General features: G+C 48.1%; 1 protein-coding gene across 1 annotated transcript; it reads right to left on the minus strand.

Annotated features, from left to right (window-relative positions):
* Positions 1-4,587: 4,587 nt before the first annotated feature.
* LOC141047137 (uncharacterized) lies at positions 4,588-20,562 on the minus strand. The gene is made up of 2 exons (XM_073542098.1): positions 20,412-20,562; positions 4,588-7,090 (listed from the first exon to the last, which is right to left on the minus strand). The coding sequence occupies exons 1-2, from the start codon at positions 20,560-20,562 to the stop codon at positions 5,880-5,882; spliced, it is 1,362 nt and encodes a 453-aa protein (XP_073398199.1). The 3' UTR covers positions 4,588-5,879.
* Positions 20,563-72,089: the final 51,527 nt, after the last annotated feature.

Here is a 72,089-nt window from a genome sequence, read left to right on the forward strand (position 1 = left end):
GGGACATGGCCTGTCTGAGGGTCATAGATGGGTTATCCATTGCCCGAAGAGCCTGCTCCTGTATCTTTTGTAATTTATCTAGTGGTAGCAGGCACCGCTGAGTGTCTGAATTTAGTATCAATCCTAAAAATTTCTGTATTTTTAAGGGCTGGAGTCGGGATTTCTCGTAGTTTAAAATCCATCCTAGGTTTTCTAACCTGGATCTAGCCTTTTCTATCTGGGATTTACAATGACCCATCGATTTTCCTACAATCAAGAAATCGTCTAAATATGGAATGATTAAGACGTCAACCTCTCGTAAGTGAGCCATAACTTCGGCCACTAATTTTGTAAAAACCCTGGGTGCTGCTGAGAGACCAAAGGGAAGGGCTCTATACTGAAAATGACGTACTGTGCCCTCTACTGAAACTGCCACCCTCAGGAACTGCTGGAAGTCTGTATGGATAGGTACGTGATAGTACGCGTCTTTCAAATCTATGACTGCCATAAAACAACCTTTAAACAATATTTTTATTGTTGTATTAATGGACTCCATTTTGAATTTATGATTAATCAAAAATTCGTTAAGGGAACGAAGGTTTATAATCGTTCTGAATGTGTTATCAGGTTTCTGGATTAGAAACAGGGGAGAGTAAAACCCTCTTCCTCTTTCAGCCTCTGGGACCTCTACCAGAACATTTTTCTGACATAGGCTCAAGACTTCCGCTTCTAAAGCCGCTTGTTCAAGATGAGAAGATCTTAAGGGGGTCAGTTTAAAGGTGTCCCGCGGGATCTGGGTAAATTCCAACCTAAGCCCGGTGGATATTACCTTGCGCGCCCAGTCACTATTCGTAATCTGCGACCATGCCGGGAAGAAGGATGACAGTCTACCCCCTACGGGAACCGCTAGTCATTGATTTGATTTCTTTTGATCTCTTGACGAGCGTGTAAACATATAGCCCGTACCTCGTCTCCTTCTGTCTTCCCATCTGGGTCGATCTCTAACAGGTGAAGAGTTGCGCCTTCTCCCCTGGCCAAATCTCCTTCTACCAAATGGGCGACGGTAGGACGCTGATGAAAGGTTTGGGAACTTTTTCTTGTCGTCCCCCGCCTTTTCAAGCAGCTCGTCTAGGACAGTTCCAAATAAGTATTCGCCCTCACATGGAATCGCACAGAGCTTTGCTCTGGACTGGATGTCTCCCTGCCAGCACTTTAGCCACAGGGCTCTGCGAGCTGCGTTAGAGAGACCTGCTGCTCTGGCGGCCATTCTCATTGCATCCGCTGAGGCATCTGCTAGGAAAGCTGCTCCCTCTTGGATGGTCGGTAGGGCCCCAAGAATTGTTTGTCTTGATGTACCCTGCTTTAGTTGTGACTCCAACTGGTCCAACCAGACCATCATGGACCTGGCCGTGCACGTTGAAGCCACTGCTGGTCTTAAGGACCCGGCCGCCATCTCCCAGGTGTTTTTCAGGAAGGTATCAGCTTTCCTGTCTAAGGGATCTTTAAGGGATCCCATGTCCTCAAAGGGGAGCGAGGATTTTTTTGATGCCTTCGCAATGGCAGCGTCTAATTTGGGGGCTCTGTCCCAAGAACTTACTGCCGGATCGTCGAAGGGGTATCTCCTTTTGAGGGCTGGTGGTAGCGACCCTCTTTTGTCCGGTCTTTTCCACTCTCTGTGGATCAGATCCTGTATCTTTTGGTTTAACGGAAAGACTCTCCGCTTCCTCTGTTCCAGCCCACCGAACATGACATCCTGCATGGATAAATGGGGCTTAGGCTCCTCTACCTCCATTGTCCCTCTGACTGCTTTGACCAGCTTGTCTACCCGGTCAAGAGGCAGACAAAATCGCCCCGAGTCCTCTTCTCCTGAAGAGGACGAGGGAGATGAAGCCTGGGAGTCTCTGCTTTTTCTCCACTCTGCTGAGGAATCAGACTCCGCCGGGACCTCGCCCCTTAGACTTTGCGGCTGAGACAAGGACTTTAGGGTTTCCCTCATTTCTACCCTGACACTGTCTCTCAAACTCGCCGCTACTGCAGGCGACTCTTCTGCCACCGTCTGCTGAATACAGGGGGGCACAATCTTTTGAGGCACGCGTCTGGTAATGGGCATGCACAGAGTGCGCATTCCCTATGTTTATTTTTATTTGTAGCTTTTTTTCCCTAGAAAAAGAAAAACACAGAAGGGGGGTCCCGTCACTGAGTGAACTTTCACGAAGATCACTTACCAGTGCCACAATCAAGTACCGGAGAACGAGGGGGATTTCTTTCAGCCGATGCTCCTGTCTGCCTGGAGGAGCTTTTACGAGTGGACTGGTCACTTCGTCCCGCATTACTGTCACGGGACCCTTTCTTTTTCTGTTTGACCTGCCGAAGGTCATCCAGGGGCGGCAGTGATGTCTGCCGCTGCTGCCCTTGCTTCTGTCGCTGCTGCTCTCGATCGCTTTCCATCACAACTGCTGCTGCTGCTGCACACTGCTGCATGTAGTAATGTGGCCAAGGCAAGGTACCCTGCCCGGGTCCCGCCTAAATACCCCTCCTCCGGTCAGCAGTTTCCATGCCGCGCCCCTCCCCCCCTTAATGGATCTCCCTACCCCAGCTGGCGCCCCACCGCGCGCCACCGGTGTTTCCGATGGGCGCCGCCATCTTGGGATCGCCGCGCATGCGCAGTAGCGCGCTGACCCGGAAGCGCCTCCTCCGCCCGCCCCCTGACGTCACCGCTACCCCGGAAACGCCGGAAGCTCCGCGGGACGCCCGGGAGCTCCGGAGCAGCGCCCGGTCGCAGCCCTCTGCACAGCTCTGGCAACCTATCTGCGCCGCCGGAGCCGGGAATCCCGGGGGGGAAAATACTTACCGGCGGCGGCTTAATTCCGGAGACGGCCATCCTCCGGACGCCGCTCCCTGCTGTCCACGCCACCGCCGTGATACCCATCCTGGGGCACCGTGGCGTCTTCCAGAAAATCCGAACCAAGCCGAGGTAGGAGACCCCCTCGCTACCGGTGTCGGCTGGCCGGCCTGGGATCCCATTCTTCTGTAGGATCCCGTCCCCTCAGGAACAGGAAACCAACTGATGCGTGGGAGAGGTACTGCCCTTTTGTATCTGTAGGTTTCCTGTTCCTATGGGGCGGATCCCCTCTCTCGTGGTGCTGTCATGGGAGTCCGAATAAATTGCGAAATTTTCAAAATTTTCGCCAAATTTCCGTTTTTCTCACAAATAAACGCAAGTTATTTGAATGAAATTTTACCACTAACATGAAGTACAATATGTCATGAGAAAACAATGTCAGAATCACCGGGATCCATGGAAGCGTTCCAGAGTTATGACCTCATAAAGGTACAGTGGTCAGAATTGTAAAAATTGGCCCGGTCATGAACGTGCAAACCACCCTTGGGGGTGAAGGGGTTAATGCCATAGGAGGCGCGTATGGTAGTAGGATTGAGCGGGATCCTGTGGTGTGTATACTGGGATATGTGGAGGAGGTCCAGGTACATAATAAATATAAGGTGGCTATAGCTAGATTATTATATATTGCGCAAAAACTGATCGCCAGACACTGGATAAATGAAGATCCGCCGACACTGAGGGAATTTTTCAGACAGTCTGACTATATTGTGAATATGGAAAAAAACATTTACATTAAGAGAAAAGGCAAAAGAACATCTGAGACACTGTGGACACCTTGGGTGGAGAGAAGATGACCCTGAACTTAGGTTACACCATGCATTATCTGCTGCTCTTGTATGTAATGGGGGGAGGGGAAAGGAATTTCTGAAACTAATGACCATTGTTAATGCTGTTCTCATTGCGATTTTTGTTCTTTTGTACCTTGAATTTGGTTAAATAAAAATTTATCTTTTTTAAAAAAAACTATATGGGCCCACTCACCCTGATAGTGCATTTGTTTGGAGGTCTGGGCAGGTCAGCATCTCTGCTTTTTGCTGTGGTTTTGAACATTTGACATTTGCCTGAATTTTTATATCTACACATGATTTACACAAATTATATTTTCTTGTCTTAACTCTATACTATTTACCATTAGAAGCTGTGTATTTTTGTAATTATTTGTATGTATACATGATTGATTACCACTTCTGTCTGTAAAAACAATCCCCTTTAACCCCTTTCTGACATCGGGTGTAAATGTACACTGATGTCGGACTCCCTCCTTTTGATGTGGGCCCAGGCGCTGAGTCCACATCTTTTCTCGCACATGATGGGCCAGAAATCCCGCACATTGGTGACCCTGTCACGTGATCACGGGTCACCAATGAGTTGGCATGACAACCAGAGGTCTCCAGCAGACTTCTATGGTTGTCACTGCCAGATCCTATGAGCTCTGCCCAGTGGTTGGCGCTCATAGCAAGTGAGCAACTCTGCTACATACAGGTGATCTGATCACTGCCTGTATGTAGCAGAACCGATCGGGTTATAGCAGCTTCTAGCCTCCCATTGAGACTATTGAAGCATGCCTGTGGAGACATGGGGTGGTCAGCGGGTGCCGCGGTCCGCTGGCTGAAACCACATGAATCAGGAATCGTTCCACCGAACGCCGGCTCTCCCTTTAACATGGGCATAACGCTACTCAGACAACACGCAGTGAGGGTAAAACAGTGTGGGCAATGCTTTATTGTACCACAAAACAGGCAGATAACACATAGAACAGTCCCAGCAAAATACCCAACAGAGTGCACATTACAGAGTCTCACCCTTCCGCTGATTCACTCCCAGGGTCGCTACCCCACCTGTGGCACGCACAGAGAGGAGGTAATGACAAGCGTAGGAAGATGACAATCCATACAAGGTAAAAGGCCAGTTGATCCGAGTATCACAACCTGGCTTCTCCAAACGTATCCATGGTTCAGCAATGGTCAATGGAGCAGATCTGTATTCTTCAAACCGAGGTTGAAACCCCTAGGTTATTTCGTGTAGAATGATAGATCCGTGTCCCTCGTGATGTAAAAACTATATGAAGTATATAGTTTGAAGTCTTGGATCTGCCTATATGTGGCTAGTTTTCTGTTTCGGATAACAGGATACATGATTTTAATTTTTTTTTGTCCAGTCTCGCTTGAATAATATAGGTCAATATTAAATAGTCACCTGATGAGTCGCCTTTGGTGAGGACGATGAAACCCTTAGAAATGAGAGGCTTGGAGAGTGAGTGTGTATACGTCACCTCACCCTATTTACTGAAATATGGGGTATATGTGTTTTTCTATTAGTCACCTACTGACTAACCTTCAGGGGGTTAATTATGGGTATAGTTTTACATTTGGAATTAATAAAGTTTAGTTTTATCCTTTTGTCAGCAAACATGAGGAATGACAAGAGACAACCCATTTAAGAAAATTCAAGTTTGGTTAAAACTATTCCAACATTATGAACATAAAAAAGGCTTCTCCCCTATGTGACATCTCTGATGTCTAACAAGAACCACTTTCCGGTTAAAATATTTCCGAGATTCTGAACAGGAAAAAGGCTTCTCCCCTGTGTAAGTTCTCTGGTGAGGTGGCTCAGTAGTTATCTCTGCAGCCTTGTAGTGCTGTAGTCCTGGGTTCAACTCCTACCAAGGACAACATCTGCAAGGAGTTTGCATGTTCTTCTCGTGTTTGCGTGGGTTTCATCCTGCATTTCAAAGACATACTGATAGGGATTTTACATTGTTATCCCCATTGAGGACAGTGATGATAATGAGTGCAAACTGTAAAGGGCTGCGGAATATGTTAGCGCTATATAAAAAGAAAGATTATTATTAGTAAGATTCCATTTCTGGTTAAAACATTTCCACATTATGAACAGGAAAAATGGCTTCTCTGATGTGATCAAGATTTATTTTCCATTTAACAAGAAAGAAGTTTCTCCCCTGTGTGTTATTTGGTGTGGAACAAGACTCGCTTTCTGGTTAAAAATTGTTCCACATTCTGAACATGAAAAAGATTTCTCCCCTTGGGTGAGTTCTCTGGTGCCTAACACAATCTGATTTAGTGCAAAAACATTTCCCACATTCTGAACATGAAAAAGGCTTCTCCCCTGTGTGAATTTTCTGGTGTCTAACAAAATGTGATTTATGTGCAAAACATTTCCCACATTCTGAACAGCAAAAAGGCTTCTCCCCTGTGTGAGTTTTATGGTGATTAACCAAATCTGATTTCTGGTTAAAACATTTCCCACATTCTGAACAGGAAAAAGGCTTCTCCCCTGTGTGAGTTCTATGGTGATAAACCAATTGTGATTTGCGGTTAAAACATTTCCCACATTCTGAACAGGAAAAAGGCTTCTCCCCTGTGTGAGTTCTATGGTGATTAACCAAATCTGGTTTCTGGTTAAAACATTTCCCACATTCTGAACAGGAAAAACGCTTCTCCCCTGTGTGAGTTCTATGGTGATTAACCAAATCTGATTTCTGGTTAAAACATTTCCCACATTCTGAACAGGGAAAAGGCTTCTCTCCTGTGTGAGTTCTCTGGTGAGTAACAAAATGTGATTTCTGTATAAAACATTTCCCACATTCTGAACAGGAAAAACGCTTCTCCCCTGTGTGAGTCATATGGTGAGTAACCAAATGTGATTTCTGGTTAAAACATTTCCCACATTCTGAACAGGAAAAACGCTTCTCCCCTGTGTGAGTTCTATGGTGATTAACCAAATCTGATTTCTGGTTAAAACATTTCCCACATTCTGAACAGGAAAAAGGCTTCTCCCCTGTGTGAGTTCTATGGTGATTAAGCAAATTTGATTTCCGGTTAAAACATTTCCCACATTCTGAACAGGAAAAAGGCTTCTCCCCTGCGTGAGTTCTTTGGTGTCTAACAAATTGTGATTTCCATGTAAAACATTTCCCACATTCTGAACATGAGAATGACTTCTTTGCTTTAGGAGCAGGTTGTTTTTTATTGCCTCTTTTGTGACATTGATTTCCCTTATTAGTCAGTAATGAATCAGAAGATGGGACCTGTTTCATAGGATCAGATGACAGATCTTTGCTGTGAATGGATGATGGTATATCTGGAGTAACAGCAATCACTTCAGTTGGATCTTGTAGGATCTCAAGATCATCAGATTTAAAAACTGAAGATGTCAGCTGTCCCTCTGATCTCCTGGTACAGTCATCTGCTAAGATAAAAAACAATTACGGTATTATTTATTAATAAAATATCCTTAAGTTTTATATTTTTGAACATTTCTACTTAAACTGTCCATAAAAATGGCAAGCTATGTATAAAACTTTAATTATTTACCAAGACAATGACAGTTCACAGTCTAATAGAAAACCTTGTTGGATGAACCAGTAGTGTGCGGTGTTCAACTGCTTGTTCATTCTGCCTCCCAAATAACAAATATAAAGAAACCAATCAATGTTATGTAGGCAAAATAATACCAATTCTCATCTCACAAAAACAAGTCCCCACTCAGGTCCATCATCTGTCAATGGAGAAACAGAGGTTCCCACACTATTAGTGGCTCAAAGGCTGTTGAAAAGCAACAAGGTTTCTATAAACCAATCCAGCAAAATCCGCTCTCACTTCGGAGTCTTGCAGTGTGCGCAAACAACATTTAGGATCCCTGTATTTAGCAATATTATAGTGAGAAGAATCCACTTAATTTGTGGTGTCTCCTGGAGCACAATCTGGGCACTATGTGCTGGGTAATATAATGACAAATGTGTAACTTTCACTCTCCAACATCCACTGCGTGTTAATTTCCGGAAAGTGGCTGTGGAGTCAAAATATTCACTCCTCCTACACACGTGGTCTAGATTGTTGGTACCCCTCGTTTAATGACAGGATAACCCACAATGGTCACAGAAATAACTTGAATCTGACAAAAGTAATAATAAATAAAAAATTTATGAAAATGAACAAATGAAAGTCAGACATTGCTTTTCGGCCATGCTTCCACAGAACTTAAAAAAGTAAAACTCATGAAATAGGCCTGGACAGAAATGATGGTTCCCTTAACTAAAATATTTTGTTGCACAACCTTTTGAGGCAATCACTGCAATCAAACGATTACTGTAACTGTCAATGAGACTTCTGCACCTCTCGACAGGTATTTTGGCCCACTCTTCAAGAGCAAGTGCTCCAGTTCTCTCGTGTTTGAAGGTTGCCTTTTCCAGACGGCATGTTTCAGCTCTTTTCAAAGATGCTCATTAGGATTTAGGTCAGTGCTCATAGAAGGCCACTTCAAAATAGTCCAATGTTTCCTCTTAGCCATTCTTGCGTGTTTTTAGCTGTGTATTTGGGTCATTATCCTGCTGCAAGATCCATGACCTGCGACTGAGATCAAGATTTCTGACATTGGGCAGCACATTTCTCTCTAGAATCCCTTGATAGTCTTGAGATTTCATTGTACCCTGCAGATTCTAGACACCCTGTGCCAGATGCAGCAAAGCAGCCCCAGAACGTAACAGAGTCTCCTCCATGTTTCACAGTAGGAACAGTGTTATTTCTGTGATATGTTTCATTTTTCCATCTGAGAACATAGAGCTGATGTACCTTGCCAGAAAGTTCCATTTTTATCTCATCTGTCCATAGGAAATTCTCCCAGAAGATTTGTAGCTTGTCAACATGAAGTTTGGCAAATTCCAGTCTGTTTTTTTATGATTTTTTTTCAACAATGGTGTCCTCCTTGGTCGTCTCCCATCAAGTCCACTTTGGCTCATACAACAGATGGTGGGATCGGACACTGATGCTCCTTGAGCTTGAAGTTCACCTTTAATCTGTTTAGAAGTTTTTCTGGGCTCTGTTACCATTCATATTATCTGACTCTTTGGTTTGTCATCAATTTTCCTCATATGGTCATGTCCATGGAGGGTGGCTACAGTCCCATGGATATTAAATTTCTGAATAATATGTGCAACTTTAGTCACAGGAACATGAAGCTGCTTGGAGATGGTCTTATAACTTTTACCTGTGACATGTTTGTCTATAATTTTCTTTCCAATCTCCTGAGACAACTCTTTCCTTCGCTTCCTCTGGTCCATGTTGAGTGTGATTCACACCATGTCACCACACAGCACAGTGAGTATCTGTAGCCTCTATACAGGCCACTCACTGATTGCAGTATTGTAGACACCTGTGATGCTAATTAGTGGACACACCGCGATTTACACATTCTGTGGAAACCTGGTTGAAAAGCAATGTCTGACTTTCATTTGTTCATTTTCATAGATTTTTTATTTATCATTACTTTTGTCAGATTCAAGTTATTTCTGTGACCATTGTGGGTTTTTCTGTCATTAAAAGAGGGATACCAACAATTTTGACCCCGTGTGTATAGATTATAACCCTCAGTGAATTAATTTATAAAATGGAATCACTTTATGGGGATTTCGACTATTCTGGTTTTCTGTCATTTAGTTATATTAGGGCTTCTGCATATGATGTGTCCAATCTCATCTGGGATCTGTTCCTGCTGTCCAGCTGGAGTAATCTGCTCCCTACTTCAGCCAATTGGAAAGTACCACACCCTACTAAAGCTCAAAGCACATGGCCGGAATCTGCCAGATACAGCGCTGTTCTCCTCTGGTTCAGTCCTCTGTGCTCAGCTTGCGGCTTGTGTATTTGTTTCCTGCTCTGACCGTGGCCCGTTTACTGACTACTCTTGTGTCTTCTGATTCTGTCCTTCTGGTTCTGACCCAGCTGATTATTCTTTTTGCCATCTAACACCACAGAATAGCAGACCATGGTCCAAGCGTAGGGGTCCCTGTGTGATTCATATAACAGCGTTAAAGGGCGATGAGCAAGGCAATCCTTGGGATATGGAAAGCTGAGAAGATAGAGCCAAGCATGTTCATGGTGGACATCTTTTGATCTGCCAGGTGACCATGAACAGTGCTCCCAATACATTGTGTCTGCAAACTATTCCAGCAAGATCTGTATTCACATAGCTAAATGGCGCTCCTTCCCTTCTGAACACTGCCATGTGCCCAGACAGTAGTGTACAACCGTATGTAGGGTATAGTGCGAAGCCGGAAAATAATTTGTAAGATCCATTTGTTTCCTATTATCTTTTGTGAATAATTTATCACCACATAAAGTGACACACGTCAGATATTAATAATGGGGCCTGATTAAGAACACCAAACTGGCTGCAGGAAGAGGTTAAATCAGAGGATTTTGGACACTACTGTAATCAAACACTGTGACTATAGACAATAACATCTACTGAGATGATCAAACTCCACAGTCTCCATCAGTAATAAATGAGCAGCTAGTGGTGAATCCTCGCTGGGGTAATTAGAGTATGGGGCTCGGTGACGTCACAATCTAAACTATCGTAAGATCCAATATTTTCTGTCAAATGAGATTCATGAAGAAATAATATATATTTATAGAGAACTGTGTATAATAGTGCAGAGCTGAGATGTCTTAAAGGGAACCTGTCAGCAGGATTGTGCTCAGTAACCTACAGACACTGTCAGGTCATCGCCGTTATACTGATTACAATGATACCTGGTGATGAAATCCGTCTTGTGGTTGTTGTGTAATCTGTATTTGTAGTTTTCAGTTAATGAGATTCTCGTGCTCTGGGGCGGGGCTGTGGGCGGGGCTGTGGGTGGGGCTTTATGTGGTGCTCTGATTCCATATTCATCTGTATTGGCTTATGACAGGTCGCTGACCCCTCACTGACCTGCCCCCCATTATAACATAATGCATATAATAGCATTGATATTACTGTTGATAATGCCTATAATATTGTGGCTATTGTGAGGCTTAGAAAAAAAATTACATCCAGCAAAATGTCACCGGTGATGGCGGCGCCTGTCCAGTAACCTCTATAAGTAAGAGATAGAGGCTACTGGGCAGGGGCCGCCGGTGACATTTTGCTGGATGTAATTTTCTTTCTAAGCCTCACAATAGCCACAATATTATAGGCATTATCTATATTATATATATATATTTACCTTAAATTGTCTGTCATCCGCTTCCGTCTGGATGTTCTCGAATCCCACAATCCACTGCGCCGCAACGGAAGTACGCCAACCGCCATATTGGAATACCAAAGTGATGGGTATTCCAATATGGCACCCGCTGGTGATACCAGGCCCTTCCACAGTACCATCAGTGGGATATCGCCGGGACCCTCCCGCCACCACCGGACCCGCCGCTGCCTGCACACCCACCTCTGTCACAGCCGGCAGGAAAGACCGCAGCTTGCGGCCTATGCTGGAGATGGGGTGCGAGCGCCCTCTGGTGACGCCGCACCCCATCTCCAGCACAGGCCGCAAGCCGCGGAATTTCCTGCCAGCTGGCCTCTACTAGAACCCCCCCGCCGTTGCCTGCCCACCATGTACATACACACACACGTACTCACATACACACATGTACTCATATACGTACTCACATACGTACTCACATACACACACACATCTACAGCACAGGCCGCAAACCACCCTCTTTCCTGCCGGCTGTGACTGCACGGAGGTGGGTGCGCAGGCAGCTGCGGGACACACACACACATGTACACACACATACACTTCCCTCTCGATGCGATAACATCGGGCACACCTCTAGTCAACAATAATATCAATGCCATTATATGCATTATGTAATAATGGGGGCAGGTCAGTGAGGGATCAGCGACCTGTCATAAGCCAATACAGATGAATATGTAATCAGAGCACCACATAAAGCCCCGTCCACAGCCCCGCCCACAGCCCCGCCCCAGAGCACGAGAATCTCATTAACTGAAAACTACAAATACAGATTACACAACAGTAAACCAGAGTTGCCCTCATTTATGGTGGACCATTGGAGCTACTATGGATCCTGAGCAGAAGATTAGAGAAAATAATATTGCTCCCCATTTCAGGAGAGATTGTGCAGTAATCTGAATTCCTTAGGATCAGAAACAATGTAATTTATGACGTGGAGTGAATCCATGACACCAGGGCTGGAGCCAACACATCTCCTGCAGGCGGGAATAAATGTATATTACAGCCCTCAGCCACGCACAGCTTAGAGATCTATCATGGCACAGGTGGAATGTTTGTCCTGGAGATTATCACAATCCTCCTTGAAGTTAGTTGGCTTTAAAACAAATTGAAAAGTCAGGATAAAGGGAAACTCTGCTGTTATTGGACAGAAATTCACACTTAGCCTAAATGTGCAGTGAGGTTATGTGCACACGTTGCGGAACTCCAGCGGAAGTTACCGCGAGAATTCCGGAATTCCATTCCGTATGAAAATCGCATTTTTAATTCCCGCGATTTTCCCACGGAAAAACTAGCGTTTTGCAAGTGTAATTAGCTTGCAGAATGCTAGCGTTTTCCAAGCGATCTGTAGCATCGCTTGGAAAACTGATTGACAGGTTGGTCACATTCGTCAAACATAGTGTTTGACAAGTGTGACCAACGTTTTACTATTGAGGCTGCCTATACGGCATCAATAGTAAAAGATCTGATGTTAAAAATAGTAAAAGAAATAAATAAAAAAATCGGGCCATATTCACCTTCCGGCGTCCCGCGCAGCGTCCCCAGGCCTCCGCGATCCTCCGGCAGGTCCCGTTCCCAGTGATGCTTTGCGGCAATGACCTTTGACGTCGCGGTCTCGCGAGATCGCTACATATTCGCCACACGCGACATCAGCAAAGGCATCGCAATGCATTACTGGGAACGGGAGCTGCCGCGTGTATTGCTGAGGCCTGGGGACGCTGCGCGGGACGCCGGAAGGCGAATATAACCCGATTTTTTCATTTTAATTCTATTTTTTACAGGGATATGGTACCCAGAGCCTGGAGGGCAGTCTCCTCTCCTCCGGACCGTGGGTACCATCCGCAAATGTTCTGCTTACTTTTCGCATGGTGGGCACAGCCACATGCTGAAAGTAAGCAGAACAATGCATTCCTATGTGGGCGGAATCGCCGCGATTCCGCAAATTAATGAGCATGCTGCGGATTTTACCGCGAAGCGATTCCGCCGCGGGAAAACCCGCAGCATTAGCACAGCATTGCAGAATCCCATAGGATTGCATGGGTTGCTGTTTTTTCGCGTTTTCGTGGCAAAATCGCACGGTAAAAACCACCGCAAAAAAAAATGCGATGTGTGAACGCAGCCTTACTGTTGTTGATCATAAAAGGGAAGTTTGGCCAGAAAGACTGGACCTGGTCTTGTAGGGACCATGAGACATTCAGCAGCACAGAAGGGAGAGAAGATTCATCCGATAAGATCTCAGGGATCTAGGAATCCAACAGCATCATTACCCTCCGCTTTCTCTTACAGGCCCAGCATAAGATTTTTCTTCAAGTGATTTTCTATCTTGTCAGCACATTCTACGTACGCTGTCATTTGGCTTTATAGTTACAGATCTGGGCAGGTAACGGTCAGCGTCTCCTAATGTGAAGGAGAGAATGGCCAATTCCTGTCTCTTTGTCTTGAGAATAAACTTCAGTTGTGTGCAAGCCTTTACTGAGAAAAGAGTAGACATGTAAGGCCGGGATCACACTACTGTGTGTGATGTGAGAAACTCGCACGAGTCTCTCGCATCAACAGCCATGTGTTTCTATGCAGCCGCAGCTCCGGTCCTGAGTACAGGCAGCAGTGCCGGATGTTGATGCGAGAGACTCATGCGTTTCTTGCCTAACTCTGTGTTCGGTGTGACTCTAAGCGCGCACTCGGCCTATATTGGGTCAGGTACAAGCAATCATATAGATATCGCTTTAAGGGATCACCCTCACACTAATCCCAGGGGGTAGGTGGATCCTCCAGGTTGTACGTTCTATAGAAAAGGGCTTTCAATGCCCAAAGTCATTTGAACAGTTTTGGGTGGAGGAGAATGTTGTGGTCTAGAGGCAAAATGGTGATCATGGTAATACGGCCGGACTACACCACCGATAAAGCAGCCACAGCCGGTGACTGAGAGGAATCTGTGACTTCTCTGCATTCAGTGGTTACTACTCACCTGGGTAGTCATATGTGGGAATCTCCTCTTTACACCACTCATCACCCCTCACATATGTCTCTGTAGTATTAATATGGGTCAGATCTTCACCCTGAAACAAATATTGTAAAAGTCACCAACAGATGGAGACGTCCCATCTATGATCAGCTCTAATCCTGCCATCTCCACCGCTCTCATTACACAAGTATAAAACATATAATACTGGTGGATAAAACAAGACTGAGCACAAGACCTTCACAGCCGTCTACACATCACAGGGGAGATCTCCTGACACCTTCTCTCCATCTACCTGATGATCCTGAGGAGCACTGGGATCTTCTTGGTTACAGTCCTGTGGAAGAAGAGGACGGGGACATCTCTCTGGTGTTGTCCTCTCACTGGATAGATCTGGAGGAAACACATACAGGGACTGAATTCATTCTCTACATACAGATAATTATAGGCCGTGTGTATTTAGTCCTGTCTATTACCTGGAGATGTGAGGGGCTGGGGAACCTCCATTATGACGTTCTTGTACAGATCTCTGTGTCCTTCTAAATACTCCCACTCCTCCATGGAGAAATAGACAGCGACATCCTGACACCTTATAGGAACCTGACACATACAATGATACCGTCATCCCCCGATCCCTTCATAGTGTTACTGTATAATGTCCCAGCATTCCCAGCAGTGTCACCTCTCCAGTCAGCAGCTCAATCATCTTGTAGATGAGTTCTAGGATCTTCTGCTCATTGATGTCCTCATGGATCAGGGGGTGAGGTGGAGGCCCCGTGATTGGGCTCAGGGGTCTTCCCCATCCCTCAGACACAGGGTCCTGACAGCGATCACTAGAGGTCTTCTTCACCACTGTGTAATCCTGGTTATGGAGAGACACATTAATAAATCTCACTACAGACATTTCCAGAGTCCTCACCTCTCCAGTTCTGTCCATCTGTTATTCCCATAGATAAGAAGGATGTAATGTGACGTCATCAGAATCTCTCACCTCTCCAGTGAGACGGAAGAGGATCTCTAGGGTGAGGTGTAACATCCTCTCCGCCATCTTGTCTATGTCCATATCCATCCTTGATGGGGAAATCAGGAAAATTCTCTTCTGTAGAAGATCTTCACTGAGAGGATCCGATATTGTAGAGACCTGAATGAGAAGAAGATGATCCGATGTAACACCATAAGAATCCTGTGTAATAATACAACGACAGCAGCAATCTGCAGAGTCGGGAGATATGCCAAATATATATATATATACATACACATATCTATATCTATATACTAGCTGAAGAGCCCGGCGCTGCCCGGGCATAGTAGCTGTGGTTAGTTATAGCAAATTATAATTATCCTCCATCCCATAGTCCAGTGCCCATATACCCATCATACATATCCTCCATCCCATAGTCCAGTGCCCATATACCCATCATACATCCTCCATTCCATAGTCCCGTGCCCATATACCCATCATACATATCCTCCATCCCATAGTCGAGTGCCCATATACCCATCACACATCCTCCATCCCATAGTCCCGTGCCCATATACCCATCATTCATATCCTCCATCCCATAGTCCCGTGCCCATATACTCATCATACATATCCTCCATCCCATAGTCGAGTGCCTATAGACCCATCACACATCCTTCATCCCATAGGCCCATGCCCATATACCCGTCATACACATCCTCCATCCCATAGTCCCGTGCCCATATACCCATCATACATATCCTCCATCCCATAGTTCAGTGCCCATATACCCGTCATACATATCCTCCATCCCATAGTTCAGTGCCCATATACCCATCATACATCCTCCATCCCATAGTCAACCATTATGACATCATAATGAGTGGCGGGGCTTGCAACCTATGATGACATCAGCGTCGCCATGGCAACCATTATGACATCATAATGAGGGGCGGGGCTTGATACACACACTTTTTCCCCAGTATGTAGATTTTGTGGCTGTAGCTGCAACGGTGCGGATGCCAATCCCGGACATACATACATACACACATACATACACACACACATACATACACACACACATACATACACACATACATACATACATACACACACACTTGAGCTTTATATATTAGATATATATAATTTCACCATCAAAGAAAGTAAGGACTGCAGCACCCACTGATCCATATTGAAAGTCCGTAGTTTATTTGTAGCAAAAGTGTAAAACTTCATGGCCGGGAGGCTCAAGAAAGGAGTGAGCAAACTCTGACGACGGCCTAACAGCGCTTCCACGGGTCAGCTATATATAATCGTCTAATTCTGTCTGTCTGTAACGGAAATCCTGCGTCGCTGATTGGTCGCGCCTGGGGACATCACTGAAGGTGGAGGAAGATGGCGCCCGCAGCAGTCCTCCACAGGAACTTCACCAACGATGTGCCCTGCCTTAATTTGAGCAGAGGAGGGTGAAAACCCCCCGGTCAGCAAGGGGCAAGCCTAAGGAAGGACGCAGATGCTGTTCAGAAGGAAATTTCCACACCCCCGAACACCGGGTAACAGTGACGTCACCACAGAGTAGGAAGATGGCGCATGCAGCAGGCAGACACGGAACCTTCACCAGCGGTGTGCCCATGGAGAACAAGGTCAGATGAGGGTCCAGCCCCCCGGTCTGCAAGGGGCAATCCCAAAGTCGATCCCAGAAGCCTTTCCAAAGCAATTTTCTACACCGCCCGAACATATATATTTGGCAGAGTCCTATCTCCCGACTCTGCAAATTGCATGCTGTCGTTATAGGCCCAGACCAGATGGTATGGAGATGAATGAGGGAGACCAAAGTTCAAAAATAGACTTTCCTTTACTTAACAAGACCTTAATGAGAAGTATATACATCAGACGGCAGGCACAACACTTTATGAATGCTTCTTCTGCGTTATGCAGTCAGGAACTTTCCGGTGACATGCGGCAGTACATAACCTTTGTTATAAGCAACAATAGTGCAGCAAACCTGAGCTAATGACCTCTTCCTGCTCTGTGTCTCCGCTATGCTCCCTGCCTGGAATCCGAATTCTTACTGCCATTATATCTTTGCTTTCCTTCAGAACGTACTATCTGATGTCTCCCTCCTGACACACAACACCATACCAATTCAGGAGGACGGCAATCAGATAGACCAAAGGCCTGGATTTCTCACTTTCTATCTGACTCATCACAAGGACATTGTTCTCCTGTGTGGCCATGTAGCTCAGTATGAGGTCTCCCACACAGTATGACGGCCCCACAACACCTCACACAGAACTATGGCCAGAGATGAGCGAATATTTCAATGCTCGATTCACGATCGCCGAATTTGCAATATTTGCTGATTTACTCGCAGAACATAGCGGAAAATGCACAACACAAAAGCCGGTGTTTCCCAAGCTGTGTGGCAATGTGGTAAACACCGGTGTAGCACTTCTGATTGGTGGTAAACTCATCTCCGCCGGTCACAGAGCCGCGGTTCCCACACTGTCAGAACACAGCATGCCCGCTCAGCTGTGATCGGAGGTAAAAAGTTTATCTCCGGTCACTGGTGTTGTTATGGAAATATATATGTATTTCATCTACAGTTGTGGCCAAAAGTATTGACACCCCTGCAATTCTGTCAGATAATACTCAGTTTCTTCCTGAAAATGATTGCAAACACAAATTCTTTGTTATTATCTTCATTTAATTTGTCTTAAATGAAAAAACACAAAAGAGAATGAAGCAAAAAGCAAAACATTGATCATTTCACACAATACTCCAAAAATGGGCCAGACAAAAGTATTGGCACCCTCAGCCTAATACTTGGTTGCACAACCTTTAGCCAAAATAACTGCGACCAACCGCTTCCGGTAACCATCAATGAGTTTCTTACAATGCTCTGCTGGAATTTTAGACCATTCTTCTTTAGCAAACTGCTCCAGGTCCCTGATATTAGAAGGGTGCCTTCTCCAAACTGCCATTTTTAGATCTCTCCACAGGTGTTCTATGGGATTCAGGTCTGGACTCATTGCTGGCCACCTTAGAAGTCTCCAGTGCTTTCTCTCAAACCATTTTCTAGTGCTTTATGAAGTGTGTTTTGGGTCATTGTCCTGCTGGAAGACCCATGACCTCTGAGGGAGACCCAGCTTTCTCAGACTGGGCCCTACATTATGCTGCAAAATTTGTTGGTAGTCTTCAGACTTCATAATGCCATGCACACAGTCAAGCAGTCCAGTGCCGGAGGCAGCAAAGCAACCCCAAAACATCAGGGAACCTCCGCCATGTTTGACTGTAGGGACCGTGTTTTTTTCTTTGAATGCCTCTTTTTCTCCTGTAAACTCTATGTTGATGCCTTTGCCCAAAAAGCTCTACTTTTGTCTCATCTGACCAGAGAACATTCTTCCAAAATGTTTTAGCCTTTTTCAGGTAAGTTTTGGCAAACTCAAGCCTGGCTTTTTTATGTCTCGGGGTAAGAATTGGGGTCTTCCTGGGTCTCATACCATACAGTCCCTTTTCATTCAGATGCCGACGGATAGTACGGGTTGACACTGTTGTACTCTCGGACTGCAGGGCAGCTTGAACTTGTTTGGATGTTAGTCGAGGTTCTTTGTGCAGATGTTGGATAATCTTGCGTTGAAATCTCTCGTCAATTTTTCTTTTCCGTCCACATCTAGGGAGGTTAGCCACAGTGCCATGGGCTTTAAACTTCTTGATGACACTGCGCACAGTAGACACAGGAACATTCAGGTCTGTGGAGATGGACTTTTAGCCTTGAGATTGCTCATGCTTCCTCACAATTTGATTTCTCAAGTCCTCAGACATTTCTTTGGTCTTCTTTCTTTTCTCCATGCTCAATGTGGTACACTCAAGGACACAGGACAGAGGTTGAGTCAACTTTAATCCATGTCAACTTGCTGCAAGTGTGATTTAGTTATTGCCAACACCTGTTAGGTGCCACAGGTAAGTTACAGGTGCTGTTAATTACACAAATTAGAGAAGCATCACATGATTTTTCAAACAGTGCCAATACTTTTGTCCACCCTCTTTTTTATGTTTGGTGTGGAATTATATCCAATTTGGCTTTAGGACAATTCTTTTTGTGTTTTTTCATTTAAGACAAATTAAATGAAGATAATAATACCAAAGAATTTGTGTTTGCAATCATTTTCAGGAAGAAACTGAGTATTATCTGACAGAATTGCATGGGTGTCAATACTTTTGGCCACAACTATATGAGGGCCAGTATGTATAGCTGGGGGTGCAGGATGGATATCTGGGGGCCAGGCTGGACAAGGGACATAAGGGGATCAAAATGGGGCATATTATAAAATAAAGTGGGCAAGGCTGGAGCATATTATAAAATAAATGGGGCCAGGCTGGGCGAGATTATTAAATAAAGGGGACAGGATGAGGGACTAAATTACTGCTTGAAGGCCAGAATGAGGAACACGCTATATTAGTTTATGGTGATAAGTGGGAAACATAATTTCTTTAGGGTCCAATTAGGGACATTATTACTACTGTAATATAATTTACTTTTTAGGAAATACTGTACATTTGGGATCTGCACAACGGAGGCAAGCGCAAGCAAAAAGCAACAGGATTAACCTCCTCTAAAATTTCGTAAGGTCCAATAAACTTGGGACCCAACTTAGCAGAAGGAACCTTCAACCTTATATTCTTGGTGGATAACCATACCTTATCCCCCACCTGGAATGCCGGCCCCACCAAGCGTAGTTTATCCGCAAAAAATTTATACTTGCCCTGAGCCTCCCCAATGTTCCTCTGGACCTCCCTCCAGACCTCCACCTACCGCAGAATGGTCGAATCAGCCCCTGGACACTCCTTTGGAAGAAAAAAGGGGGGAGCTGACCTAAGCACCATCTTATCTTGCGGAAAGCGAGGAACGGTACTCTGCACGACAGCGCCAACTCCGACAATCGCTTAACTGAGGTGACTGTTTCCAAAAACAACCCCTTCTATGAACGAAATGGTAAGGGAACGACCTGTCGTGGCTCAAAGGGAGCTTCCTGCAGAACACTGAGGACCAGGTTAAGATCCCTGGTGCCCATTGGCGCCTTATAGGGAGGTACTAGATGAGAGACTCCCTGGATGAAAGCCTTTACCTGCATATTAGTAGCCATTCTACACTGGGATAGGAAGGACAATGCCGATCTCCGACTCCTAAGAGAGCTTGGGCTAATCCTGAGTCTAGGCCCGACTGGAGAGAGGCCAAGATGTCGGGAATAGAGAATGTCCGGGGCGAAAGACCATGCTCTCGACCCCAAGTAAAGAACAACTTTCAGGAGTAACGATAGACTCTCGCCAAGGTATGCTTCCTGGCGCTAACCATTGTAGCGACCACCTCGTGGTGACAACCCCGCTTGAGCTAGAATCCAAGATTCAACGGCCATGCCGTGTAACACAGGGCCTCCGAGTTCGGGTGGCAGATCGATCCTTGGGACAGCCGATCCGCACGCTGCGGCAATCGCCACTGGATGTCGGTGAGCCGCTGTATCAGATCTGCATAGCATGCCTGTCAGGGCCCATCTGGTGCCCGCAGCTCTGCTGGTACCTTTTCCACCTTGACCTCTCCTGGAAGCGATGGCAACGGAGGAAACTGGTATGGAAAGGCGAAACTGGTCCCCTGGTGGAACCAACGCCTCCACCCCGAACACTCGAGGGACCCGTGCCCGAGCAACGAACACGGGCACCTTGGCGCTCATTTTGGACGCCATCAGCTCTTCATCTGGTGTCCCTCATCGTTGCAAACATGCTGAACAACCTCGGGTGCAGGGACCCCTCCCCAGCCACGACCTCCTGTAGGCTGAGGAAGTAGACTGTCCAATACTCTACCCCTGGGATGTGGGCCGCCAAAGATACCGCTGGATGTTCTCGGCTTACTGACGGACGTGTCCCGTCTCACGCATGGTTGTCCAGCTGCGCGTGCCCCCTTGATGATTTACGTAAGCCGCTGCCGTGGCATTGACTGACTCCGAACGGGTGGTTCGGCTAGGAAGTGCCGAAAATACCGCAGTGTCCGCCGGACTATACGTATCTCCATCAAGTTGACCTGGAGGCGTGCCTCCTGTCGCGACCATTGGCCCGAGTCGTGTGGTGATGAAAACTGCTCCCCAGGCCCAGGAGTCTGGCATCTGCAGTGACCACTAGCCAGTGCTCTGGGGGAAAAAGGTTTACCCTGAAGGAGTGAAGATCTGACCGTCCACCACTCCAGTGATTGTCTGATCTGAGAGAATAGCTGGAACCGCTGATCGAGGGCGAATGGATTCTTATCTCAATCTGAGAAAAGAGCCTGCTGTAGTGGGTGGAGAAGGAAACTGGGCAAACGGAATCGCTTCCCTTGCTGCCACCATCCTCCCCAGCAGCCTCATCCCGAAAAGAATGGAGCGAGGAACTGGCTGCTGGCGCCTCCGGACTCCCTGCTGGAGCGGTACGGCTCTCTCCTGAGGGAGACTCACCAGCCCTCGGGAGGTATCGAAGATCATTCCTAGGAAGAAAAATCTGTGGGTTGGGACCAGGGATGACTTTTCCCTGTTGACCAACCATCCTAAGCGGAATAGTGTATTTAGCGGAATGCTAACATTCTCCTTGCATGCTCAAAAAGAGGGACCCTTCACCAAGAGGTCGTCTAAGAATGCAAGACGACTATGCCCCGAGAGCGTAAGACGGCCCTCACGCCTACCCTTAGTTTGTGAACCCTCAGCTGTGGTGCTAGCCCGAAGGGCAGCGCCGCAAACTAAAAATGTTGGCCATTGATGGCGCCCCGAAGAAGCTTCTGATGCAGAGGAGAAATGCAGGTAGGCATCCTAAAAACCGACTTAGGCTATGTATTCTCTCTGCATCCTGCCCGATATAACCGAACGAAGCTATTCCATCCAGAAATGTGTGATCCTGATGAACTTGATCAGGAGCCTCAGGTCCAAAATCATCCTGACTGTCCCGTCCTTTTCGGGAACTGCGAAGAGATTGGAATAAAACTTCTGAGCCCTTTCGAGCTCTGGTATGGAATAACGACCTGTTGTCCTGGAGTGACCTGACGGCCCCCCCCTGCAACATCCCTGCCCTGGACTGTACCTTGGTAAGTCGGGCAGACAAGAAACCGTCTTGGGGTTCCTGACAAACTGTAAGACACCAGTTTCGTCCCCCATGAGTCGTGTGCTAACTCGACCCAGAATGACGAAATAAGAGCAGGCGCCCGCCTGCCCTGTTGATGTCGCCCATAATGCTCCCCGAGCCATTTGGCTGGGGGTTCTTGGTACCTCTCGACCTGGCGGGCGCGGAACTCTCCACCGGATTGGGTCTACATGAGACCTGTCGCTCCCTATCCTGGCTGGGGCGACTTGGACCGGCCGAACTGGCTGCCGACGTCCACCCGGAGTTGTGAAAAACCCGAAACTATGTCGGAAACTAGGAAAAAAGGTTGCTGCGGAAGGAAGCTGCTCTTTCCTCCTGCCGCGTCATAAACGCGCTGATCCAAATTTTTCCCCCAAACCGACCCTTAATAGGGTACGGAAGTCAGAGACCTCTCGGAAATAGAATCCTCTCTTTAAGCCCTTAATAAAAAGGGCTTTCTTAATGGCTACTGCGTTAGCGGCTGCCGATGCTGCACAAATGGCCGTAATCAAGGAGGCCTTGATCAAGTAGTCTCCGGCCATAGGAACTGATTTGTGACCTCTAACACCTCCGCAGGCAGGTCTCTATCTCGCAAAACCTTATTCAGTAACTCTGATGGGGGCTCCTGGGCATGTTTGGGCTTAGATTCAGGCTGCCTAGCAGCCGCCACCTGCTGCTCGGCCTAAAATGGCCGGTGGCCCTCGCACAGTTACTCTACCGGAGATGCATGCAGCGTAACAAATAAATAATGTGTGCTCTTTACCCTCCCTGGCCATATTGCATGAGCAAGGCATTTTTCTTTTTTTTTTTTTTTTTTTAGAGGGAACCAGGGGGGGGGGGGGCAGGCCCCCTGCGTGTCTAGTGTGCATCTGCAGCTCAGCTGCGCCTTACCCGCTCCTGCTTCCTCCACGCCACCGCTCCTGCGCACCTCTCTGGGGCAGGCCGACCACTTTATCTCCCGCGGCCTATCCCACCCCGAAGCCGGGGCCTCAATTAATACGGCGCCTGCCCGGCTCTAAGGGGCGGGCCGCCGGAAGTGACATCCCGACAGAGGCGGGACTTCTGCCGCGGCCTAGCTCCGGCCAAAGCCGCTGGCTCAATTTACAGCCTCCGTCCGCGGGAACCTTCCAGAGGATTTGGCTGACTGTGGCCGAGGACGCCGCAGCCGGAAACGCCGCAGCAGCGCGACTGCTAGAGGCGCCCGGCTCCGCAGCAGGAATGGTTGGAGGCGGTGGCGGAGGTGGTGGCGACGGGCGCCAGCTTACCTGCAGGAGGAAGCACCGGGAAGGATTTTCTGCACGCTCCCAGCACACCGCTGCTGTCCGCATCTCTCTGCCCAGGAGCCCCCCCACACGGCCGGTGATTTGCGATCTCTGACGACTCCACCAGGTATACCGGGGAGGAGAGGGGTGGTGGGGGATCCAGGACGGTGCAGGCACCCTAACTCCGTCTAGCTACAGCCGAGGAGAGGGACCGTCCGCCGCCTTGCAGCACCTCCGTCTAGCGTTGGTGGAGCAGTGGGGGCCGCACAGACTAGTCTTATGCCTCTGTGAAAGCCCATGGCTTCATACCTAGGGGTGGACAGGGCTAAGTCTGGCATAGTGTCCAACGTCGCGGGAGAGGAAACGTGGAGGGACACTCGCACGTGGTCGCCCGTTGATGGTTTGGGGAAATCGGATCCTTTCAATAGGATGCGTTGCCCCTGTCTTATCTTCATAAAATAACAAACACGGAAAAAATAGATGTCTGGGGAAAAGTCCCAGAGATGTCCCTCGGTGCGGGAAAGGATACGCGGAGCGATGCTCAAAGCGTGCTCGCCCGTTGTTGGTTTGGGGAGATCGGACCCTTTCTATAGGATCCGTCGCCCCTGTCTCCTCTTCACAGCGAGAGAACCAAAAAAGAATTAGTCTGGAGAAACCCAGACTGCGTGTGCCTCCAAAGACACTAAGCAAAAAACTGGTTTCTGCCCGCAATCAGGGCGAGGGTGTATGCGGCGGGGGAGGAGCTAACTTTGTGTTGTATTGCCTAGTGTCAGCCTCCAGATGGCAGTAGCATACACTCACAGTACCTGTGTCCCCCAATGAGACGAAGGAGAAAATTCTTTTTGTGTCTTTTCATTTAAGACAAATTAAATGAAGATAATAATAACGAAGAATCTGTGTTTGCAATCATTTTCAGGAAGAAACTGAGTATTATCTGACAGAATTGCAGGGGTGTCAATACTTTTGGCCACAACTGTAGATCTCATTTGCCTGCTATAGGCTATATACTTATATACTCATTCATATGCACCTAGATATAATCACAGCTGTCCTGAACTTTATAATCGGTTGCTAATGATGACCTAACCCAATGAGCCAGGGCCTGGGGAGCTGATGTTACCTCATGATAGCATTGTCTTGTGACATTTGTCCCAGACATACAGAAGAGGAAGGCCAGATGTGCCAGCCGATATCTGAACATTGCTGACATTGTAAGACAAGGGGCAGTAAATCATCTGATTCTTAAATCACCTCAGGTCGGACACCCATATATGTACATGTATTTAAACTGACCAATTAGATAAGAAGTTCAGCCTTTATGTTAATGAGTAACCACTCCTTTCTGTACGAACTGATAAAACCAAGTATATTCAATAAACTTCCAGAGTTTTGCTGGAATGGATTGCTGCTAACTAGGTGTGGCGTCTTTCCTTCCTTGAGCGCTCAATAAGACTTTGTCTAATTAGCACAGACCACAGCACGCACAAGGGTATATCTACCTAATCAATCAAATTTCCATGCCAATTGGCGCCCAGACGCGAGGCTGTGGACGAAAACGCAAGGGGATCCTGCTGACCGGAGAGGACAGAGGTGCCAGCCAATGCCTTGGCTCATGGGAACGGAGATTAGCACAACTCCATAAGTAAGGTAAGAAAATCTAGTTATCTTACCTGAATGTTCCCTGTGCCCAGTCCGGGTCAGCAACTCTAGCCGTCAGTGTGGTCACCAAACCAAGGCAGTGTAAAAAGGTCCACCCTTATCCAAACCCTGGGATAAGCTAAGTGTCTGCTGTGGTCCTGTGTGTTTTGATCCGGAGAGAGCTGGTGGAGACACGGTGACTGATTTGTGCTTGTGGCTGCTGGGAAACCGATAACAGGGGAGTTTGACTTGCTCAGATAGGTCCTCACAAATACACCTGGACACAGGGGAAGGACAGGAGAAGCCTTGCCCAGGGACAGGTGGTGGGGTCTTAGGGTACCGTTACACCTAGCGATGCACCAGCGATCCCGACAACGATATGGATCGCTGGTGCATCACTAAGTGGTCGCTAGTGAGCTGCCACACAGGCAGATCTCACCAGCGACATTGCAGGGGTCGGGGGTCGCTACTTACCTGTCAGACGTGGCGATCCTGACATCCTCCCGCCCGGCTCCACACCTCGCTCGTCGGCACCACAGGAAGCGCAGCAGGAAGTGGCCGACGAGGAATGGTCCAGGGAGTTCTCGCGCGACCAACGAAGAGCAGCGGGGGAGCGGGTCGGAGGTAAATATCACATGCAGCGATATCGCTAGCAATATCGCTGCAACGTCACAAAATCGGTGACTTTACAGCGATATTGCTAGCGATATCGCAGTGTGTAACGGGGGCTTTACAGAGTTATCACAAGGCGAATCTCACATCAAGCTATCACAACAAACACCCGTGCATAGGAAGGGACAACAGCGCCCATGCCAGGCACGCAGTGGTATTAGCTTAGGGGAGATATTGCAAGCCAAACCACTTGACAAATTGCCACCAACACACCTGGTCACAGGGAAGGACAGGAGAAGCCGGCCCAGGTATCAGGTGGTGGCAATTTCGTGGGATTTATCACATTCCTGTTATGGATGAGCCAGCCAGGACGTCCGAAACAGCATGGTAAACATTCCCGGGTCACCGAGCGTAGTGCACCCAGTGTGGTTGGCAGTTATCGGTTACCAGCAGCTGTTTGACATACGCGTCAAAAAACAAGGGCTTCGATCTCTCCCCAGACGTCTATATGTGCATCAACCTGGTTTTTTCACTGCAGTTCTCCACAAAGATCTGAAGCAGAAAAAGTTTTTCCTTTTTTATTGTACACTTCCTCTTTTGCCTACAGGGTGTGCCCAAGATATACCGTATTTTTCGCTTTATAAGACGCTCCGGATTATAAGACGCACCACAATTTTTGAGGAGAAAAATAAGAAAAAAATATTTTTTAATAAAATGGTGGTGCCTCTTATAATCCTTGCATCTTATTGCTTACCGGGGTTGGTGGCTGCGGTGTAGAGGGGTCCCAGGCTCGCTGCTGGAGGAGGCAGGCGTGGAGTGATGCTGCAGGCCGCATTCAGGGATGAGGGGGGGCTCCGATGTGTGCTGTTGCTGCTGCAGAGTCTTGTGCTGGTGTCAGGTTTCTCCACTTGTCCGGCGGTTGGAAGCCGGTGCTGCGGGTGCTCCGGTGCGGCGTTGTGTGCCCATCGATGCCCGGGGCTCTGCCGACATTGTTCGACAGACCAGAGCCCCAGCATTTCCTCGGTTCCCTGTATATGTGCGCTGAAGTGCCGGTAAAAAAAAAATGGCCGCCGGCGCGTGCGCAGATGGGATCTCGGGACCAGTTCTCGAGAGATGAGATCTGAAATCTCATCTCTCGAGAGCTGGATCCCGAGATCCCATCTGCGCACGCGCGGCGGCCATTTTTTTGCAGGCACCACCGCGCGCACACAGGGAACCCAGGGAAAATGGCCGCCGGCGCGTGCGCAGATGGGATCTCGGGACCCACCTCTCGAGAGATGAGATTTCAAATCTCATCTCTCGAGAACTGGGTCCCGAGATCCCATCTGCGCACGCGCCGGCGGCCATCTTTTTACCGGCACACAGGGAACTGAGGAAATGCCGGGGCTCTGGCCTGTCGCTCAATGTTGGCAGAGCCCCGGGCATCGACGGGCACACAACGCGGCACCGGACACACCCGCAGCAGCGGCCAGCAACCGCCGGACGCCCCCGATCACAGCCTAGGTAAGGCATGTCCGCTTTGTAAGACGCACCCCTGTTTTCCCCCCAAATTTTGGGGGAAAAAAAGTGCGTCTTACAAAGAGGAAAATACGGTATATATTTTTTTTTTCATATTTGTACTCTGTTTTTCCCTATTTTATGTTTTATCTTGCATTTTTGGTGGAGATTCTTGTTACTGTAGTGTGAGAATTTTCGGGAAAGTTGGGTCTTTTTGAGTATATCACTGCAGTCTCCGTTAGGTTTTCTTTTTCTCTCTCTTCCATTGTTCTCAGAAGATTTCACTGAGAGACGCAGGCAGAAAAAAGGGAAGTGTGTGTTCTGCAGTCAGCACACTTTTTATATTGTTGGACGTGTACTTGCATCGATCTTTGATTTTTTCGGAGTGGTTTCTAAGTTTTATCAACTTTTTGATTTGTTTTTCCTTTTAAAAATCTTTTACTCCCTGATCATTTTTCTCTTTTTCTTTTGGGTTTTTCCATTTTTGAGTTTTGTTATGTCTTTTTGATTTTCACTTCTCAGAGATTTTTCCTTTTCTTTTATTTTTTAAAAAGAGAATTTTTACCTGCTTTTGGTTATTCCTGTGTTCTCTTGTCAATTTTGATTTTCCATTTTGTGTCCACTACTTTTGAAGTTTTTTACTAAATATTTTTGTTTTGTTTTTCCTTCCTTTTTAAGCAAGTTAAAAGGGGTTACAAAGTTTTTAAAGTTTTGATCACTTTTTTCAGTTTTTAAAACCGACATAGTATTTGGTTTTGCAAGAACAGTTTCCTTCAAAGCTGTAGCATGGCATGATGTATTGAAAGGAAAAAGTGAAGTAGCTAGTAATTGCCGTCTGCATTTCTTAAAGTGACAGCGGATTTTACAGCGTAGAAGGTGCTAACAGATAGTGTGAACAGGAAAGGATCGGTTTTTTTTTACGTGTAGAGAAAAAGTGTTTTCAGCGGCATTCTAATCTGTGCCGTCTGAGAGGTACCACAGATCTAAGCATGCCTTCTGTGACGGCAGAAGGGGGGCAGCAGGTCGCTCCTCCCACCATCTCCTCTCTCCCCACTCTTCCCTCCTCCCATCTCTCTCACCTCCCTCTATCTCCGCTATTCTCACTCCCAACTCCCCTCTCTCATCTATTTTTCCTCCTATACCTCCTCTATCTCTCCCCCCCTCTCTCTCTCCCATCTCTCCTCCCTCTCCACCTTCCTCACCAACACCCATCTCTCATCCTCTCTCCTCCCCCTTATCTCCACTTTCCCCCCCTCTTTTGTCTCCTCCCCACTCTCCTCCTATTCCAAATCTCTCCTCCACCCTCCCCTGCTCCTCTCTCCCCCACCCACCTCTCAGTTCATCGTCACCAGCTGGCCCAGTGCCAGATCCAGACAATGAGGTGTCCCTATTTCCACAAGGCACCCTCTCTAAAGAGACAGCTATGACACAGGGAGAAGAAAGTGAATCACTCCCCACACATAACAACACAGGTGCCCTCCCTATACAAGAGCTAGCAGAAGGGAGGTGTGTGCCATCAGAGACTGCACCTGCTAAGTCTAACACGGAGCTGCAGTCTCAGAAGGGGGGGGGGGGGGGAGTACTACCCACACACAATGGCACAGTTCCTCCTCTGATGAACATGAAGAGGAGATTATAGTACTAGGAGAAACTCACAGACACCAAGTAGGCAGGGGCAGATAGAGCCAGAACTCTTACACTATGTGCCCTTCACCCCCTAGTCAGGTGTTCAGTATTCTAAGAAATCTGCCAAACCCAGATATGGACCCCATGCCATTTTACCGAAGAATGCAGCAGAGCCAGCAGACATATGCTGCAACCTGGAGTGATCTCTGGTCCATAATGGAGATAAAAGCAGGTGAAACACTCTGGCCAATCATGAAGGAACACTTCAAGCTTCCATCAGAATTAGATGTGCATTCCTGGGAATCAGGATCAAAGCTAATTGAACAGCTCAGAGAGTGGGCCAAAGCCAGACAAGCACTCAGACTGCATAACATGAGCCAGGCCGAGACAGAGTCTGTAGACGAGTTTCATGGCAGAGTGAGGCAAGTATTCCAAATTTTAGGCTTCACTATTCATGATCAGATACACGGACAAATGTTGGCACAAGCCTTTGTGCATGGACTAAGAGAACCAATCAAGAAACTACTGATAGTGGCCAGGCCTGAGTACAGGACAATAGCAGTAGATGTCCTGCTCGCAGTAGCCAGAAGAATTGAGTCCCTCCCAGGAGTGCGGAGGACAGGCCCTCCTGTGGTGGCCACTGACGTGAAGGAGCAACTATCACACACAGGAGAGCTAGCAAGTGTTTCAACTGTGGCAACCTTGGCCATTTAAGAAACCAGTGCACAGCACCCCGGCAACCCAGGTCATTCCGCAGAGGAATAGGCCAAGAAAGAAACACAGAAGACAATGAAGAACCCTGTCCATAGGACAGAGGCAAACCAGGTCCGCCAGACGTCACGCCGCTGACATGTGAAACCCCATCAGCGGACCCAATACCTCAAATCACTGGGGGCTGTCATATTTTTCCTTGTGGACACTGGTGCAGTCAGAAGTGATCCCCGACCCCACCAGTCTATCAGAGCACTGTGTGTCTTATATAGAGACTGCAGGTCAAGACAGACGTTCCCCAGCTTGCAAGCCCCTGAGCATGTGGACACAGCCAGGACACTCCATCCCGTTCCAGTTTATGGTGGAGACCTGCCCACCACACCTGATGAGAGCAGACCTACTGCAGGAACTGAAGGTGACCAAAGTGTCCCATGAAAATGTGACCTTGACCTCCTGTCCACCCCGGGCCCAGGAAGAATCAATCATGCCCATGCTGGTGGCCCTACAAGAGCCTCGCTCGAACAACCGGTTCAAGCCTGCCCAAGGAGGTGCTGGACATAGCACCCGGAAGCCTATGGTCCAAGGGAGACTTCAAGTCGTGCCAGTGCGGGTGTCACTCAAGTCTGGAACCCCGGACGCTCAGAAGGCCCAGCATCCGCTGCTCATCGCCCAGAGTCAAACTGCCTCTGAACAACTGGAGGTCTAAGTGGAACTGCGGTTCAAGAAACGGCCTAAGAACTTTGGCATGGGCCAGGAAAACTCTCAACCCAGAGGGACCACACCAGCTTCGTGAGATGGCTGCACTGCTTCCGGCTCCAGCGCCAGAGGATCATCTTGGACAAGATTCTGAAGGTGCTCCCTGAAGTTAATCCAGGCCCTGGACCAGAAGACAGCCACTCAGCTCCTCAAACTGGTTAACAAAAGCTGACCTGAGATCAAGCTGGGTGAAAGGAACTGCTGCTGGCTGGTAAAGAAGACGCCCCAGCAAAAAGACCCCCTGTGAAAGCAAGACAGCTCAGCTGGACGTCATCTCTGATGAAGAGGACCCCAGTATAACGGCTTGTTTTCCTGCTGGCCCTGTGCCAGAAGATGGGAGTCACTCACGGCACTGTGTAGAGCAAGGTCAGATTGAGCCGCCTCACCCATGGGAATCATCATGCAGTCCCAGCTTTTCTATTCAAGAGGAAGACTGTGAAAGGAGAACCAGACTGGGTTGAATGGTGCATAACCTGAGGGCTGTGAGCAAAGCAACCATGTTTGAAACCCCAGTTGTGCCAGATCTGCACACTCTGCTGACAAACGTGCCAGCCACGGCAACGGTGCTCACGGCAATGGATCTGCCCGAAGCTCTCCTCAATGCCCCCCCCCCCCAACCTGGACGACCAGTTCCTGAAAACGCACAAGGGGGTGCGAAACAAATGGACAGTGATGCCCAAGAGGGCCCGGATCAGCCTTTCACAGCTCGCCAGAGCATTGTCCTCCATCCCCGTCAACTGGATTGCGGAGCATGCAGAAGTCATCGACATCGCTACCTGCACAGCGCTTTCCATGTCTCCTCTACTCTGCCTGGCGGAGCAGCAACGTAAGTTCTGCGAAACAGAGTCCAGTGGTGTCAAAAAGCAAGTTCCTGAAGACATCGTATCGCCCACTACACAAAACACTTGACAGATGACCGGAAGACCGCGGAGGAGAAGATGGCTCCCTCAACAACTCCGAAGATGCAGGCCTTCCTTGGTTCAGTCTCGTACTGCAGAACTTGGATCCCTGGTGCTCCTTGCTTAATGCAGCCTCTGTACAATTGCATCAACGCATTGCAGCCTTCACCTCGTACAGGAAACTGAAAGACTTCATAGTCTCTGCGCCAGCTCTAGGCCTCCCTGACAACGAGAAGCCATCCCGTCTGTGTCAAACAGAAAAGGAAGGACAAGGATGGAGAAGGTCATGCTACTGGCCTAAAACAGACCCGCCGAGGAAAACCAGAGGCCTCTAGACTACCTCTCAGCCGGTCTGGATCCAGTTGCAAGGGGGGGGCCCTCCTGCATGAAAACAATATCTGCAGCACATGCCCTCCTGACAAGGCTGCTCTCCACCACTTTTCAGTGCTCTCAGCCGTTACCTGTCTCTACTCCCACTCCCAAGGGGGGATGCGGATACGGACCCTCAGATGAAAAGTCTGCAAGATACTGTAGATTGCTCCAGTTTTGTAGATGATGAAGGAAGGTTCCACACGGGATGTGCAGTGACCAGCAATCAAGACATCCTATGGTCCAGAAGTTTGTATATCCAAGAGCCGAAGAAGCGGAACTGGTAGAGCTGACGAAAGGCCTGCCAGATTGCGAGGAACAAAACTTCCAGGTACTCGCATGGCATGGCACCCGACTTCGGACCCATCTGGGCTGCAAGAGACTTCATCACAGCAAGCGGATCGACCATGAAGCATCATGGAGCCATCAGAGACCTGCTGGACGCTCTTCAACTACTAAAAGTGGTGGCAGTGTTGAAGGTCAAGGCACACGGAAACCAAAACACAGTAGAGACACGGGGCATCAACAGCAGACGTGGCAGCCAAAGAAGCAGCCAAGAGGAAGACAATATGGAAAATGGGAAAGGTCGTAGAACCGGACGGCTACTATAAGACGACTGAAGACGAGAAAACCTGACAAAATGACTTCCCGAAACCTGTACAAGAAGTAGCAGGATCAGACTCGGAAGGAGAAGGAAAGCTGGATGCTGTAGGGCAAAAGCACTGGGCTCCAAGAAACCTGTTTACCTCAAAAGGTCTACCTCAAAACGTCTACCTCTAGACAGACCCAGTCTACCTCAAAGTGTGTACCCTACGGTGGTTCAATGGGCACATGGCCCCCGCACAGAAGTGAAGACACAGATGAATGACCTGATTAGACTGGACTCTCACCTTAACAGCCAAATTCCCAGCAGCTGTTTGGCCTCCGACAAATTCAACATCGGACAAGCGGGAAAAGTTCCCCCACATCATCTGGCCTGAAGACTTCCCAGTAAGGATCCGGTTGGCGAAGACTACTGCAAAGATGCTACTCTCAAAAATAGTGTGCAGATATGGGGGTTCCAGAAGCAACAGCAAGTGATCAGGGACCCACATACACAGCAAACCTGACACAAGAGATCTGATCAGCAGTAGGGTCAGACTTAGGCCTACACACACTACCCACCATCCTACACCATAGACTAAGTGGGACACTCAAGAGCAGCATGCTAAAAAATTTGCCCAAGAGACAGACAAACCCTGACATTAGACACTCCCATAGGCTCAGAAAAAGCTGTCACCAATATGAAACTTTATTTGGGTCTAACCCCCAGGTTAGGGGTATTCTTTACTTAGCAGTTGACTATGCAAAATGATACTTTGTCTGCATGTGTAATTGAATTTATCAAGAATCTTTCTAATGTCCATTTTCGAGTTTTCTCCTTCATTGCCAGGTCCAGATTCGGTGCCTGGTATGCACACCCTGAGGTCAGGAGACTGCTGAGTGTTGGTGGAAAAAGTCCGTAAAGAGAAGCACTCAATTCCAGATTTGATGGCCCTTCTCCAAGTGCTGACGCCACCAACCTGGAAGGAAAACCCCCACCTGAATCCACGTACCGCATTGCAGGAAAAGGCCTTCATACCAGAAGATACATCTGAGCTGGAATGATGCCGTGGATGACCTACGTGACTGAATAAATCACCTACCTGATAGAGAATACACATGCACTGACTGCATAGACTGCTAACTAAAAGACTTTGATTACATTGCACAAAACCCCCGTTAGGGACAGATCTCCTGACCGCCCATTTGCGAAAGTCTGTACAGAGGAGGATGTATGCGCTAGGCGTGCGTCACTCCACTGGCAGCATAAAAGAGTTGCAGCGCTTTGGGCCAGGAGCAGGACTTTAGGGCAAGTGATATCTAAGGGGGAATGGTTATGGAAATATATATGTATTTCATCTAGAACTCACTTGCTTGCTATAGGCTATATACTTATATACTCTATATACTCATTCATATGCACCTAGATATAATCACAGCTGTCCTGAACTTTATAATCAGTTGCTAAAGATGACCTAACCCCATGAGCCAGGGCCTGGGGAGCTGATGTTATCTCATGATAGCATTGTCTTGTGACATTTGTCCCAGACATACAGAAGAGGAAGGCCAGATGTACCAGCCGATATCTGAACATTGCTGACATTGTAAGACAAGGGGCAGTAAATCATCTGATTCTTAAATCATCTCAGGTCGGACACCCATATATGTACATGTATTTAAACTGACCAATTAGATAAGAAGTCCAGCCTTTATGTTAATGAGTAACCACTCCTTTGTACGAACGGATAAAACCAAGTATATTCAACAAACTTCCAGAGTTTTGCTGGAATGGATTGCTGCTAACTAGGTGTGGCGTCTTTCCATCCTTGAGTGCTCAATAAGACTCTGTCTAATTAGGACAGGCCACAGCAAGCACGAGGGTACATCTACCTAATCAATCAAATTTCCATGTCAGTGTCAGCTGTAATCCTGCCATCTCGACCGTTCTCATTACACAAGTATAAAACATATAATACTGGTGGATAAAACAAGACTGAGCACAAGACCTTCACAGCCGTCTACACATCATAGAGGAGATCTCCTGACACCTTCTCTCCATCTACCTGATGATCCTGAGGAGCACTGGGATCTTCTTGGTTACAGTCCTGTGGAAGAAGAGGACGGGGACATCTCTCTGGTGTTGTCCTCTTACTGGTTAGATCTGGAGGAAACACATACAGGGACTGAATTCATTCTCTACATACAGATAATTATAGGCCGTGTGTACTTAGTCCTGTCTATTACCTGGTGATGTGAGGGGCTGGGGAACCTCCATTATGACGTCCTTGTAGAGATCTCTGTGTCCTTCTAAATACTCCCACTCCTCCATGGAGAAATAGACAGCGACATCCTGACACCTTATAGGAACCTGACACATACAATGATACCGTCATCCTCCTGATCCCTTAATAGTGTTACTGTATAATGTTGGTCTGTCATTCCAAGGATGTCGTTCTAAGGATAACATCTGAAATATGCCTGAAAATGACTCCCTGCTATAGATGCTTCATTATTATTATTACTATGCTTCACTATTACTATCACTCTGACAGTCGATCTGCTTCATCCACAGGTATGTGTTCTGGCTGCAATACCATCATCACCCATCTTTCCTGAACCCCAATCACCCCTGAATCTGTCTGCTATCAATGGTATGTGTTCTGGCTGCAATACTATCTCCCTTAGCATTTCCTCTTGTTACTTCTAATTAATCATCTCCTGTGTCTGCATCCAGTCCCCCTACTGCTCCTCCCTTTCAGATCACACCTGGGCCCTTTCATGTGCTGTTTAGTATAAATTCAGACTAAAGCCCCCGTCACACATAGCGATGCACCAGCGATCCCGACAACGATATGACCTTGTCAGGATCGCTGGTGTGTTGCTATATGATCGCTGGTGAGCTGCCAAACAAGCAGATCTCATCAGCGATCAGGACCAGCGACGACGCGGGTAACAAGCATGCTCGTCGCTTAGTTACTCGCTGTGTACATTGGATACCAGCGTGCTGGCACTGGGAGCTGGTATCCAAGGTACACAGCGGGTAACTAAGCGACACGCGTGCTTGTTACCCGCGGTTTACCTTGGATACCAGCTCCAGCTCGCTGATCGATCGTCTCATGCTGCCACACGCAGCAATGCATGCTGGCCAGCGGGAGACCAACGATCAAAAAAATGTCCAGGGCATTCGACCACAATCAGCGATACCTGGCGGGGGGGGGGGCGGTAGCTGATACGTCACACACTTTATTTTATATTTACTGATACGTCACACACAGCGAGATCTCTAACTTGTGACTCAGCAGCGACCTCGCGACCTCGCTAGCGATCTTGCTGTGTGTGACGGGGGCTTAAGAGGTCTGCCTGACCTCGGTCTGTTATTCCAAGGATGTCTTCTAAGGATAACATCTGAAATGAGCCTGAAGTGACCAGAAGGTACGACAAACCGCTGCGTTTACATGTTCTAAATTTCTTTTGCCTTCTAAATTATTCTCACCATGCTGACATACGCACTAACAGTTTTGGCTCCACTACTCACTCTCCTTCGTTATCCATAAACCCCAGCACCCGCTAACCAAATAATAATCTCTTCTTCCCTCTTGCCTCCCCACCTGACCTCCTCTGCTGGCCTGCTCCTCGACCACAGAGCTCTCCTAATAAAATACAAAACAAGCCACCCACCCTCCTCCCACATGCTCTCCCTCTTTCTGCTTCTCCTCACTGCTGGCGATATATCTCCCAACCCTGGACCCCCACAGCCCACACCTCCCATTATTACCCCCCTTCTGTCGTTCCCAAACCAACACAAACACCAGAAATCTTTCCCACCTCAAATCCGTGCCCTTGACACCCACCACCCTGCTCCCACTCTCTGGATCACTCTGGAATGCCCGCTCCGCCTGCAATAAACTCCATGTGATTCACGACCTCTTTACCTCTCATAATTTTTCCTTCCTTGGCCATACCGAAACATGGCTGACACCCTCCGACACAGCCTCCCCTGCTGCGCCGTGTTACGGCGGCTTCCACTTCACCCACACTCCTCGCCCTGGCAACAGACATGCTGGAGGAGTGGGCCTTCTCCTTTCTTCCAATTGCACCTTCAACCCAATCCCACCTCTATCCTCCCTTATCCTCCCCTCTTTTGAAGTCCACTCTGTCTGCATCTACTCTCCCTCCAACCTCCAAGTGGCCATCATATACCGACCTCCAGGCCCGACCAATGCCTTCATTGACCAATTCTCAACCTGGCTCCTTCACTTTCTCTCTGCTGACATTCCATTCCCACCATCATCATGGGTGACTTCAACATCCCCATTGACACCCACCATTCATCAGCCTCCAAACTCCTGTCCCTTACTTCATCTTTTGGACTTACTCAGTGGTCCTCCTCAGCAACCCACACAGACGGACATACATACATTAGACCTGGTCTTCACCCTCCTCTGCTCTCTTTCTAACTTCACCACCTCCCCTCTCCCTCTACCTGACCACCATCTACGCACTTTCTCATCCCTGTCCTCCTCCTGTCACCCATGTCCAGCAGCATGCGCACCCCCGCACAAACCTCACATCTAGACACTCGCACACTCTCTGACTCTATTCTACCACTGTCCTCCATATCTTCACTCCACGACACAGACACTGCCACTACTTTCTACAACGCCACTCTTGCATCAGCCATCGACTCGGTCACCCCTGTCATGCATAACAGAGTGCGACGAATCAATAGACAACCCTGGCACAATAACACCACTAAAAAGCTTCGGCAAGCATCCAGAATTGCAGAACGACGCTGGAAGAAAACACATTCGCAAGACGACTTCACTGCACTAAAACAAGCAACACTTGTATTCAAATCTGCCCTCACCTCTGCTAAACAGGCCTACTTTACATCCCTTGTATCTTCCTTATCCCACAATCCCAAACAGCTGTTCAATACTTTTAACTCCCTCCTCCGCCCACCACTGCCCCCTCCGACTTCCCTCATCTCTGCCGAGGACTTTGCCGCACACTTCAACAACAAGATAGACCAAACAAGGCAAGTCTTTATTGCTCAACCACCACAACCCTTTTGCACACCAGACCAATGCCCAAACCCCATAACCTCCCTATCTAACATCACTGAAGGGGAGCTTGCTCATCTTCTCTCCAAATCACACCTCACCACTTGTGCACTTGACCCTATTGCCATCCCACCTCCTCCCCAACCTCACCACCACACTTATCCCATCCCTAACCCACCTCTTCAACCTATCACTAACTTCTGGTACCTTCCCTTCTGCTTTCAAACATGCCACAATCACGCCTATCCTTAAAAAGCCAACCCTCGACCCAACAGCCACGTCCAGCTATCGCCCAATATCGCTGCTCCCATTCACTTCTAAACTCCTGGAGCAGCATGTCCACGCTGAACTTTCCTCCCATCTCTTATCTAACTTGCTCTTTGACAATCTAAAATCTGGCTTCCACCACCATCAATCCACTGAGACAGCCCTGACAAAAATTACCAACGACCTACTTACAGAAAAAGCTAACGGACAATACTCTATAATCCTCTTTCTAGACCTGTCCTCTGCTTTCAACACAGTTGCCCACTGCCTCCTACTACAGATCCTCTCCTCCTTCGGCATCAAAGACCTCGCCCTATCCTGGATTTCCTCATACCTTTCCAACTGCACATTCAGCGTCTCCCACTCCCACACTACCTCCTCATCCCACCCTCTCTCTGTTGGAGTCCCCCAAGGCTCTGTTCTAGGACCCCTACTCTTCTCAATCTATACACTTGGCCTGGGGCAACTCAAAGTCCCACGGATTCCAGTACCACCTTTATGCTGATGATACTCAGACCTAACTCTCTGGCCCAGACATCACCTCTCTGCTCTCCAGAATCCCGGAGTATCTATCACCTATATCCTCCTTCTCCTCTCGCTTCCTCAAACTCAACGTCGACAAATCCGAACTAATCATCTCCCCCCTCCCCATCTCACAGATCTTCCTTACCCGACCTTTCTATAATAATTGACAACATCACACTTTCCCCACTACCGGAGGTCCGCTGCCTTGGAATAACCCTTGACTCTACCCTTTTCTTCAAACCGCACATCCAAACTCTCTCCACCTCCTTTCGCCTCCAGCTCAAAAATATTTCCAGAATCCGTCCCTTCCTCAACCCTCAATCTACTAAACTACTTGTGCATGCCCTCATCATCTCCCGCCTCGACTATTGCAACATCCTTTTCTGTGGCTTCCCTGCTAACACCCTTGCACCTCTCCAGTCCATCCTTAACTCTGCGCCTGACTAATTCATCTCTCTCCTCGCTACTCCTCCGCTTCTCCCCTCTGCAAATCTCTTCACTGGCTCCCATTCCCTCAGCGTATCCAATTCAAATTACTAATAATGACCTACAAGGCCATCTATAACCTGTCTCCGCCATACATCTCTGAACTAATCTCCTGATACCTTCCATCACGTAATCTCTGGTCCTCCCAAGACATCCTTCCCTCCTCCACACTTATTCGCTCCTCACCCAACCGCCTCCAAGACTTCTCCCAAATAGCCCCCATCCTCTGGAATTCCCTGCCCCAACACGTCCGGCTATTATCCACACTTGGATCCTTCAGACGGAACCTGACAACCCACCTCTTCAGGAAAGCCTACAGCCTGCAATAATCCCCGCTGCCTCCTCACCACTACTGGAGCTACCGCCTCACCATCACTGGAACTGCTGCAACCCCCCAACCTACTGTCTCCTTCCCCACCATCCTGTAGCATGTAAGCCCGAAAGGACAGGGTCCTTTCCCCTCTGTATCAGTCTGTCATTGATAGTTTGCTTACTGTAAGTGATATCTGTAATTTGTATGGAACCCCTTCTCATGTACAGCACCATGGAACCAATGGCGCTATATAAATAAATAATAATAATGTTCCAGCATTCCCAGCAGTGTCACCTCTCCAGTCAGCAGCTCAATCATCTTGTAGATGAGTTCTAGGATCTTCTGGTCATTGATGTCCTCATGGATCAGAGGGTGAGGTGCAGGCCCCATAATTGGGCTCAGGGGTCTTCCACATCCCTCAGACACAGGGTCCTGACAGCGATCACTAGAGGTCTTCTTCACCACTGTGTAATCCTGGTAATGGAGAGACACATTAATAAATCTCACTACAGACATTTCCAGAGTCCTCACCTCTCCAGTTCTGTCCATCTGTTATTCCCATAGATAAGAATGATGTAATGTGACGTCATCAGAATCTCTCACCTCTCCAGTGAGACAGAAGAGGATCTCTAGGGTGAGGTGTAACATCCTCGCCGCCATCTTGTCTCTGTCCATATCCATCTGTGATGGGTAAATCAGGAAAATTCTCTTTTGTAGAAGATCTTCACTGAGAGGATCCGATATTGTAGAGACCTGAATGAGAAGATGATCCGATGTAACATCATAAGAATCCTGTGTAATACAATTACTGGAGATAATAAGGGAAACATATGAGGAGATTTATTATCTTACAGGGTTTAGTTTTCTTCCCTGACATCTACTAATAAAACCTATATATTTAGGCCACAGACAACAAGCCGTTTCCTCCTCGGAGTCGGCAGCTGAACACGTTCCTCATAGACTCATCTTCCATAACGCTAATTCTCGTCTCATTACCGACACTGGAATCGGCATTAGCAATACTGCAGGAGAGATTCATTACACGCGACATGAGAAATAACTCCTTCATGATGAGGACGACATCTTCATCTTCTACTACGGCTCTAGAAACAGATTTGGCCAGAGTCGGTCACTGCCTCCATCCCCACCGGCCGTCTATATGAAGGTTTCCCGCCTTCCCCGCACTGGAATCTTCTATCATGTTAGATCTCAGCTCTGAGTTACACACAGAAGTTTGAGGCTTTTAGAAAAGATTTTTTGTTTCCCCAAACACAACAGACAGAAATGATCTGACCCCAAAGTCTCCATGTACAGTGATTTATGGGGTTTATTTCTGGCCTTAGGCTTTCCTATATTACAAGAAAAACACCAGAAAAAGCCGATATTAAATGTTTCAAAAGAAAAATTGGCTCCAACAATTCTTGTAAAAATGAGAAGAAAAAAAAAAATGTAAAAAGCAGAAGACATGTTATTATATTTTAACAAGTGAAACTTTTTTTTTTTTACAAATTAACTCTTTTGGGCCCCATAACATAGATGTACACTGCAGGGACGGCACAGGAGCGGCTGCAACAAAAACCCTGACAGTATAACCACTTGCTGATGTGAAAAGCAAACATGGCATCTAAGAAGGTGTGACAGAGTTTGGCAGAATGTCCCTCCGCCCCCAAGTACTCGGCGGCCTAGTTACTACTATACTTATGTAAGAAGATGAGCCAGGACAGAGTCAGCGGTTCTCGGTACACTTTGGGGCCACAACTATTGGGATTGTCACCACTGTTGCCGAGGGACGATTACTTTGAGTGGGGAGGACCTTTGCACTGGACAGAAGGGGGCGTGGGGGAGATAAAAGGGGCTGAACGAGGGAACAGGGGAGAATTGTCTGGAACGGCGACGGGAGAAGGAGAAGGTTGACTCCTTCCCCACTGCTCCGACTGTTAATTCCTCATCAGCTATTCCCCAGCGGTTTGACGTGCCCACTGACTGTGTCCTTACTGAGCTGTCCCCAGACCTTCCTTTACCGGACGGCTCATTCCCGCTCTCAGTGAAAGACAATCTGACTCGCTCTGTTCCTAGCGACTAGTTCAGAGGTTTGCATGCTGCCGCAGCCTGCGAGCGTGCATGCTGTTCGTGTACTGCATCATTCCAGAGGAATCAACAAAAGAGACTGTTTCTACATTCCAATGCACTCAAGCCCAGTGAGCCTGGATACACGGGCCCGGTCGGGAGACAGTACTTTTCGTCCCTCCGTAACAGGGTCAGAGACATTGTAGACGATTTACGACGCCGGCTGTAGATATTCCAGCCTCTCCCCAACAAGAACTGCAAGCGATAAGTTCTCTCTTTTTCGTACTTTTTTCCAAATATTGTGTTTTTGTGCAAATCCTGTTGTTGTGTTCCTGCGTTTTCCCACTGTTGATTTCATCTCCCTGGGCGGAGTATTCCTTGTACCACAATAACCTGTTGTAGTAAACCCTGCTAACCCCTTCTCTTCCTCCGGCTCTTCACTGCATCCAACGAACCTCATTTCCAGTGCCCTCTTACATTTGGCGTAGTCGGCAAAATGCAGTCCAATTGCACAGAAGCGGCAGAACAGGCGGCTAGGCCCAGAACCAGTATCTCCCTGGGGGGCCATGCTGAGTAAGTTGCCTAAATATACGGGGTCCAATACTATGTTGTGGAGTGAACGAAGCGCATGAGGGGTATGATGAGAATGCACCCTATGAGCCCCGCACTCAAGGCCGAGGTGGCCATTAAGGCTTTGGATGGAGAGGCTAGAGACTCCGTGAAGCTGCATATCCCCCGAGATCGTGATGTGTTTTACCAAAGTGCTCCAAATTTTAGAGGTGACCCATGGGGACCCCACTCACATAGGAAAACTTAGGACTCGCCTGTTTAGCCGCATGCAAAGAGAGGGGGAGACTGTTACACAGTATATGAATACGCTGCAAGAGTTACACACCACCATTGTTAGAAAGGACTGAGTGGTGATAGGGTCAGCAGATATCGTGTTGCGTGACTTGTTGGTGACTGGCCTGCGGGATGCTCTGACCAAGCAGACCCTGAGAGAGCAGGTATGGGCGGACTCTCGTATCACTTTTGCGGACATAGGAAAAGAGGCCCGCTTACGTGAACAGGAGCAGGGGGTGACAGTCCCAGTAGGGAAGGTCCAGAGTTGTGATGCAGCAGAGCAGTAAAGATTGTTGCTGAACCCCAATGGGTTGAAGAGATGAGAACGGAGCTGTTGAATATTCAAGGGGAACTGGCTCAAGTAAAGGAGAAAGTTGAAATCGGTCAGTACGCAGCCGGGGGCCAAAGTGAAACAGAAGCCCATTGCCAGAAGATGCCAGAAGGTTTCGCCGGCTGAGGCCCTTCGCTTGCTATAACTACGGAGAAGTGGGACATATGGCCAGGGAATGTCCACGGAGGAACGGGTCCCGGCCACACCATCCGTTAAACTAGAGGGCTCCGAGCCTGGGGGATGTTGCCAGGAACCAGAATGGAAAGGAAGAAGTAGTGAAAGTCCCACAAATCTGTGGTCTACGTGGCTGTTGGTCTGGGCCGAGTTAGATGGTCGAGCCGTGCTTTGCCTGGTAGATACTGGGTCCCAAGTGACCACGATGCCATGCCTGAAGCGTATTTCCGACGACACTTCCCAGAGACTCTCCGGCCTGAGTGGGGCCAGGTAGTGAAGCTGACAGCGGCAAACCACTTGCCCATCCCAGTCGCAGGGGTGGTGTGGATGCATGTCTCCTTGTGTGGGAAAGATCTTGGACGGAAGGGTATAGTGCTGACACTGGGGGAAGCGTCACCCTGGGGATGAATATCCTGAGAGTTTGGAAAACTGCTCATCGATGAACCTTCTCATTTGTCTCTGAAACAGTGGAGTCCGCATACCCCCCAGCGACAAGTGTTTCAATGGTTAATTCGTACAGCTCAAGCTTAGGGAGGCCTCTAGTCAGGGGAAACATTAGAAAAAGTGGTTGTGCCGGCCTCCACTAAACTCACCCTACCACCAGGACAGATCATACTGACTTGCCTGCAGGACTCTTAGCGGCCCGGACACTGGCCATGGTGTGTGAAGGGACGGTTCCTGTATGCTGCGTTAATTTGACAGATCAGGAATTTGTCCTTCCACACAGGGGTGAAGTGGCACGGGTAGTGGGAATAACCTCAAGAAATTATACATCCACAGACCATACAGTTGGCAGTAAATCCAGAAAACCTGTGGTCGGTAAAGGTCACCACTTCTCCGACAGCCGAACCTCAATACATCCAGGAGGGTCGACGCATACTGGAACAGATGTGCGCCAAACTATCTGAACTCACCCCCACCTAGGTACAACAAGTGGAAGAGTTACTGCGGCGACACCAATCCATGTTTGCGAAACATGAGGATGACTTTGGCTGCACTACAGCGATTACCCACAAAACACAAACGGGGGATACGGCACCCATTCAAGAATGTTATTGGCAGATTCCCCCTCAGTTATATCAGGAAGTAAGAGAGATCTTCGGTCAGATGCTACAGGCGGGCATCATCAGGGAGAGCCAAAGTCCGTGGGCATCCCCATTGTGCTGGTGCGAAAGAAGGACAGGACACTAAGGTTCTGTGTAGACTACCGTAAACTCAACGCCTGTACCGTGAGGGATTCATACCCTCTGCTCCGGATTGAGGAATCTCTGTCTGTATTGGGGAAAGCCAAATTTTTCTCGAAGCTGGATCTTGCCAGTGGCTAATGGCAAGTGCCCATATCGGAGAAGGACCAGGCAAAAATGGCCTTTATACTACCTATGGGCCTCTTTGAATTCAAAAGGATGCCATTTGGCCTGGCCAATGCCCCTGGTACATTCCAACGACTGCTGGAGAGGTGCCTAGGTGATTTGAACTTTGAAGCCACACTCATTTACCTGGATGGCATCATATTATATGCTGCCTCATTTGAAGATCACCTACGGAGACTAGAGCAATTTCTGAGCTGTCTGCAGAAGTATGGACTGAAGGTGAAACCCCAGAAATGCCACTTGTTCCAGAAGAAGAAAGCGCTGACTGAAGCTGCGGTACTGTCCTATGCGGACTTCTTTATACTGTTCATTCTCCGCACCCACGGACTCTTGCACGGACTTGAGGCTGTGTTGTCACAGGTCCAGGATGGGAAGGAGAGGGTGACTGCCTATGCTAGTCGGTCCCTTCACGATTCCGAGCGCAACCCGGACAACTACTTTTCCTTCAAGCTGGAATTATTGGCATTAGTGTGGGCTATGACGGAGAGATTTGTAGAATACCTGTCTGGCTCGGAGGTGTTGGTGCGCACCGATAATAATCTATTAGCACATCTCGAGAACGCCAAGTTATTGGGCTCTGGAACAGCGCTGGGTGGCCCGGATGGCGAAGGTCTGATATAGAATCGCTTACAGGAGGGGGCGGAGAATACCCACACCAACACCCTATCCAGAGCAAAGCATGCGACACCTGGAAAGAGTAAAGATCAGATGCTGGAGGAGGAGATTCCACCGGTTTCGGAAGACCGCTGGGAGGGTGGTGGCCACGCTGGACCAGATACGGACCCCCCACCATGAAGGAGTATTGAGAAAATCTCAGGATAAGTGGGTCCGGTTGCAGCAGGAAGACCGTGAACTTGCCCTGCTTAGACAATGGGTGACACTGAAGAAGCTGCCTAATCAAGAACAGAGGCGTACTCTGACTTCAGAAGCACTGAAGATAATCTGGCAGTAGGAGCACCTCCAGATGAGAAACGGGCTGTTATATGGGAAGGTTCAACTGCAAAAAGAGTTAGGAGCCTCCTGGTAGGTGGTGATTCCGGAGACAGTGCTGTCTACAGTGGCCGCTGAATCTCATGAAAAATTAGCTCACTTCGGTCATGAAAAAACTTTCCAGTGGCTGCAGCGGTTTGCCTACCACCCTCGGTTAAGAACAGCGGTTGAAGAGGCTTGCAGTCTCTGTCGGGCATGTGAGTTGGCCAAATCCCCAGAAAAGAGAGCTCCTACACAAACTGTAGTAATGGATGAGCTAAAATAGATCTATCAGCTTGACAGGTCTCATAGCACACCGTACCACCCTCAGGGAAACTGGGCCTGTGAACGGTTTAACCATATTCTAATCAAAATGTTAAGGACCCTGGAAGACGATAGGAAGGCTCGGTGGCCCGAGTACGTGTTACCGGTTACACGCCCTACTCCTTGTTGTTTGGCTTAACAGGAAAGACGTCACGGAACTAGAGATGGACCCGGAGGACTACCCACGGACGGGGGAGTCTTGCTGGATCTGAGAACATCAAAACCCACTTAACACCAGACACTATATCCAGAATGAATAAAACTTGGATACAATGGTAGAAGCATGTTATGTACATGTCCTATTCTAGGGGGTGGCCGTTATGACACATGGATCTTTGAGATGGTCAGTTCAAATGTTCAAGAGGGACCTGGAGGGCAGATTTATTATTATATACAGTATGCATTTATAGATATGGTACCTTATGTACTACTCAATATTTGTAATCTGCCACCGGCAAAAATGGATGTAGTCCAACAGGCTGCAATTTTTGTATCACAGTATCCTGATGCCAAGATGTTATGTCTGGGTGATTTTAATATGTTTCTTAACACGTACTTGGATGAATGAGTGCTGCACACTCTAGGCCTAGTAATCAGGACACTACTGTGTTAGATGCTTTCATAACAGAGATGGGCTGGATTGATTTGTGGAGACAGCAGCATCCTCTTAAGAAAGAATTCTCCTGTTATACGCCATCTGTTCACTGTTTATCCAGAATTGATCATGCATTTGGGAATAATGCTGTATTATCGGATCTGCGTGAAATTGAGTACTTTCCTAGGGCAGCATCAGCCCATGCTCCATTGGTGAAGTGCCTTCATCTAGGTGGCCCTAACAGACCTAAGAGGCTCCGCATACATCCGTTTTGGCTATCCCTCATAGGGGAACAAGACAGAATAATAGACCAATTAGAGGCATTTAGACCATGCTGATTTCCCTGACAGATTGCTAGTGTGGGATACACTTAATGCATAATTGAGGGGATGTGTCAGGTCCACGATTTCATATATTAAAAGGAAATCCTGTATTGGGGAGCAGAGACTTGCTGAGGAGTGTAAATTATTGGAAGCTGAGTATATCAATAACCCCTCTGATGATTCTTTACATCGGTGGCTTGGGAAGGGGAGGATTTGATACAATTACAGGATAAAGCCCAGAGAAGACTTTTTTTCTCTTTACAAACTTATTTTGAATTGAATAACCAATTGTGTAAATTCTTAGCATACATAGTCCAACAATATCAAATGTCTCCATCCATTCTGGCCATTAATACAAGAGAGGGAACTCCGCTACCTACCGTATATACTCGAATATAAGCCGAGATTTTCAGCCCGTTTTTTGGGGCTGAAAGTCCCCCTCTCGGCTTATATTCGAGTCATATACACCGGGGGTCAGAAGGGGAGGGGGGCGGGGGTGTCAGGTCATACTTACCCGTCCTGACGCTGTCTCTTGAGCCCCCAGCTTCTCCCCGTGCTCTCTCTTCCTGCCTTCAGCGGTCACGTGGTGCCGCTCATTAAAACTCATGAATATGCGCATATTAATGAGCGGCACCATGTGACCGCTGAAGGCAGGAAGAGAGAGCGCGGAGAAGCTGGGGGCTCAAGACACAGCGTCAGGATGGGTAAGTACAGCGATACTCACCTGTCCTGCGTCCATGGCTGCTTGCTGCTGTCTGTCATCGGTCAGTGACTTCAGACAGCAGAGGGTGCGGTGACGTGGTTAGTGCGCGCCGCGCCCCCTGCAGTGTGAACGTCACTGACCGATGACGTGGCAGATAGTGGTGAGCAGCCATGGACGCAGGACAGGTGAGAATCTGACACCCAGCGACGGAGAGGTGAGTATGTCATTTTTTTATTTTTACATGCAGCAGCAGCAGCACATGGGGGCAGCACATGGGGGAACAATATGGAGCTTCTAATGGGGGCAGCACATGGGGGAACAATATGGAGCTTCTAATGGGGGCAGCACATGGGGGAACAATATGGAGCTTCTAATGGGGGCAGCACATGGGGGAACAATATGGAGCTTCTAATGGGGGCAGCACATGGGGGAACAATATGGAGCTTCTAATGGGGGTAGTATATGGGGGAACAATATGGAGCTTCTAATGGGGGTAGTATATGGGGGAACAATATGGAGCTTCTAATGGGGGCAGTATATGGGGGAACAATATGGAGCTTCTAATGGGGGCAGCACATGGGGGAACAATATGGAGCTTCTAATGGGGGCAGTATATGGGGGAACAATATGGAGCTTCTAATGGGGGCAGTATATGGGGGAACAATATGGAGCTTCTAATGGGGGCAGCATATGGGGGAACAATATGGAGCTTCTAATGGGGGCAGTATATGGGGGAACAATATGGAGCTTCTAATGGGGTAGTATATGGGGGAATAATCTATGGAGCTTCTTATGGGGGCAGTATATGGGGGAATAATCTATGGAGCTTCTTATGGGGGCAGCATATGGGGAATAATCTATGGAGCATTTCCCATCCTAGGCTTATACTCGAGTCAATAAGTTTTCCCAGTTTTTTGTGGCAAAATTAGGGGGGTCGGCTTATACTCGAGTATATACGGTAAATCTGACCAAATCGCAGACAGATGTGAAGAATACTTTAGAGAGTTATATCAGGGCTGTGGAGTCGGAGCTCATTTTGGTGGAGTCTGAGTCGGTATAAAATGGACCGACTCAGAATCCTAAAATATATAATAAATTGGGTACAGTAATTCAATGCAGGATGTGCTGAATATTTTTTCATAGGAGTTTGGGAAAGTTATGAAATGTCCTATAAATGGCTGTTATATTCCTGATCTAAGGCTACATTCACACACAGCGTTTTTGCTGCGTTTTTTGAGGATACGTTTTTCAGCAGGCAAAAGCTGATCATCTTTTTAAAAAACTGCATCACCTGAAAGGTTTTTGAGCTCATAGATAATGTTTTCAATAGCAAAAGCAGATTAGAAATCTGCTCTATCTATCCATTTATCCATATCTGTCTATCCATATCGTATCTGTACCAAAAAGAATGAAAACCGGGTAGTACACCAATATACACTCACTGGCCACTTTATTAGGTACACCATGCTAGTAACGGGTTGGACCCCCTTTTGCCTTCAGAACTGCCTCAATTCTTCGTGGCAGAGATTCAACAAGGTGCTGGAAGCATTCCTCAGAGATTTTGGACCATATTGACATGATGGCATCACACAGTTGGCGCAGATTTGTCGGCTGCACATCCCTGATGCGAATCTCCCGTTCCACCACATCCCAAAGATGCTCTATTGGATTGAGATCTGGTGACTGAGGAGGCCATTTGAGTACAGTGAACTCATTGTCATGTTCAAGAAACCAATCTGAGATGATTCGAGCTTTATGACATGGCGCATTATCCTGCTGAAAGTAGCCATCAGATGTTGGGTACATTGTGGTCATAAAGGGATGGACATGGTCAGCAACAATACTCAGGTAGGCTGTGGCGTTGCAACGATGCTCAATTGGTACCAAGGGGCCCAAAGAGTGCCAAGAAAAAATTCCCCACACCATGACACCACCACCACCAGCCTGAACCGTTGATACAAGGCAGGATGGATCCATGCTTTCATGTTGTTTACGCCAAATTCTGACCCTACCATCCGAATGTCGCAGCAGAAATCGAGACTCATCAGACCAGGCAACGTTTTTCCAATCTTCTACTGTCCAATTTCGATGAGCTTGTGCAAATTGTAGCCTCAGTTTCCTGTTCTTAGCTGAGAGGAGTGGTACCCAGTGTGGTCTTCTGCTGCTGTAGCCCATCTGCCTCAAAGTTCGACGCACTGTGCGTTCAGAGATGCTCTTCTGCCTACCTTGGTTGTAACGGGTGGCAATTTGAGTCACTGTTGCCTTTCTATCAGCTCGAACCAGTCTGCCCATTCTCCTCTGACCTCTGGCATCAACAAGGCATTTCCGGCCACAGAACTGCCGCTCACTGGATTTTTTTTCTTTTTCGGACCATTCTCTGTAAACCCTAGAGATGGTTGTGCGTGAAAATCCCAGTAGATCAGCAGTTTCTGAAATACTCAGACCAGCCCTTCTGGCACCAACAATCATGCCACGTTCAAAGGCACTCAAATCACCTTTCTTCCCCATACTGATGCTCGGTTTGAACTGCAGGAGATTGTCTTGACCATGTCTACATGCCTAAATGCACTGAGTTGCCGCCATGTGATTGGCTGATTAGAAATTAAGTCTTAACACACAGTTGGACAGGTGTACCTAATAAAGTGGCCAGTGAGTGTATATTCTGTTCTATCTAAATATCTTGATTATTGGATCATAAAAATGATTAAATGTCTGAGGTTCACATTGTACTACAATAAATTTTTCACTTAAATATAAGCAATATGTGTGGGAGTCGGAGTTGGAGTCGGTGTAAGGGAAATTGAGGAGTCGGAGTCGCAGGTTTGGCTTACCGACTCCACAGCCCTGAGTTATATGACTCTCAACTGAATCCCACTATAGAAGAGATTGATGAGGACTTGGACCATATAGAATTTCCTAAACTTTCTGGTGAGGATCGGGCATTCTTGGATAGAGATATCACGTTGGAGGAAATTCGGGAAGCGGCCATGTCTCTCTCCAATGGGAACACTCCGGGCCCTGATGGCATGCCCATAGAACTATATAAAAGATACATCGATCAGACAGGGCCGGGTCTGCTGCAAACCCTCTCCGAAGCACTTGTAAAACACTCGCTTCCCCAATCCTTTTATGATGCCACTGTAGAGGTAATTCCAAAGCCAGATAAACCTTCTGAGGAGTGTGGTGCTTATCGCCCTATATCCCTGCTTAATACAGACTATAAAATACTCACTAAACTTATAGCTAATAGAAAGCGGTAATACTAAGCATTGTACACGAAGATCAATCCGGCTTTATGCCAGGAAGATCTACTTCCTCTAATGTTAGAAGGGTACAGGTTCTAATGCAGATAGGCCACAAATATAGGAAACCTCGGGCGATAGCCTCTTTAGATACAGCCAAGGCTTTTCATTCATTGGAGTGGAAATTTTTGCAACGTGTGCTTCTGAAATTTGGCTTCTCTGACAAATTTTACAAGTGGATTGAACGACTCTCTTACATGCCGAGAGCGAATATACTTGTTAATGGCTCGCTATCTGAGTATTTTAATCTGGGTAGAGGGACTAGACAGGGCCGCCCACTATCCCCAATGCTCTTTGCCCTCGCGATTGAACCAACTGCACTTAGGATTAGACAAGATCTTTTGGTGGAAGGAATTAATGTTAATTCTAGGGTGGACAAGGTGGGATTATATGCTGATGATCTGGTTCTCTTTCTAGATAAAATAGAGCACTCTCTTCCAAGAGCAATTCACCTTATCAATCGTTTTGGAGAATTGTCAAGTCTTAAAATTAATTGGAGTGAATCTGTAGTCATGCCGCTAGTCGGTAACATAACCGTACGATATAATTCCTTATGGAAACATATTATATAGACACAGAGGATGTCCCCAGAAGTTCCGTAGGATTTGGGAAAGGTGGTGTAACTCACCCATGTCACACTTGGCTCCTAATGCCATGGTCTCCTCCATCTCGGATACAGTCCCTGATGTATATCCCTTCCAGAGTATGAGAGTGATGATATGTGTGGGCTTGAGAATATGTGTCTATTATAACCTGACCTGGTACGAGCTCATAACTCTGATAATGATCCTGTTGGTGAGGAGGAGCAATGCTTTATAGAGCACATTATGGTGAATGCTATGTCTCATTCGTTTTGTTTATTATAGAAAGTGTGATATTATATCTCTGTCCCTGTGGACGGTGATTATACGGATTATTCTGATCTTACACTGCATTGTCATATGTTTGTCATCTTATTTTGTGGAATCTTTCAATAAAAAGAGTTTAAAAAAAAGAAATAATCCGTCACTATATGGAAAACAGAGTCACTGCACAATGTCAGTTATGTCAGGACCTTATCAATTTTATTGTACATACTCGTACATACATGCACACAGGGTCGGACTGGCCTGGGGGGTATCGGGGAAATCCCCAGTGGGCCCTTGGTTGTGGGAAGGAAAGGAGAAGAAGAGAAGAAGAAAAAAATGTCTACAGTTTTTAGGGGCGCGGGCCCTTTAAAAGCACAGGCAGAGTATGTGCAGGGGTGCGTGCACGCAGCGGTCATTACATGAACCACTGTGCCGAGCGTCTCGATCAATACTGAAGAGTGTGCGCCCGTCATCACCGGCGTATGACATCAGTGTCATGTGTCATTCAGCGCCGGCCTCTGCTATGTCGGCGGCCATTTTACTTTGTGCGCTCTGGACCTGAGGAGGAGGACGCTGTACAGCGCTGGAAGCGCAGGAAGGTAAGAGGAATCTTTTTTTTTGTCCCCTCAACTCTGTACATGAAGCCAGGACAAAGGGCCAGGATGGCTACACATGGGGGGGCAGGATGGAAACACATGGGAGGCCAGGATGGATACACATGGGGGGGCAGGATGGAAACACATGGGGGGGCCAGGATGGATACACATGGGGGGGGGGGCGCAGGATGGATACACATGGGGGACCAGGATGGATACACATGGGGGGGCCAGGATGGAAACACATGGGGGGGCCAGGATGGATACACATGGGGGGGGGGCGCAGGATGGATACACATGGGGGACCAGGATGGATAAAAATCGGGGCCAGGATGGAGACACATGGGGGGCCAAGATGGATACACATGGGGGGGCAGGATGGAGACACATGGGGGGGCCAGGATGGATACACATGGAGGGGCTAGGATGGATACACATGGGGGGCAGGATGGATACACATGGGGGGCAGGATGGATACACATGGGGGGCAGGATGGGTACACATGGAGGGGCCAGGATGGCTACATATGGGGGGCAGGATGGCTACACATGGGGGGCCAGGATGGGTACACATGGGATGGCAGAATGGATACACATGGGGGTCAGGCTGTATACATATAGGGCCCAGAATAGAGGCACATGAGGGGCTAGGATGGATACACATGGGGGACCAGGATGGATAAAAATCGGGGCCAGGATGGAGACACATGGGGGGCCAAGATGGATACACATGGGGGGGCAGGATGGAGACACATGGGGGGGCCAGGATACACATGGAGGGGCCCGGATGGATACACATGGAGGGGCTAGGATGGATACACATGGGGGGCAGGATGGATACACATGGGGGGCAGGATGGATACACATGGAGGGGCCAGGATGGATACACATGGGGGGCAGGATGGCTACACATGGGGGGCCAGGATGGGTACACATGGGATGGCAGAATGGATACACATGGGGGTCAGGCTGTATACATATAGGGGCCAGAATAGAGGCACATGAGGGGCTAGGATGGATACACATGGGGTTCCAGGATGAATGCACATGGGAAGCCAGGATAGATACACATGGGGGGTGCCAGGATGGAGACACATGGAGGGCCAGGATGGATACACATGGGGGGGCCAGGATGGAGACACATGGGGGGGGGGCAGGATGGAGACACATGGGGGGCCAGGATGGCTACACATGAGGGCCCAGGATGGAGACACATGGGGGGACAGGATAGTTACACATGGGGGGGACAGGATGGAGGCACATGGAGGTCAAGCTGGAGACACATGGGGGCCAGGATGGAGACACATGGGGGCCAGGAGGGAGACACATGGGGGGCCAGGAGGGAGACACATGGGGAGGGGCTAGGATGGATATATATGGGGGGGCAGGTTGCATATATGGGGGGCAGGACAAAAGACCAAGAAGCATATATATGGGTGTCCAGGATGCACATACATGGTGGTCCAGGATTCATATACTGTAGATGGGGAGCCAGGAAAAGGGACCAGGAAGGATATATGGGGGTCCAGGAAAGATATATGGGAGACACAGGATTAGGCCGGGGTCACACTAACCGACGCAAAATACGGTCCGTAGTTTACAGGCGTAATACGGATGACTGACCCCTAAATAGTGCTCCGTATGTCATCCGTAAGCAAGGTGTGGTTGCGTATGTTGCGCATGTCAGCATCCGTATGTAATCCGTATGGCATCCGTATGCCGAGATTTTCTCGCCGCCTTGCAAAATGGACATATAATGGAGCCCTACGACAGGGTTTCTAACAGAAACAAAATAATAGATATAGACACATAGAATGCATATATATATATATATATATATATACACACACACTCACTGGCCACTTTATTAGGTACACCATGCTAGTAAGGGGTTGGACCCCCTTTTGCCTTCAGAACTGCCTCAATTCTTCGTGGCAGAGATTCAACAAGGTGCTGGAAGCATTCCTCAGAGATTTTGGACCATATTGACATGATGGCATCACACAGTTGGCGCAGATTTGTCGGCTGCACATCCCTGATGCGAATCTCCCGTTCCACCACATCCCAAAGATGCTCTATTGGATTGAGATCTGGTGACTGAGGAGGCCATTTGAGTACAGTAAACTCATTGTCATGTTCAAGAAACCAATCTGAGATGATTCGAGCTTTATGACATGGCGCATTATCCTGCTGAAAGTAGCCATCAGATGTTGGGTACATTGTGGTCATAAAGGGATGGACATGGTCAGCAACAATACTCAGGTAGGCTGTGGCGTTGCAACGATGCTCAATTGGTACCAAGGGGCCCAAAGAGTGCCAAGAAAAAATTCCCCACACCATGACACCACCACCACCAGCCTGAACCGTTGATACAAGGCAGGATGGATCCATGCTTTCATGTTGTTTACGCCAAATTCTGACCCTACCATCCGAATGTCGCAGCAGAAATCGAGACTCATCAGACCAGGCAACGTTTTTCCAATCTTCTACTGTCCAATTTCGATGAGCTTGTGCAAATTGTAGCCTCAGTTTCCTGTTCTTAGCTGAGAGGAGTGGTACCCAGTGTGGTCTTCTGCTGCTGTAGCCCATCTGCCTCAAAGTTCGACGCACTGTGCGTTCAGAGATGCTCTTCTGCCTACCTTGGTTGTAACGGGTGGCAATTTGAGTCACTGTTGCCTTTCTATCAGCTCGAACCAGTCTGCCCATTCTCCTCTGACCTCTGGCATCAACATGGCATTTCCGGCCACAGAACTGCCGCTCACTGGATTTTTTTTTCTTTTTCGGACCAGTCTCAGTAAACCCTAGAGATGGTTGTGCGTGAAAATCCCAGTAGATCAGCAGTTTCTGAAATTCTCAGACCAGCCCTTCTGGCACCAACAATCATGCCACGTTCAAAGGCACTCAAATCACCTTTCTTCCCCATACTGATGCTCGGTTTGAACTGCAGGAGATTGTCTTGACCATGTCTACATGCCTAAATGCACTGAGTTGCCGCCATGTGATTGGCTGATTAGAAATTAAGTCTTAACACACAGTTGGACAGGTGTACCTAATAAAGTGGCCAGTGAGTGTATATATACACACACATACATACATACACACACACATATACACACACACAAGTCATTGAGATAAACATATATATATATATATATATATATATATATATACATACATATACACATATATGTATATTTATATATTTCACAGAGTTCTTCATAGCAGAATAGCCGTTAATTAAATTGCCGGCTTCTATCAAATCCTTCCCCAACCCGACATGAAATGACACATGGTTTACATTCAGTAAACCATTTCATTTCATGTTTTTTTTATATGTCCTTGACTAATAATTAGATGAGGGTTTGTGTGCAAAATTTTGGAGATGTAGTTGTTATTTTAAGGGGTTAATTCGTTGCTAAAAATGCGTGGGCTTCCCATTGTCCTGTAGCGGTGGCGAATGGGTTAATCCAACAAAGGGTTAATGTCACCTTACAATCGAATGGTGACATTAACCCTTTGTTAGATTAACCCACTCGCCACCAATATAGGGCAATGGGAAGCCCACGCATTTGTCACAATGAATTGTGTGTATATATCTATTCTTTCTTTCTATATTAAACCTGTCAGTGTGAGTTTACTGTATAGCGCACTGAATTGCCGGCTTTTCTAAAAGACACCGGGTGCGTATATCTCGCAAGTCACATGTGTTGTCCGTGTGTAATGCGTATTTTTAGCACACCCATAGACTTGCATTGGCGTATTACGGGCGTAGTACGCTGACAATCGCAGCATGCTGCGATTGGCACGAACCGTAGAATACGACCGAGAAATATACGGCTGTTGGGAGCAAACCCATAGAGAATAATTGGTCCGTGTGTAATGCGTGATTTTAGCGCCTCTCACTCGTCCGTATTCCTCGCCAGTGTCACCCCGGCCTAAAACACATATACAGTTGTGGCCAAAAGTATTGACACCCCAGCAATTTTGTCAGATAATTCTCAGTTTCTTCCTGAAAATGATTGCAAACACAAATTCTTTGGTATTATCTTCATTTAATTTGTCTTAAATGAAAAAAACACAAAAAAGAATGAAGGAAAACGTTGATCATTTCACACAAAACTCCAAAAATGGGCCAGACAAAAGTATTGGCACCCTCAGCCTAATACTTGGTTGCACAACCTTTAGCCAAAATAACTGCGACCAACCGCTTCCGGTAACCATCAATGAGTTTCTTACAATGCTCTGCTGGAATTTTAGACCATTCTTCTTTAGCAAACTGCTCCAGGTCCCTGATATAGAAGGGTGCCTTCTCCAAACTGCCATTTTTAGATCTCTCCACAGGTGTTCTATGGGATTCAGGTCTGGACTCATTGCTGGCCACCTTAGAAGTCTCCAGTGCTTTCTCTCAAACCATTTTCTAGTGCTTTATTTAGTGTGTTTTGGGTCATTGTCCTGCTGGAAGACCCATGACCTCTGAGGGAGACCCAGCTTTCTCACACTGGGCCCTACATTATGCTGCAAAATTTGTTGGTAGTCTTCAGACTTCATAATGCCATGCACACAGTCAAGCAGTCCAGTGCCGGAGGCAGCAAAGCAACCCCAAAACATCAGGGAACCTCCGCCATGTTTGACTGTAGGGACCGTGTTTTTTTCTTTGAATGCCTCTTTTTTTCTCCTGTAAACTCTATGTTGATGCCTTTGCCCAAAAAGCTCTACTTTTGTCTCATCTGACCAGAGAACATTCTTCCAAAACATTTTAGCCTTTTTCAGGTAAGTTTTGGCAAACTCAAGCCTGGCTTTTTTATGTCTCGGGGTAAGAATTGGGGTCTTCCTGGGTCTCCTACCATACAGTCCCTTTTCATTCAGATGCCGACGAATAGTACGGGTTGACACTGTTGTACTCTCGGACTGCAGGGCAGCTTGAACTTGTTTGGATGTTAGTCGAGGTTCTTTATCCAACATCTGCACAATCTTGCGTTGAAATCTCTCGTCAATTTTTCTTTTCCGTCCACATCTAGGGAGGTCAGCCACAGTGCCATGGGCTTTAAACTTCTTGATGACACTGCGCACGGTAGACACAGGAACATTCAGGTCTTTGGAGATGGACTTGTAGCCTTGAGATTGCTCATGCTTCCTCACAGTTTGGTTTCTCAAGTCCTCAGACAGTTCTTTGGTCTTCTTTCTTTTCTCCATGCTCAATGTGGTACACACAAGGACACAGGACAGAGGTTGGGTCAACTTTAATCCATGTCAACTGGCTGCAAGTGTGATTTAGTTATTGCCAACACCTGTTAGGTGCCACAGGTAAGTTACAGGTGCTGTTAATTACACAAATTAGAGAAGCATCACATGATTTTTCAAACAGTGCCAATACTTTTGTCCACCCTCTTTTTTATGTTTGGTGTGAAATTATATCCAATTTGGCTTTAGGACAATTCATTTTGTGTTTTTTCATTTAAGACAAATTAAATGAAGATAATAATACCAAAGAATTTGTGTTTGCAATAATTTTCAGGAAGAAACTGAGAATTATTTGACAAAATTGCAGGGGTGTCAATACTTTTGGTCACAACTATATGAGGGCCAGTATGTATAGCTGGGGGTGCAGGATGTTTATCTGGGGGCCAGGCTGGACAAGGGACATAAGGGGATCAAAATGGGGCATATTATAAAATAAAGTGGGCAAGGTTGGAGCATATTATAAAATAAATGGGGCCAGGCTGGGCGAGATTATTAAATAAAGGGGGCCAGGATGAGGGACTAAATTACTGCTTGAAGGCCAGAATGAGGAACACGCTATATTAGTTTATGGTGATAAGTGGGAAACATAATTTTTTTAGGGTCCAATTAGGGACATTATTACTACTGTAATGTAATTTACTTTTTAGGAAATACTGTACATTGGGGATCTGCACAACGGAGGCAAGCGCAAGCAAAAAGCAACAGGATTAACCTCCTCTAAAATTTCGTAAGGTCCAATAAACTTGGGACCCAACTTAGCAGAAGGAACCTTCAACCTTATATTCTTGGTGGATAACCATACCTTATCCCCCACCTGGAATGCCGGCCCCACCAAGCGTAGTTTATCCGCAAAAAATTTATACTTGCCCTGAGCCTCCCCAATGTTCCTCTGGACCTCCCTCCAGACCTCCACCTACCGCAGAATGGTCGAATCATCCCCTGGACACTCCAAATCAAGCTGGGAAAACTCACCAAAATGAGGGTGAAAACCATAATTACAGAAGAACGGGAAAGTACGAGTGACTGATTGACACGATTATTAAACGCAACACAAATTCTGCCATGGGTAAAGAAGAGCACCAATCATCCTGTCAAGATGTGGAAGACACCGTAAAATCTGCTCCAAAGACTGATTGTTCCTTTCAGTCTGACCGTTGGTCTCGGGATGATAGACTAATGTAAAGGTCAAACTGATACCCAGCCTTTTTTCAAAAAGCCCTCCAGAACTTAGACACAAACTGATACAATACACCCCTTCAAACAATTAGGACCCCAATTAACAATGTCCTGGGATTCCCAGTCAATAATCGGGTTATGTATTCATAACCAGGGAAACCCCAACATCAATCCCGCAGGAAGATGGTCCAGAACAAAACATGTAATACGTACTTGACGACAGGACCCCACCTTGAGGATAATCTCCTCTGAGACAAACTTAATAACATTATTAGCAAGAGGTGTCTAATCAATAGCCACGATATTAATGGGAGTTCCCAACCTGACTGTCCCTAACTTACATTTGGCCACCAATTCAGAGTCAATCAAGTTCAAAGATGACCCGCAGTCCACAAAAGCCAAAGTGGGAGTACAACAGTTCTGGACATAAAGTTCCACTTCCAGCAGTAACTTAAACAATAAGGAAAAAGGTACCTGAGAGTCTGGGCAACCTTCTCAATAGTTACCCAGACTTAGGCGTTTCCCGGCACATTGGGAAAAGGAGGAGGGGCAGTCCATTTTCCAGTGTCCCGGACTACCACAGTAGAAGCAGAGTCTCTCTTTCCATAGTCGTTTCCTCTCCTTTTCTTTGACAGTGGTGGCCCCCACCTCCATGGGCTCGGAATGTAACGTTGAGATTAATTGGAAGTAATGGAACTTCCAGCTGGATAACACCCCTCTCCCATAGTCTTCGATCTATCCGGATAAACTGAGTCATAGCCTCCTCCAAGGAATTAGGTGGTGGATGGAGAGCCAGAGCATTCTTCAGATGATCAGACAGTCCCCTCTGGAACTGGCACCTGAGAGCAGAGTCGTTCCAGGACACCTCGGGGTACTGTCATCTAAACTCCGAACAATACCACTCGGCTGAGTGCTTTCCCTGAACAAGATCCATGATAGTGTCCTCTGCCAACCTGACATGGTCCAGTTCGTCATAGATAAGTCCTAAGGACTCAAAAAAACCTATCCACCGACATCCGTTCAGGGGCAGTAGGGGCAGCAAAAAAGCCCCGGACTGAGGATCCTCCCTGAGCAAAGATACAATTATCCTCACCCGCTGACTCATCCCCACAGGATCAAGGTCAAATAATAATTTGCAACTCTCACTGAACGTACGAAACTTATCCTTCTCACCAGAAAAGGTGTCAGGCAGCTTGACTGAGGGTTCGGGAGAGTGCAAGGCGACATCTACAGAATCACCAGTCTTACCAACAACATGGGGGGGCATCCAGCACAGTCTTGTAGTCTCCATCAACTCTTTCTGCAATTGAATATGGGACGTGGCCAGGGCCCAGTGTTCTACCAACAATTCCCGCAACATCTGAGTCAAACTGGACACCTGATCCGCCAAGTTACGAAGCAGATCCATAACCATGGGAAAAAAAATGATAAACACCTTTAAATATACTAGTCAGTTATAATGTAATGCTGCTGTAGCGCAGTAGTGCTTAACCCCCACCAGGGGGTGCTGATGAGAGAAGAAAGGTTGCACTCACAGCATAGCACCACAGTGCAGCAGCACAGGTGCCACTACGTGGCAAGAGAGTGGTCAGACGAGCCGGGTCATTAATGGACAAGGAACACAGTACAAGAGGAAAGAGCAATACATGTGGTCAGCTACAAGCCAGAGAAGTCAGAGCCAGTCGGGAGCAGAGATGCCAGAGACGTGAGACAGTAACACAGGTCAGAGGACAAGACGGGTCAAATACCAAGAGGTCACAGCACAGGGAGCAAACACGAAGATGAGCAGGGTAGCAGGAGTGGGGAAGGCATGGGTGCTCAGGAAACGGGCAGAGGACAAATCAGGGTGTAACGGAGTCAGCCGGTCAAGCCAGGGGCAGGAACTATAACTGACGCTGCCTGCAGGCAGCAGGGAACTGAAATAGTCAAACAGATCCCAAAACGATGCAGAGAAAGTTAACCCCCACACGACCAGGCCAGGGAGAGAATAGCAAGAAACAAACCCCGACTTTGATCATGACATCAGACCTGCCACTCCATTTTAAAATGGAGATAAGTGTCCTATCAAAAATAAAACTTCCTCATTCTTCTGATCGGTGCAGTTTCTAATGGTCGGATCTAAGTGATCACCTATCTTGTGGAGCCCATGGATCAATAATAACTTGCTTTAACCAAAGAACCCCATTAATGTAATCTACCACAATTATACATCCCAGTTATGGGGGCGCACAATAGATGTGCAGGAGCCGCCTGTGTTTTACAGTCGATGGTCCACTATAATCAGGATAACGACTGACAAATATTTGCATATAGCTGTAGGGTGGGCCCCTAGGGTCCATTCCCACTGTGGGCCCCAGACACCCCAGTCCGACCCGGTATATACATATATATATTTGGAGGAGTCATATCTCCCGACTCTGCAGATCGCATGCTGGTGTTGTACTTGGTAAGCCCGGACCAGAGGTTATGGAGATGAATGAGGGAGACCAAAAGTTCAAAAATAAACTTTCCTTTACATAGCAAGAACTTGATGAGAAGCATATACATCACATTACGGTTGTAACACTTGCTTCTTCTGCATTATGCAGAGTCAGGAACTTTCCCATTTCCTGTGGCGGTACATAATTTTTGTTATAAGTCACAATAGTCCAGCATACCTGAGCTAAGGATCTCACCCTACTCTTTGTCTTCGCTATGCTCCCTGCCTGGAATCCAGATTCCCACTGCCATTATATCTTTGCTTTACATCAGAACGTACTATCTGATGTCTCCCTCCTGACACACAACACCATATCAATTAAGGTCTGCAATCAGATAGACCAAAGGTCACTAATCACAAGGACATTGTTCTCCTGTGTGCCCATGTAGCTCAGTATGAGGTCTCCCACACAGTATCACGGCCCCCACAGCACCTCACACAGTATTATGGCCACCACACCCTGCTACAGAAAATAAGGACCCCTAGTCAGTATGGAGGAATTTACAGTCCATCACAACCCTTTACTTTATGGCCCGTACCAGCCACACATTCAGTATGAGAGTCCCAACAGCTCATCTCTTAATATTAAGCCTCAACAATTCCTGATTTAAAAAAAACACACACACTACTCACCCAACCCAGTTCCCGCGGTGAACTGCTCCGGTCTGTGCGGTGTGAGCACTGAGGCTCCATACTACAGGTGTGATGTAGTGACGTCATTGTGCCTGCAGTGCAGGGAGTCTCAGACTCACAGGTGAAGGCTGAATGGAGGATCAGGAGCTTTGGACTCCCTGACTCACTATTCTATTCAATGGTATCACCGTCATGGGAGTGTGGATATCGCTGAAATTGTGATGATGGGAATGAGAGGGTGACCAATACCAAACCCCACGAGCCCTCTCAATGTATGGGCGTCATAGTAACCGAGTGGGCTACCTTTATGGATGATACACTCCTGCATAACCAACTACTGTATGGTAAATATCTCATAGATCCTGGGTTCATTAGTATCTGCACCAAGAATGAGGCTAAGTGAGTATTTGTTAAACAGCTGTGAGGTTGTCGGTGGGGTGGATGGTACCATCTTGTGCATGTAGGGGGCAGTACTGTGGGAACATTAGAAAGTGGGGGGGGAAGGCAGTACTGTGCAAACATTATGCTGTGTGTATGGCAAGCTGCTATTGTGGGAACATTTTAATTTTACTATGTAGGGGGATGGCGGTACTTTGGGAGCATTATACTGTGTGGTGGGATGGTGATACTGTGAGATTATACTGTGTGTGGTGGGATGGTGATACTGTGAGAAGATTATACTGTGTGTGGTGCGATGGTGATACTGTGAGATTATACTGTGTGTGGGGGGATGGTGATACTGTGAGAAGATTATACTGTGTGTGGTGGGATGGTGATACTGTGAGAAGATTATACTGTGTGTGGGGGGATGGTGATACTGTGAGAAGATTATACTGTGTGTGGGGGGATGGTGATACTGTGAGAAGATTATACTGTGTGTGGTGGGATGGTGATACTGTGAGATTATACTGTGTGTGGTGGGATGGTGATACTGTGAGAAGATTATACTGTGTGTGGAGGGATGGTGATACTGTGAGAAGATTATACTGTGTGTGGTGGGATGGTGATACTGTGAGAAGATTATACTGTGTGTGGTGGGATGGTGATACTGTAAGAAGATTATACTGTGTGTGGTGGGATGGTGATACTGTGAGAAGATTATACTGTGTGTGGTGGGATGGTGATATTGTGAGAAGATTATACTGTGTGTGGGGGGATGGTGATACTGTGAGAAGATTATACTGTGTGTGGTGGGATGGTGATACTGTGAGAAGATTATACTGTGTGTGGTGGGATGGTGATACTGTGAGAAGATTATACTGTGTGTGGTGGGATGGTGGTACTGTGAGAAGATTATACTGTGTGTGGGGGGATGGTGATACTGTGAGAAGATTATACTGTGTGTGGTGGGATGGTGGTAATGTGAGATTATACTGTGTGTGGTGGGATGGTGATACTGTGAGATTATACTGTGTGTGGTGGGATGGTGATACTGTAAGAAGATTATACTGTGTGTGGTGGGATGGTGATACTGTGAGATTATACTGTGTGTGGTGGGATGGTGATACTGTGAGAAGATTATACTGTGTGTGGGGGGATGGTGATACTGTGAGAAGATTATACTGTGTGTGGTGGGATGGTGATACTGTAAGAAGATTATACTGTGTGTGGTGGGATGGTGGTACTGTGAGAGGATTATACTGTGTGTGGGGGGATGGTGGTACTGTGAGAAGATTATACTGTGTGTGGGGGGATGGTGATACTGTGAGAAGATTATACTGTGTGTGGGGGGATGGTGATACTGTGAGAAGATTATACTGTGTGTGATGGGATGGTGATACTGTGAGATTATACTGTGTGTGGTGGGATGGTGGTACTGTGAGAAGTTTATACTGTGTGTGGTGGGATGGTGATACTGTGAGATTATACTGTGTGTGGTGGGATGGTGGTACTGGGAGAAGATTATACTGTGTGGTGGGATGGTGGTACTGGGAGAAGATTATACTGTGTGTGGTGGGATGTTGATACTGTGAGATTATACTGTGTGTGGTGGGATGGTGATACTGTGAGAAGATTATACTGTGTGTGGGGGGATGGTGATACTGTGAGAAGATTATACTGTGTGCGGTGGGATGGTGACACTGAGATTATACTGTGTGTGGTGGGATGGTGATACTGTGAGATTATACTGTGTGTGGTGGGATGGTGGTACTGTGAGATTATACTGTGTGTGGTGGGATGGTGATACTGTGAGAAGATTATACTGTGTGTGGGGGGATGGTGATACTGTGAGATTATACTGTGTGGTGGGATGGTGATACTGTGAGATTATACTGTGTGTGGTGGGATGGTGATAATGTGAGATTATACTGTGTGGTGGGATGGTGATAATGTGAGATTATACTGTGTGTGGGGGGTTGGTGATATTGTGAGAAGATTATACTGTGTGTGGTGGGATGGTGATACTGTGAGATTATACTGTGTGTGGTGGGATGGTGGTACTGTGAGAAGATTATACTGTGTGTTGGGATGGTGGTACTGTGAGATTATACTGTGTGTGGTGGGATGGTGATACTGTAAGATTATACTGTGTGGGGGGATGGTGATACTGTGAGAAGATTATACTGTGTGTGGTGGGATGGTGATACTGTGAGAAGATTATACTGTGTGTGGTGGGATGGTGATACTGTGAGAAGATTATACTGTGTGTGGTGGGATGGTGATACTGTGAGAAGATTATACTGTGTGTGGTGGGATGGTGATACTGTGAGATTATACTGTGTATGGTGGGATGGTGACACTGTAAGAAGATTATACTGTGTGGTGGGATGGTGACACTGTGAGAAGATTATACTGTGTGTGGTGGGATGGTGATACTGTGAGATTATACTGTGTGTGGTGGGATGGTGATACTGTAAGAAGATTATACTGTGTGTGGTGGGATGGTGATACTGTGAGATTATACTGTGTGTGGTGGGATGGTGATACTGTGAGAAGATTATACTGTGTGTGGGGGGATGGTGATACTGTGAGAAGATTATACTGTGTGTGGTGGGATGGTGATACTGTAAGAAGATTATACTGTGTGTGGTGGGATGGTGGTACTGTGAGAGGATTATACTGTGTGTGGGGGGATGGTGGTACTGTGAGAAGATTATACTGTGTGTGGGGGGATGGTGATACTGTGAGAAGATTATACTGTGTGTGGGGGGATGGTGATACTGTGAGAAGATTATACTGTGTGTGATGGGATGGTGATACTGTGAGATTATACTGTGTGTGGTGGGATGGTGGTACTGTGAGAAGTTTATACTGTGTGTGGTGGGATGGTGATACTGTGAGATTATACTGTGTGTGGTGGGATGGTGGTACTGGGAGAAGATTATACTGTGTGGTGGGATGGTGGTACTGGGAGAAGATTATACTGTGTGTGGTGGGATGTTGATACTGTGAGATTATACTGTGTGTGGTGGGATGGTGATACTGTGAGAAGATTATACTGTGTGTGGGGGGATGGTGATACTGTGAGAAGATTATACTGTGTGCGGTGGGATGGTGACACTGAGATTATACTGTGTGTGGTGGGATGGTGATACTGTGAGATTATACTGTGTGTGGTGGGATGGTGGTACTGTGAGATTATACTGTGTGTGGTGGGATGGTGATACTGTGAGAAGATTATACTGTGTGTGGGGGGATGGTGATACTGTGAGATTATACTGTGTGGTGGGATGGTGATACTGTGAGATTATACTGTGTGTGGTGGGATGGTGATAATGTGAGATTATACTGTGTGGTGGGATGGTGATAATGTGAGATTATACTGTGTGTGGGGGGTTGGTGATATTGTGAGAAGATTATACTGTGTGTGGTGGGATGGTGATACTGTGAGATTATACTGTGTGTGGTGGGATGGTGGTACTGTGAGAAGATTATACTGTGTGTTGGGATGGTGGTACTGTGAGATTATACTGTGTGTGGTGGGATGGTGATACTGTAAGATTATACTGTGTGGGGGGATGGTGATACTGTGAGAAGATTATACTGTGTGTGGTGGGATGGTGATACTGTGAGAAGATTATACTGTGTGTGGTGGGATGGTGATACTGTGAGATTATACTGTGTGTGGTGGGATGGTGATACTGTGAGAAGATTATACTGTGTGTGGTGGGATGGTGATACTGTGAGATTATACTGTGTATGGTGGGATGGTGACACTGTAAGAAGATTATACTGTGTGGTGGGATGGTGACACTGTGAGAAGATTATACTGTGTGTGGTGGGATGGTGGTACTGTGAGAAGATTATACTGTGTGTGGTGGGATGGTGATACTGTGAGAAGATTATACTGTGTGTGGTGGGATGGTGGTACTGTGAGAAGATTATACTGTTTGTGGTGGGATGGTGGTACTGTGAGATTATACTGTGTGTGGTGGGATGGTGATACTGTGAGAAGATTATACTGTGTGTGTGGGGATGGTGATACTGTGAGATTATACTGTGTGGTGGGATGGTGATACTGTGAGATTATACTGTGTGTGGGGGGATGGTGATACTGTGAGAAGATTATACTGTGTGTGGGGGGATGGTGATACTGTGAGAAGATTATACTGTGTGTGGTGGGATGGTGATACTGTGAGAAGATTATACTGTGTGTGGTGGGATGGTGATACTGTGAGAAGATTATACTGTGTGTGGTGGGATGGTGATACTGTGAGAAGATTATACTGTGTGTGGTGGGATGGTGATACTGTGAGAAGATTATACTGTGTGTGGTGGGATGGTGATACTGTGAGAAGATTATACTGTGTGTGGTGGGATGGTGATACTGTGAGAAGATTATACTGTGTGTGGTGGGATGGTGATACTGTGAGAAGATTATACTGTGTGTGGTGGGATGGTGATACTGTGAGAAGATTATACTGTGTGTGGTGGGATGGTGGTACTGTGAGAAGATTATACTGTGTGTGGTGGGATGGTGATACTGTGAGATTATACTGTGTGTGGTGGGATGGTGATACTGTGAGAAGATTATACTGTGTGTGGTGGGATGGTGATACTGTGAGAAGATTATACTGTGTGTGGGGGGATGGTGATACTGTGAGAAGATTATACTGTGTGTGGTGGGATGGTGATACTGTGAGAAGATTATACTGTGTGTGGTGGGATGGTGATACTGTAAGATTATACTGTGTGTGGTGGGATGGTGATACTGTGAGAAGATTATACTGTGTTTGGTGGGATGGTGATACTGTGAGAAGATTATACTGTGTGTGGTGGGATGGTGGTACTGTGAGAAGATTATACTGTGTGTGGTGGGATGGTGGTACTGTGAGAAGATTATACTGTGTGTGTGGGGATGGTGATACTGTGTGTGGTGGGATGGTGGTACTGTGAGAAGATTATACTGTGTGTGGTGGGATGGTGATACTGTGAGAAGATTATACTGTGTGTGGTGGGATGGTGATACTGTGAGAAGATTATACTGTGTGTGGTGGGATGGTGATACTGTAAGATTATACTGTGTGTGGTGGGATGGTGATACTGTGAGATTATACTGTGTGTGGTGGGATGGTGGTACTGTGAGAAGATTATACTGTGTGTGGTGGGATGGTGGTACTGTGAGATTATACTGTGTGTGGTGGGATGGTGATACTGTAAGATTATACTGTGTGGGGGGATGGTGATACTGTGAGAAGATTATACTGTGTGTGGTGGGATGGTGATACTGTGAGAAGATTATACTGTGTGTGGTGGGATGGTGATACTGTGAGATTATACTGTGTGTGGTGGGATGGTGATACTGTGAGATTATACTGTGTATGGTGGGATGGTGATACTGTAAGAAGATTATACTGTGTGTGGTGGGATGGTGATACTGTGAGAAGATTATACTGTGTGTGGGGGGATGGTGATACTGTGAGATTATACTGTGTGTGGGGGGATGGTGATACTGTGAGATTATACTGTGTGTGGTGGGATGGTGGTACTGTGAGATTATACTGTTTGTGGTGGGATGGTGGTACTGTGAGATTATACTGTGTGTGGTGGGATGGTGATACTGTGAGATTATACTGTGTGTGTGGGGATGGTGATACTGTGAGATTATACTGTGTGTGGTGGGATGTGATACTGTGAGAAGATTATACTGTGTGTGGGGGGATGGTGATACTGTGAGATTATACTGTGTGTGGTGGGATGGTGATACTGTGAGAAGATTATACTGTGTGTGGTGGGATGGTGATACTGTGAGAAGATTATACTGTGTGTGGTGGGATGGTGATACTGTGAGAAGATTATACTGTGTGTGGTGGGATGGTGATACTGTGAGAAGATTATACTGTGTGTGGTGGGATGGTGATACTATGAGAAGATTATACTGTGTGTGGTGGGATGGTGATACTATGAGAAGATTACACTGTGTGTGGTGGGATGGTGACACTGTGAAAAGATTATACTGTGTGTGGTGGGATGGTGATACTGTGAGAAGATTATACTGTGTGTGGTGGGATGGTGATATTTTGGAAATATCTTTTGTGTGAGATGCCAGTACTGTGGACACATTATACCGTGTGAGCGGCATCATATATACGGCATAATGGGTGTTAGAAGGAGAGTCATAAGTACAAATCCTCAGGGCTGTGCGGCATTTGTACATAGACTGCCATCTGCCGTCCAGACGGGACCATGTGGAATCAATGGGAAGAGGGAGAGTTTCAGGAAGGAAGAGTCTAGATGGTGCACCAGGTCAGTTGACCTTGATGACGCACTTTCATGTTATTATAAAGGCCATTGCCCCAAAGGAAAGGGGTGCGAGGAGGAATCTGAGGTACCGGCCATGGTAAAGTGCCCGAGGCAGCTGGGTGTGGGGCAGAACCCTGCTTACAGGGGCATAATGGGGGCATTACACTGTGTGGGGCCAAGAAAGGGGCCCTGTACTATGAGAACACTCCGTCTCCTCACTGCCTGTCCTCCATAGTGGGGTCGTATGTATCTATTACAGGAAACAGAAACGTGAGGATTCTTATAGAGTCTCAGTGCAGAAGGGGTTAATGTCCCCCGCGCTCAGTAATGGGGGGGAATCTCCACATACCTCCACCTGCAGAGCCGCACTCCACATATATGGCTGCTCTGTGCACAGGACCTGTGATGAGGTCACAGGAGGGGAGGAGTCAGGGGTCACATGATCTCCGGAGTGCAGACCTCCATGGAGCCTTCTCCTCAGTCAGTGACATTCCCGCCATTATTTGCCCCTCACTACTGGCACAATTACCCCGCGCCGCCTTTTCTACACAGTGTTATGTGTGGAATGTAACGTGTGATTTCTCTGGAGGGAAATAGACCCCACACAGGAGGGAATTATCACCGGTTACCGGCTGTCTACTATATGGCGGCATATGATTGTGCTATCGACTCCACACTAGGAACTAAAATGCCCAAATCTCGGTTATTTCCTCCTTCCAGAGTCCGGCTGAGGCCGGGGTCACACTTGGGAGAAACTCGCACCTCAATACCCGGCACTGCCCCGGCCCTCAGACCGCAGCACATAGAAATCCATGGAGCTGAACGCTCCGGTCCCGAGTGCCGGTGGCAGTGCCGGGTATTGAGGTGTGCGCCTCGTGCGAGTTACTCTCATGTCTGACCCCGGCCTATATGTGATTATATGCTAATGTCAGAATTTATATGTGGGAAGGACGACACAACCCGGCGCCGTATTTGGCATTGATGCTGCCCGAGGCGCTGTGAGTGGTCGCTCCCCCTATTGGGAAGTCAGGCAACAGTCTCCTGCAGCCGTCAGTGTCACACGGACAAATTCTATCCGGAGTTTTCACACCTACAGGACACCATTATAGTCTATGAGGCCACATGGAGGTGATTTCTCACTGTGCGCCTGGGCAAAACTTACAGAGATTTCTCCGTTTTTTTACAGTACAACATATGAAAAGTGCTAATACAAGTCTATGGGTCCAGAAAACCTATCACACGGGTAGTATTAGTATACAGCGTGTGCGCCATCCGTGTGCTGCCTGTGATTAACACTGCGAAGTATAACAGAGGCTCCATCATTTATTTATCCATCTGTGAGAACCACGGACGATAACTGATGGTAAAAACGGGCGCGTGGACCGTACACCGATGGCGCGCGGACACCGATGGCGCGCGGACACCGATGGCGCGCGGACACCGATGGCGCGCGGACACCGATGGTGCGCGGACACCGATGGCGCGCGGACCGGGTGTGTGATAGAGGGGAGCGAGAGGGTGCAGGGGGTGTGTGATAGAGGGGAGCGAGAGGGTGCAGGGGGTGTGTGATAGAGGGGAGCGAGAGGGTGCAGGGGGTGTGTGATAGAGGGGAGCGAGAGGGTGCAGGGGGTGTGTGATAGAGGGGAGCGAGAGGGTGCAGGGGGTGTGTGATAGAGGGGAGAGAGAGGGTGCAGGGGGTGTGTGATAGAGGGGAGCGAGAGGGTGCAGGGGGTGTGCTCCCCTCAGTACACTGATGACACACAGGCCGTACACTGATGACACACAGGCCGTACACTGATGACACACAGGCCGTACACTGATGACACACAGGCCGTACACTGATGACACACAGGCCGTACACTGATGACACACAGGCCGTACACTGATGACACACAGGCCGTACACTGATGACACACAGGCCGTACACTGATGACACACAGGCCGTACACTGATGACACACAGGCCGTACACTGATGACACACAGGCCGTACACTGATGACACACAGGCCGTACACTGATGACACACAGACCGTACACTGATGACACACAGACCGTACACTGATGACACACGGACTGTGTCACACACAGGATGTGTGTCATAGAGGAGAGTAAGAGGGTGCAGGGGGTGTGTGATAGGGTGCAGGGGGGTATGTGAAAGAGGGGAGCAAGAGGGTGCAGGGGGTGTGTGATAGAGGGGAGCAGGAGGGTGCAGGGGGGGTGTGACAGAGGGGAGCAAGAGGGTGCAGGGGATGTGTGATAGAGGAGAGTAAGAGGGTGCAGAGGGTGTGTGATAGAGGGGAGCGAGAGGGGGCAGGGGGTGTGAGATAGAGGGGAGCAAGAGGGTGCAGGGGGTGTGTGATAGAGGGGAGCAGGAGGGTGCAGGGGGTGTGTGATAGAGGGGAGCGAGAGGGTGCAGGGGGTGTGAAAGAGGGGAGCGAGAGGGTGCAGGGGGTGTGAAAGAGGGGAGCGAGAGGGTGCAGGGGGTGTGACAGAGGGGAGCGAGAGGGTGCAGGGGGTGTGTGATAGAGGGGAGCGAGAGGGTGCGTGATAGAGGGGAGCGAGAGGGTGCTCCCCTCTATCACACACCCCCTGCACCCTCTCGCTCCCCTCTATCACACACCCCCTGCGCCCTCTCGCTCCCCTCTATCACACACCCCCTGCGCCCTCTCGCTCCCCTCTATCACACACCCCCTGCGCCCTCTCGCTCCCCTCTATCACACACCCCCTGCGCCCTCTCGCTCCCCTCTATCACACACCCCCTGCGCCCTCTCGCTCCCCTCTATCACACACCCCCTGCGCCCTCTCGCTCCCCTCTATCACACACCCCCTGCGCCCTCTCGCTCCCCTCTATCACACACCCCCTGCGCCCTCTCGCTCCCCTCTGTCACACACCCCCTGCGCCCTCTCGCTCCCCTCTGTCACACACCCCCTGCGCCCTCTCGCTCCCCTCTATCACACACCCCCTGCGCCCTCTCGCTCCCCTCTATCACACACCCCCTGCGCCCTCTCGCTCCCCTCTATCACACACCCCCTGCGCCCTCTCGCTCCCCTCTATCACACACCCCCTGCGCCCTCTCGCTCCCCTCTATCACACACCCCCTGCGCCCTCTCGCTCCCCTCTATCACACACCCCCTGCGCCCTCTCGCTCCCCTCTATCACACACCCCCTGCGCCCTCTCGCTCCCCTCTATCACACACCCCCTGCGCCCTCTCGCTCCCCTCTATCACACACCCCCTGCGCCCTCTCGCTCCCCTCTATCACACACCCCCTGCGCCCTCTCGCTCCCCTCTATCACACACCCCCTGCGCCCTCTCGCTCCCCTCTATCACACACCCCCTGCGCCCTCTCGCTCCCCTCTATCACACACCCCCTGCGCCCTCTCGCTCCCCTCTATCACACACCCCCTGCGCCCTCTCGCTCCCCTCTATCACACACCCCCTGCGCCCTCTCGCTCCCCTCTATCACACACCCCCTGCGCCCTCTCGCTCCCCTCTATCACACACCCCCTGCGCCCTCTCGCTCCCCTCTATCACACACCCTCTGCGCCCTCTCGCTCCCCTCTATCACACACCCCCTGCGCCCTCTCGCTCCCCTCTATCACACACCCCCTGCGCCCTCTCGCTCCCCTCTATCACACACCCCCTGCGCCCTCTCGCTCCCCTCTATCACACACCCCCTGCGCCCTCTCGCTCCCCTCTATCACACACCCCCTGCGCCCTCTCGCTCCCCTCTATCACACCCCCTGCGCCCTCTCGCTCCCCTCTATCACACACCCCCTGCGCCCTCTCGCTCCCCTCTATCACACACCCCCTGCGCCCTCTCGCTCCCCTCTATCACACACCCCCTGCGCCCTCTCGCTCCCCTCTATCACACACCCCCTGCGCCCTCTCGCTCCCCTCTATCACACACCCCCTGCGCCCTCTCGCTCCCCTCTATCACACACCCCCTGCGCCCTCTTGCTCCCCTCTATCACACACCCCCTGCTCCCCTCTATCACACACCCCCTGCCCCCTCTATCACACACCCCCTGTCCTCCCCATGTTCCCTGTTCCCGCCATTACCTCTCACAAGTTTCCGATCTCCTGCAGCTTCCAGCCTGCAAAACTCTCTGGCTCCTCCCCCATTGCGCCACATGGTCGTGACGTCACCGCAGGTCCTGTACCGTCTATTCAGATGTCATGTCTTCCGGTTAGGCGGGGATGTGGCAGACACTGAGGCCCCTGATCATGTGACCCCTGACTCCTCCCCTCCTGTGACCTCATCACAGGTCCTGTGCGCACAGAGCAGTCATATATGTGGCGGACCCTCCTGGACCTTCTGCTTTCTAGGCCGGTTCCTCCTGTGAGTCCTATTAACCCTTTCGCTCCCTGTCTTCTCCTTTCTGACAGGACAATCTCTGAATTCGGACAGTGTGACAGGAATTTCAGCAATGTGGAAGGAAGAAATGACAATTTTCCTGTTTCCCTCACAGAAATGTGACTTTCCCCCAATGTATCATTGTCCTAAAGGTGACAGGAGCGCTGAGGCCGCACAGTGCGCCGTGTCTCCTGAGTGCCGATACCCCACAGGCTCGGGAGGGAAGGGGCGCCATTGTGGCTGGGATAGACGGCGGACGCCGTGTGACGTGTGAAGAGCTCTGACACCAGAACAGCAGAGACCCCACAAGTGGTCCCATGTTACCCCCTCCACCTCTGGGGGCTCCTCTAGGGGGCAGGGAGGATTATTAACCCTCAGGGGTCACAGAATTGTGTAACATTGAGCGGAGGAATGAAATGTTCCCACTAAAATGTCGCTCCGTCCCCAAGTCTGTAATTATCACACGGGAGAAGAGGAGAAAACAGAAACCACTTGTTCC

Source organism: Dendrobates tinctorius, unplaced genomic scaffold (assembly GCF_039654945.1).
Source record: "Dendrobates tinctorius isolate UK_male_01 unplaced genomic scaffold, ASM3965494v1 ptg000126l, whole genome shotgun sequence".
Lineage (NCBI taxonomy): Eukaryota > Metazoa > Chordata > Amphibia > Anura > Dendrobatidae > Dendrobates > Dendrobates tinctorius.

Excerpts from the sequence above, each read along its gene's own strand:
- LOC141047137 (XM_073542098.1), bottom strand. The coding sequence starts at position 20,562 with ATGAGCGCCAAGGTGCCCGTGTTCGTTGCTCGGGCACGGGTCCCTCGA. Across the intron at positions 7,091-20,411 it reads GAGAGGTCAAGGTGGAAAAG|CAGATGACTGTACCAGGAGA; the intron begins GTACCAGCAGAG and ends TTTTTATCTTAG.